This window comes from Rosa chinensis, chromosome 6, assembly GCF_002994745.2.
Source record: "Rosa chinensis cultivar Old Blush chromosome 6, RchiOBHm-V2, whole genome shotgun sequence".
NCBI lineage: Eukaryota > Viridiplantae > Streptophyta > Magnoliopsida > Rosales > Rosaceae > Rosa > Rosa chinensis.
Genome location: NC_037093.1, coordinates 54,625,488 through 54,694,314, shown reverse-complemented (window position 1 = coordinate 54,694,314; position 68,827 = coordinate 54,625,488). Strand labels below are relative to the sequence as shown.

Here is a 68,827-nt window from a genome sequence, read left to right as displayed (position 1 = left end):
AAAGAAAACGGAGTGTCAAACATCCGTTTTGTGCTTTTCATAAGATTCGAGCTATTTGATCAATTGGTTTCTCTTCAGATGAAGCAATTCTGTTCTTGAATATGAGATTGTTGTCTGACTTCCATTCTGACATTCTGCTTTCAGTTTTATTAAATGTAACATACAGCAATAAGTCCAATAGTCGTATGATTACATCTATCTGCTTCTAAATAAAGCGCCTGTTGTTCTTGTATCATTATGCCTACTATTTGTTTATCTTTTAGCCTTTGAAGAGACACCTTGTGATGCAATGCATATATATCTGTGTAAAAAGCAATGGACGGAAAGCACTGTATGTTTAGCAAATTTTTTTTTGGAGACATTTGATTAGGTTAATTAGTACTTATCTACATAGAGATCAATCTACCACTTCCTGTATAGGCTTTTCATTTGGTCATTTGTTCTGACTACTTAAGTCATTGGTTTTCTTCCCCACTTATAAAATCAACTAAATTTTCTCCACTAGTTTGTCCAACTTTTATAGTACGTTGGTGGTGCATTTCCAAGACCTTTACTTTCATGGCTTCTTTATCAAAGTTCATGCTAGTCTACTTTAACGACTGTACTTTTATACCTGCCTTGAGATTTTATTTCCCATCCTATATGGTTATGGGTTTTCATTTTTCTTTACTCATTTTGGAACCTATGTAATGTCACTATTAGGAAAATTGCAGATAAAGTTGCTAGCACTGCTGGATTCCATGTTGTGGTTCCAGACTTCTTTTATGGAGAGCCATACAATCCTAACAACACTCAGAGGAATATGACAGTCTGGCTAAAGGACCATGGAACAGTTTGTTTCTGAATCTTTTTTCTTTTATGAAAAAAAGAAGAAGAGTTAATGTGTTATATATTCATATTTTCCAGTCATATACTAATTAAGAATGTTGCTTCTGTCATCCCCACCCCATTCTCTTTTTAAGGACAAAGGTTTTGAAGATGCTAAACGTTTAATTGCTGCTCTAAAGAACAAAGGGGTATCCAAGATAGGAGCTGCAGGGTTCTGTTGGGGCGGTAAAAAATCTAACTCCCCCTTTTACGTTTAGAATCGTAGAAATAAGAAAGTCCATTTCTTGGTTTGATTAATTGTGCCATGATTAATCAGCTCTTGGTTACTATTCTAACTTCTGAAACTCTTCAGGCAAAGTAGTTGCGGAGCTATCAAAGGGTTATTACACTAAGGCTGCAGTTTTGCTACACCCTTCCCGTGTCACTCTTGATGATATTAAAGGTACGGAATCCCTTGCACAATTCACAGCTGAAAAACCACTACTTTCAAAAATATTGATATCCTGAGAGTGTCTTGCAACAGGCAATCTGATCTCAGACAAAAAAACTTAGTGAACTATCATTGGCTTCTTTAAGTTACTGATCCAGTGATTTCGTTTTCTTTGTTCATCTATGTCAGCGGTTAAGACTCCAATAGCCATATTGGTTGCTCAATTTGACAACGGCACTCCACCTGAACTCATGAAACAGTTTAAGGAGGCTTTATCTACTAATAAGGTAAGCATCTCCCAACTTCGAATGGTCAAATGTGTACTCTCTCGCACGAAATTCCTAAGAAATGTAAAAGCAATGGGTGAGAGTCTGCATGTGACAAAATCACATGAAGTTACCGGAATTAATTGATGCTTTCTTTCTACAGATTGACAACGTTGTGAAAATATTTCCTGGTGTTTCGCATGGATGGACTGTAAGGTATCAAGATAACAATGTGACCGCTGTCAAAAGTGCTAATGAAGCTCATCAAGATATGTTAGACTGGTTTACCAAGGATGTTCAAAAAAGATAATTCTGTGGATTATGAAATGTCCGCAATCATTTACACTTACAAAGTATTGTTTCAGCGTACCGTAGAATCAGTTCTCAATAAAGAATGGTGAGCAGGAAAAGTAAGAGAAATGTATGCAAGTTTAAGAACTCGCTTCCTTTGGGATTTCCAAAGCAGTTACTTAGGAACACTATTTGGCATTTCTAAAGTACCATGTCAGGACGTATGATATGAAATGGTAATGTCATTTGCACAAGAATTGCACTATTCTAGTGTCGCCAATGGCAGCAGACATAACCTTGCAATGCACCAAAGGAAGCATCCATGAGCACCATTTTGATGCAAGGTGACCAATTATTGAAAACGTTAAGAGACCCTTTGAAGCAGCGAGCTTCCATATAACTTTTAGAGACTTTCACCTCCACGGTGAGGTATGTCTACAATCATGTTCCAATAACCCATAACGTTAAGTGGCGGACAAACACATTCACCAGATCCCCATTTTCTGTCCTAAATAGATAAGTTGATACCTTATCCGTTTCTTCAGTACCAGTGGGAAACTTCTGCTCCATTGGTTCTGTAGAAACTCCTTATGTAGCTTGCACTCTGGAGAGACAACCCCGCGGCAAACTTTGTGAGAAACTCTGCACAAATCCTCCAAAAACTAGCTTTCTCTCTGCGTCCAATTTTACCAAACCGAGCGTAGTTTTGTCTCTGTCTCTATAATGAGTACTAGTGGCTGTCAGCTTAGACGATTCAGTGGTTCCACAGGCCCAACAACAAGCCTGTAGTGTCATTGACAGCGGTAGCATTGCCATCTACAGTCACAACACTGGACAATCCCAAACAGATATTGCAACCAAGAAGATCTCCCTAATTAATCAATGTGAACGCGTGTTCTGTTCCAATGAAACATACCAATTTTCAATAACTGTTCATGAATTCCACAAATCAACCTAATATTAGATCGTAGCAGATCAATATCTCTAAGTATCATTAAGTTGAATCTAATAATGATAAAGGAGCAGGACCAAATTCCCAAATCACTGGCATTGTTTAAAGAAATCCTGATTTTCATGCTGTAACATACAATTGCAATGATAACATTATGAAAATAAACCTATCCAGTCACCAAAGAACCCCAAAGCTGTCAAAGTGGTCAGGCACTGTGCTGCAATGCACAGTTAGAGCATTTCATATGCGCCGAATGGGTTTACTTGGGCCTATGAAGTCTTTGGGTTCCTCTTGACAAAGTCCAAAAAAAAAAAAAAAGATTGAAACACAAGAAATGTGAGAGGTATCAAATTTTCATTAAAAGTCGATTGATTTGGTTCCTTGTGAAGTGGGTTTCCTTATATAGCAAATTTTGTTTGCATAAATTTGGAAAGAAATCAGACAGTGTAATTAAATTTAACGCCTCAAATTGGTTGACGTCACAGCGCCGCGAATCTTACGAAGCTTAAGTATTGGTTTGCATAAATTTGGAAAGAAATCAGACAGTGTAATTAAATGTAACGCCCCAAATTGGTTGACGTCATAGCGCCGCGAATCTTATGAAGCTTAAGTATTGACAGAGTAATACTCAAACTTCTTAAGATGCGCAAGGCTAAAGATAACGAAACTAAGTTTTTGGGCGGCTGCAAACTTGATATTCGGAATCAACGTGTCTCAACCTTTGGTGATGAAAAAAAAGAAACTACATAAACTCAAGTGAAGTCAAACTAAATGGACTTCAAAGAGGTTTGAAATCAGAGGCTTCACACTATAATTTGTGGAAAAATTTCAACCAATGACAACAGCAAATAGGATTTATCCAACTGAAGTAACAAGCTTAGCAAGAGTAGTTAGAAACGTAAAAATAGGAGATAGAAGGGTGCAAATCCGGTTCGCATATTAGAGCTAAGAAACATGGCCTTTAATATATACATGGCTCAAAACAGATCACTAAGAGTGATTCAATAGATGACTAGCCTAGACATTTACACAAGGCAAAAGTGAGCCTTTCAACAAATTTACAACAAGTTGAGTTCAACTTTCCACAACAATAGTTCCAGCAAAATAAAGGCTCAATACACCAAAGAACATCAGGATTTCAAAATAGGATAAAAACCTCAAAAGGCAGGAGTTGTCAAGCAGCAAAATGCCAAAAGCCACCACTTCAGTTTTGCTCCCTTTCAACTTCGTGCACAGTACCTGAAATGAGTAGGGGTGATCATCACTTACGTTCATATGCTCAGTAGGAGGTAACGCTAGCCAGGTTTGAAAACTAATTGAAAGTTGGTACCAATAAACTCTAAACAACAGTGGCAGAAAACTAAAGTTTTGTATGAGAGTTTCCAGTGAAAAGTATGCATGAAGGGGTACCCATTTTTCTACAAACCGATGATCGGTCTTAATGCCAACTACTTACTTGCTAAAGTAAATGCACAAACAACCAGCAAAAAGTAGCGAGAGTGGTCGTTTACGCCATACCACCTAGGAGTGACGCCACACCTCAAAGGATGTTAGACGTCTTCTAGTCCGTATAGCCCCTCCGAAGGTTTAGGGGATCGAAACCTAAGGTAGTCGCTTTGCTCCCTTCACTCTCAGGTCACCACTTAAAAACAATGCAATTTGTATGCACAAAAACATAGAAATCTTTTCAAGAAAAGCTCTAACTAGTGAAGACCCCCTACTTGGAATCCTTGATGTGTAACTCCTAGCAAGTACCACATAACCACTCTTCAATTCACTTGAGTCCTTGATCCTATTATGAATATGTAAACCACCATCAGTCCTAATAACATTTCTCCCTTAGACTAAATCACTCAATTAGAGACTGAGCAATAGCTAGAGCTTCACCATGTGTGGGCTTATTCTGAAAAGAAAACATTGACCAGAATGTTCTGATCAGAATGCATAGAAAACACTGGTTTGTAGTTACTTTCGAACAAAGACAACCTTTTCTAAGCCTTTCGAACTGAAGTTAAGTTTCAAGGCATGCTTTGCATGTCTAATCTAACTTACTAAAGATCAAGGACAGAAAAATAAGTGTAAAGGTTCTCAAACCAATTGTTTGCAACAATAAGCTGCAAGTTTGAGAAAATTTCAGAAAACTGGTAACAAGTAAGAAAATTTCACGAACAGTTCATCTTTCAGTGATTTCAAGCACAACTTTCCAGATTTGAAGTAGACATGCAAAGCTACTATTTTGCAATGTTTTCATGCTAATCAAAGTTCAAATGAAGGGTCAAACAAGAATCTGAAGTTACGAAAACAGTGCAGTAACTTCAAAATAGCACAAGTATCTCATTTTAACTCCGTTTTTCACGAAACCAAGTTCAAAATGATCACTGAAGAGTCTATTTTAAGCTGTTAAAAACTAAGAGTAAAACAAGAATTATAGGCTTTTAAAAAATCATAGAATAGCCCACTGGTTCTGCTTAGGTGTTGTCTTTGAGCCATAACATCAAACACTTGGAGTGCAGTAATTGAACTTTGGTGTTTTCCAGTCCTATTCATCCTAATGGGGTCACCACCAAAGCTAGGTAATTTTCAAAAGTGCATTCCATAAGAACCTTGAATAGATTTAAGAACAGAAATTTAACAGAAAGTAGAAGTTCTTACCAAAAGAAAGTAGATTTCTGGTATTGAAGCAAAAATATAGAGAAGCTCAATGGTTTGAAATCTCAAAGTCCTCCATTTGTTCTGTCATAGCAATGAAATACGTGAATTAGAGGAGGTATACATGACATGCAAAGCAAAAGAAGGCCTGGAGCTGATACCTCCTAACATGATATGATGAGAAGCAAGACTTGGAGATAAAGTAGCTACTAATTTTCGACCTTAGATGAAAGTGAAGTAAGCAGTTTCAAGTGTTTCTGAGCTTAAGAGAGGAGTGGCAGCGGAATGGAAAAAGAACAGAAGTAGCTTTGTTTTTTCTTAACTGAGTGTTTGGCTATAAAAGAGCCTAAGCACTGAATATAAAGGTGACATTTTAAATAAACTAAATAAACATAGGCTAATTAAAAGACTTTTGTTAATGAAATATGCTTAAAAGAAAAGGTAAGAAATAAATTAAAAGCGGGAATTATTTGATTTCTAGTTGAAGGAAAAGAAATATGATGAAATGGGAGAACATGACTATGACTCATTTATAAATCGGGATAGGTATTTACCAAAGTTGAGGAATGTTCACTTTTGACCTAAGAGGTAACTCCCTAAGCTAGTTCCTAGAATTTAAGGCTCTCACATTAAATGAGTTAAATAACCTAAAATCCTCCATTATTCTCAAACTGTTGAAGAATGTTGAATTCTGGTGTGTCTCATCAAACTAGGGTTTAGTTCTAGAGTTGTAATAGGAAAAAGTTTTAGATTTTTTAGTGGATTAATTTCAGTTTAGTACCCTGTGGTTTGGGGGTAACATCATGTCAGTCCCTGCTCTTTCAATTTGATCAACAACACCCCTGTGCTTTCAATTTCAATCAGCCGTGGCCAAATTTTACTGTTCCGTCCAAATTTTACTTTGTCAATCCAGTCAAAGTTAACGTTCAAATTGGGCGGAACAGTAAAATTTGGGCACGGCTGATTGAAATTGAAAGCACAGGGGTGTTGCTGATCAAATTGAAAGAGCAGGGATTGACATGATGTTACCCCCAAACCACAGGGTACTAAACTGAAATTTATCCTTTTTTAGTTATATTCAGAATCTATTACCTTGTTTGTACTATGTAAATCCCTATAAAAAGGGTTCTTATTATCCATAATAGAACACACAATTTCTCTCATCATTCTCTCGAATCATATTTTCCTACAACACTTTATCAGCACGAGTCCTAACCCTAGCCCTAAAAACCAAAACCCCTACAACACTTTATCAGCACGAGCCCTAACCCTAGCCCTAAAAACCAAAACCCTAAAACAAAAAACCCAAAAACTCTTCTCACCAAATCTGCCGCAAGCCCTAACCCGAGCTAGCCACATCGCCTGCTACCCCCGCAGTTCCTGCGCACCCGTGTGCCTGCTGCCCCGCAGTTCCTGCGCACCCGTGTGCCTGCTGCCCCTGCAGTTCCTGCACACCCCCGTGCTCGCTGCCCCTGCAGTCCTGCGCACCACCAACTAGCCCATGCCAGCGTCTACTCCCCTGCAGACTGCTGCCTGCCCCGCATCTGCTGCCTGCCCCGCATCTGCTGCCTCGCTCCTACCTCGTTGCATCAACACCGCATGTCCTCAAGCCACAAATCATCAAGTAAGTTTTTACGATTAAATTTCCTGCTTTCTTGTCTTTTAAATTTCTTTATTTTCTTCGGGGATTTGAAACCTTCTCTTCTCCTTTATCCCACATTTCTATAACGTGGGTTCGATTATTTAATAAGCAGAATTGTTGGGATTCACGCTATCTACGAACTAAGAGCGTTCATGATCGTAGGACTAAGAGCGTCCTCAAGCATCGATGTTTGACAATATTAAACATCATTGTTTCGGTCTAATCCAAATAAACTTAGAAATTGATTTCTTGGTAGCATAGCTCAGAAATCTTATTATTAGTGATCGTGGAAGTTTTTACTCGGATACTAATCTATTTCTTCTTCTTATTTTCAGGATGTCGAAAGAACCAAGACTCGACTTTCCCATGTTTGACTCAACGGATTCGGAATACCATAGCTGGGTAACCGACGATGAGAACCACCTCACTTCTTTGGGAATATTACCCATAATCCGGCCACCAAACCCGGATCTTGTTTTTGAGCCTACAGTTACAAAGCATGCTCGAGCAATCATCCTGATGCGACGACACATGGATAAATCACTTCGTTTGGAGTACATGTCGATCAGAGATGCACGAGAATTATGGGTAGCGCTAGAAGAGTGTTTTGGCAATGTCCAAGATTCACTCCTCCCTGATTTGAAGGTCTAATGGAGCAATATGCGTGTTGCGGACTTTAAAACTGTTGCTTAATATAATTCAGAAGCTTTTTACCTCAAATCCATGTTGATCAGGTTTTGTGGATAGCCTGTCACAGAGCAAGAGCTAATTGAGAAAACTCTCTCCACCTGCCCCGTCTCAATAATCTTGGTGTCAAAGCAATATCGAAACAAATGCAATGCTGGACGAATCACGAGGTTTAATCAGCTTATCAATGTTATGTCTGTAGTTGAGAAACATGATAACATACTCGTGAAAAATTATAATTCAAGGCCCATTAGAACTAAGAGCGTTCATGAGGCGAATTATAACGCACCCAAAGGAGGGTGCAAGGAGCGGAATCCCAAGAATAAGGGACATGATGGACGTGTGGGTCTATATAACCGCCCTAACAAGGAAGGTAACTGCCAAACTGGAGCGGGTACACGTGGTGACAACGCCACAAGTGGAAGGGGTGGCCGTGGTGGTGGCGCCAACCCTCCTAGGGAACGTCCACAACATGCATAACGTGCACCTCAATTAAAGGGAGGTAACCACAATGACGTGTGTCATCGATGTGGATCAAGTGAGTATTGGTTCAAGCAATGCAAAGCAAGTGAGTAACTGGCTGCAAGATACAAGGCATACAGGGACCTGAGAGAGCAAGAAGTCTACCTTGCTAAAGAAGAAGATGGTGAATGTTTGGAAATTCGGGTCACCTTTCGAATTCCCTAGCCCAAGACCGAAACCGAATGAAGACAGTAATCACAAACTATGCAAACAAACACAAGATGGTTGAAGAGGTTCGGTCAAACAGTTGACCTACGTCCCTGGGTGATGATGATGGTGGATCCACTAAACGAGAAGAAGATTACAAACTTTTGAAGAACGTTTTGGTTCTTCCACTCAAATAACCTCTCTCCTCACAATCCAAATTCTTAATAGAGAATTATCAAATACACCCAATCTCTCAAAGCTTGCAACTCTCTAAAATCTCTGAAATTATCAGAACTCTCAATTGATCCACACACGGATCTCTCCAAACGATGCCTCAATGGAACCCTCCAGAATAAGTCTCTTTCAACCCACAATATGAGAATCTCCAAACCCTCACATCTTCTCTAAATGGTGTCTTCCAATCTCCGAAAGCACACACCAAACCAATAACCCTGAATGACTATTTATAGGCTCACGATTAGTCTGACTCCCAATAGGATCTTCAATCCTAAACCTTTACTTCTAAGGAAAAACTTCATAAATCCTAGATACATTAGAATTGCTTACCCAAAGCCTTTAGAAGTAAAGAATCCAAAACATACAAGGAATTAGATATTGAGCTGCAATCCTAAAAGTGAAGACGTCAATCTCACCATAAAGGACTTTAAAGCTGGAGATGAAGTGCACAAGGATGCCGCAGACTTTGATAGATTAGTCCTTTTTATTTTCCAAGTATTATGTAATGGCGATTATGCCTTAGTCATTAAATGACATTTTGTATTAACTCTTTCTCACTAGGCTCACCCAATTAATTGTGATGTCTAGGAAATGTTTGAACTGAGAGAACGGTTTTAAAAGAGAGTTTTGCTCCACCAAAATCTTGCCTTACCTTACCTGGTCACAACTAAATTGGAGTTACCAAACAAATTGAGTGACCACAATTTGTCTAAGTTTGATTTTATTTTTGGATTAGACTTTGGTTAAGAAACATTGATGTAATCATTGGCTATTTTTATTAATAAAGTATCATTTTATTATTTAATATCTTGGACATATTTTAATTCCGAACTTTATTATTTTCAGTATGTTTCCGAAGAGCTAGAATGCCTCATGGATAGTGCAACCACACATACTATTCTTTGAAATAATCAACTTTTTCTACGGATGACGCCTACTCGATCTTCTGTGACTATAATGGCAGGATCATCTAAATTGATTCATGGTAGAGGACCAGCCCAATTTATGTTGCCAAATGGCACAAATATTAATGTCACAGAAGCTCTATATGCTTTTAGGGCCGGAAGGACCCTATTGAGTTTTAAAGATATTAGAGTCAATGGTTTTCATGTGGAAACACATTGTGAGAATGGACAAGAGTTCCTTTGCATCACCTCTAATGACTACGGACATAAACGAGTATTAGAGAAACTTATGTGTCGCTCTAGTGGGTTGTATGTAACCACTATCCGAATCATTGAATCCAACCATGTCATGAGAGATGACTTATGGGATTCTGACACATATATCATGACTGTTTGGGACACCCAGGTCGTGATATGATAATTCGTATACTAAAGACTTCACACGGACATCCATTTTTCAAAATGAAAAGAAGTCAAAACCGAAATTCAGTCCAAGGAAGGGCATTGGCACCATGGCGCCATTCCTATACAAAACCGGTCGTCATTGGCCGGAGTCGCCTACCCCCTACGGCCCAAAGTTGGCTTTGATGCCAACACTACCTCCTTGACAATTTTCTGCTTCTAAAGCTTATTTTTCGTTTTGCAAAGCCTGCTCTTTAGCAAAGTTAGGATCGAAACCATTCTATGAAAAGTACACTAAAGAAAATATCTCATTCTTACTAAGAATCCAAGGTGATATTTGTAGACCTATTCAACCATTGTGCGGACCATTTAGATATTTTATGGTGTTGGTTGATGCATCAACACGCTGGTCACATGTCATGCTCTTGTCCACAAGAAATGCTACATTTGCTAAACTCCTAGCACAAATCATTAAATTACGGGCTCACCACCTTGATCATCCTATTAAGTCAATACGTCTTGACAATGCGGGGGAGTTTACATAAAAAACTTTTGATAATTATTGCACGTCCATCGGGATTGAGGTTGAACATCATGTTCCTCATGTTCACATCCAAAATGGCCTCGCATAAGCCGCCGTTAAAAGACTTCAAATGGTTTCTAGAGCATTGGTTATGCACACCAATCTCCTTGTTTCTGCTTGGGGTTATGCAATATTGCATGCAACCGTGCTTATTCGTCTGAGGCCTACTACCACTCAACCTTTTTCTGCGTCCCAGCTGGTTACTGGATATGAGTCTGATGTCTCACACTTACGCATTTTTGGGTGTGTAGTTTATGTGCCAATAGCACCGCCACATCGCACCAAAATCGGACTGGAATGACGATTAGGCATTTATGTTGGATATGACTCTCCAACGATCATCCGCTATTTTGAACCCCTGACAGACGATCTCTTTACCGCTAGATTTGCGGATTGTCACTGTGATGAGACAATCTTCCCGTCGTTAGGGGGAGATAAGAACACTAATATTCAAAAGGAATGACAAGAATTATCGTGGTCTGTCCCCACTTTGTCTCATCTTGATCCCTGAACCGCAAAATTCAAAATTGAAGTGCAGAGAATACTCAATCTTCATAACGTAACAAATTTGATGCCTGATGCGTTTTCTAATATCACTAAAGTGACGATATTACACATACCTACTGCAAACGTGACTGCAAGGATTGATATCCCCAAAAGTGGAGGATATGACGCCATACCTAGGGGAGATAGGCATGGCGCCACCGTCCCTAGTGGAGATGGCACTGTGGCTAAGGCCAGCCTCCCTGTAAGAAAACGAGGGAGGCCCAAAGGTTCGATGGATTCTCGCCCAAGAAAGAAAGCGAGTTTGGCACAAAAAGATCCATTAATCATCATTATAAATAATCCGTCTCATAAAAATATTCCGGATTATGGTTATGTCCAAGAGACATCATTGGGGGACGCTCCGATGACAGAACCAATTTCAGAGAATAGAGAGATATCCATGAATTACACTAGTGTACATGAGACGTTGAAGAGAAACTCTATTATCCTTGATGATGCGTTTGCATATTCTATTGCTCAAGGAATCATAGAACATGATGATATCGAACCTCGCTTTGTTGAAGAATGTCAAAGAATAATGGATTGGCCTAAATGGAAAGATGTGATCCAAGCTGAATTGGATTCACTAACAAAGAGACAGATATTTGGGCCTATAACGCTGACACCCCCAAGTATAAAGCATGTTGCCCATAAATGGGCCTTTGTTAAAAAGCAAAATGAGAAAAATGAGGTTGTTAGATACAAAGCCTGCCTTGTGGCGCAAGGTTTCTCACAACGCCCTGGAATTGATTACGAGGAGACATATTATCCCGTAATGGACGTTATAACGTTCCGCTACCTTGTCAGTTTGGTAGTTTCCAAAAAATTTGACATGCAACTTATGGATGTGGTTACAGCATATCTCTATGGGGATCTAGATTAAAAGATATGTATGAAGGTTCTAGATGGACTTCAATTACCCAAATCAAGTGGCTCTAAACCACGGAGCGCGTTTTCTATAAGATTGAAACGCTCACTATATGGATCGAAACAATCCGGACGGATGTAGTATAACCGTCTAAGTTATTACTTGATTGGGAAGGGATATGTAAATAATGAAATATGCTCATGCGTGTTTATTAAAATGACAAGTTCTGGATTTGCAATTGTAGCAGTTTATGTCGATAACATGAACCTAATTGGAACTCTAGAGGAGTTAAGGGAAACTGTTAAGTACTTGAAATCCGAATTTGAGATGAAAGATCTTGGGAAGGCACCGTTTGTCTCAGATTAGAAATCGAGCACCTTAATGATGGGATTATGATCCATCAGTCAGTGTACACTCAGAAATTACTAAGGCGCTTTAATGAAGACAAAGCAAAGCCTGTGAGTACTCCCATGATTGGCTGAAGTCTTGAGCCTGGAAAAGATCCGTTTCTTCCAAAGGATGAGGACGAAGAGTTGTTAGAAGCAGAAGTGCCCTACCTAAGTGCAATAGGCGCATTATTGTACTTAGCTCAATGCACAAGACCAGACATCTCATTCACAGTGAACTTGTTAGCTTGACATAGTTTCGCGCCAACACGCCGCCATTGGATTGGTGTAAAGACAATCTTTCAATACTTAAAAGGTATAATTGATATAGGCCTATTTTATCCCTACATAGAGAAAAGAAATGACGGAAGTTTGGGATCGGACCCCATAAGGCAAAACTCCAATTTCCGTAATGTAGCCGCCAGCGCCACTACCCATAATGGCAGGCTTCCTACTCCTCCTCCCCTCCATCAACATGACAACAATGTCTTGATGGGTTTTGCTGATGTAGGGTATCTCTCTAACCCTCACAAAGTTCGCTCCCAAACGGGTTATGTCTTTACCATGGGAAGCACTACGATATCTTGGAGGTCTACAAAACAGACCCTTGTTGCTACTTCCTCAAACCATGTGGAGATTATTGCTCTACATGAAGCCGTGCGTGAATGCATATGGCTAAGGTCTGTAATTAGACACATTCGAGGAACTTGTGGTTTGAAGTCTACCATAGATAAACCTACATGCACTATGAAGATAATGCAGCTTGTATTGAGCAAATGAAATTAGGTTTCATCAAGGGCGACAACACCAAACATATATCGCCTAAGTTCTTTAACAATCAGCGACAACAATCACTTCTAAAGATTTAAGTAAATAAAATCCGATCGGAGGATAATGTAGCGGACTTATTTACTAAGTCGTTACCTAAATCCACCATCGTGAAACATGTAAAGAGTATCGGATTAAGAAAGTTATCTGAACTCTCATGATTGTAGCAATCAGGGGGAGATGTCGACATCAGGGGGAGGATGATGTCTACATGTTCGATTTTGAAAAGTGAATGACGTGTTGTGCTCTTTTTGTCCTTCGACCAGGGTTATTTTTGTCTCACTGGGTTTTTCTTACATGACAAGGTTTTTAGTGAGGCAACGATAAAAGCGTCATCACTAAGTTTGAGCGGCACAAAGGGGAGTGTTGAAGGATGTTGAATTCTGGCGTGCCTCATCAAACTATGGTTTAGTTCTAGAGTTGTACTAGGAGAAGGTTCTAGATTTCCTAATTATATTTAGATTCTATTACCTTGTATGTACTCTGTAAATCCCTATATAAAGGGCTCCTATTATCAATTTCTCTCATCATTCTCTCGAATCATATTTTCCTACAACACAAACTACCATGCTAATCTATAATTATTTCTCTCTTGATTTTGGAAGGTTGAAAAATGAACACCATATGATTTCAAATTTTAGTGCTTCCACAAATGCTGATTTGTTACCATACCATTGCTCTAACAGAATAAACGGTAAGTTTTTCAGGACCAATCACACTCATACGAATTAACTATGGAAGTTTGTCACAATGGCAGAATCGGGTTGTAGTATCTAATTTTGAATTTTCTTTATTCGACGTTGACCCCTCTTTCGGTTATAAACGCACGCTCTTGCCGTCTTGCTCTAACTCTATAAATCCCAGCATCTCTCTCTCTCTGTGGCTCTGACTTGGTGTCAGCAAGATTCATACCCAGTGGATTATCACAAGCTTGAACGCTCAGAATGTTCACCATCGTATTACATGTACTCTTTGTGACTTTGTGTCTGCAACTGCAACAAGGTGTGTCTGGTCCTCAATGCTTGGAGCACCCACCGAACCTTAACGGAACCTCAGGAGCTGGATCAGTCATTAAAGTTGGAGGCTTGAAGGCCTATGTTACTGGCCCTTCTCATTCCAAGCTTGCCATAATCCTCGCTTCTGACATCTACGGTAATTCCCCACATTTGAACTTTTCTTCTATCTGGGGGCTTGTTAAATTATGAAGGATTAATTAAGTGCTTGGTTGTTACAAGTTCTAACAGTTGATTTATCGGTTTATTTTGAAGGATTTGAAGCACCAAACTTAAGGTATGAGTATGACCACTTTCTCAACTAGGCTGCTCTGCATCCACAGTAGCTTTCTAGTTTCTACAGGTTATATATGTTTGTTCTATTTGGGTTCATATTAAGAGCCAAAGGGTGTGTGGAAAGAAAACGAAGTGTCAAACATCCGTTTTGTGCTTTTCATAAGATTCGAGCTATTTGATCAATTGGTTTCTCTTCAGATGAAGCAATTCTGTTCTTGAATATGAGATTGTTGTCTGACTTCCATTCTGACATTCTGCTTTCAGTTTTATTAAATGTAACAGGCGGTAATAAGTCCAATAGTCGTATGATTACATCTATCTGCTTCTAAATAAAACGCCTGTTGTTCTTGTATCATTATGCCTACTATTTGTTTATCTTTGAGCCTTTGAAGAGACCTTGTGATGCAATGCATATATATAACTGTGTAAAAAGCTATGGACGGAAAGCACTGTATGTTCAGCAAATTTTTTTTTGGAGACATTTGATTTGGTCAATTAGCGCTTATCTACATTGAGATCAATCTACCACTTCCTGTATAGGCTTTTCATTTGGTCATTTGTTCTGACTACTTTGGTCATTTGGTTTCTTCCCCACTTATAAAATCAACTAAATTTTCTCCACTAGTTTGTACAACTTTTATAGTTGGTGGTGCATTTCCAAGACCTTTACTTTCATGGCTCCTTTATCATAGTTCATAATAGTCTGCTTTAACGATTGTACTTTTATACCTGCCTTGAGATTTTATTTCCCATCCTATATGGTTGTGGGTTTTCATTTTTCTTTACTCATTTTGGAACCTATGTACTGTCACTATAAGGAAAATTGCAGATAAAGTTGCTAGCACTGCTGGATTCCATGTTGTGGTTCCAGACTTCTTTTATGGAGAGCCATACAATCCTAACAACACCCAGAGGAATTTCACAGGCTGGCTGAAGGACCATGGAACAGTTTGTTTCTGAATCTTTTTTCTTTTATGAAAAAAAAGAAGAGTAAATGTGTTATATATACATATTTTCCAGTCATATCCTAATTAAGAATGTTGCTTCTGTCATCCCCACCCCATTCTCTTTTTAAGGACAAAGGTTTTGAAGATACTAAACGTTTAATTGCTGCTCTAAAGAACAAAGGGGTATCCAAGATAGGAGCTGCAGGGTTCTGTTGGGGCGGTAAAAAATCTAACCCCCCTCCCTTTTACGTTTAGAATCGTAGAAATGAGAAAGTCCATTTCTTGGTTTGATTAATTGTGCCATGATTAACCAGCTCTTGGTTACTATTCTAACTTCTGAAACTCTTCAGGCAAAGTAGTTGCGGAGCTATCAAAGGGGTATTACACTAAGGCTGCAGTTTTGTTACACCCTTACAATGTCACTCTTGATGATATTAAAGGTACGGAATCCCTTGCACAATTCACAGCTGAAAAACCACTACTTTCAAAAATATTGATATCCTGAGAGTGTCTTGCAACAGGCAATCTGATCTCAGACAAAAAAACTTAGTGAACTATCATTGGCTTCTTTAAGTTACTGATCCAGTGATTTCGTTTTCTTTGTTCATCTATGTCAGCGGTTAAGACTCCAATAGCCATATTGGTTGCTCAATTTGACAACCTCACTCCACCCGAACTCACGAAACAGTTTAAGGAAGCTTTATCCACTAATAAGGTAAGCATCTCCCAACTTCGAATGGTCAAATGTTCACTCTCTGCATGAAATTCCTAAGAAATGTAAAAGCAATGGGAGATAATCTGCATGTGACAAAATCACATGAAGTTAACGGAATTAATTGATGCTTTCTTTCTAAACAAAATATTTCCTGGTGTTTCGCATGGATGGACTGTTAGGTATCAAGATAACAATGTGACTGCTGTCAAAAGTGCTAACGAAGCTCATCAAGATATGTTGGACTGGTTTACCAAGTATGTTCAAAAAAGATAATTCTGTGGATTATGAAATGTCCGCAATCATTTACACTTACAAAGTATTGTTGCAGCGTACCGTAGAATCAGTTCGCAATAAAGAATGGTGATCAGGAAAAGTAAGAGAAATGTATGCAAGTTTTAAGCTGTTCTAAACTCGCTTCCTTTGGGATTTCCAAAGTAGTTACTAAGGAACACTATTTGGCATGTACATACATGTGCATTTGCAAGCATAATTAGCTATAATGAGCCACGCTCATTGTACCGCCAGGGGTACCAACGCCCACCATATAAGTGACTGGCGTAAAGACAGCTAGCCAGGGTACCGCCTGAGCCCCGGAGCAACCCCAAAGCACCGCGGACGCGCCTCCACGCGCCGTGTCAAGTTAGCATCAGAAGCTACTGAAACTGGGAACTGAAGCACATCAGTCCTACATCGAAAACAAGGAGAAGATCATCCTCTTCCTCACCTATAAAAGGTCCTCTCCTCTCTCCTCATTTATTACGCATTCAATACTTGCTTACTGTTACTTTGTCAACATAAATACATCGACTAACTTAGGCATCGAAGAGCTGAAGACCGCCCAGCGCGGTCTCCCTCTGACGCCCCTTTGTATTTCACTTGACAGGTAACGGGAACTACAACAACACAAGTATCGATCCGCCCATCGGATCAGCGTTAGTTAAAGTCCTGCTACCGCTAGACTTTTAGACATTAACATTGGCGCCGTCTGTGGGAATCCTTGAACAGAAGGTCATCCCATCACAATTACCATGACTAACGGTAGCGGGGGAAATGTCGAAGAGCAGGCAGACCAGTCCGCCGTTCCCCAACCCGCCCACCCAGCGGTAAACATCAACCGCGCACTATTCAACACCCCGGTCAACCCAGGCGGTGAAACAAATCCAAGCAGCAGCCGTCCCCCAGGTCAGGACCTCACCGCCTTGTATGAGCTGGCGCTCGCGGACCTCCACAAAGCAAACAGGGAACGCGAGCAGGAACGCAAGGAGAAGGCGGAAGCCCAACACCAGGTGGCCACACTGATGACACGTTTCGACGAGCTAAGGCGGACGCTGGACGCAAACGCCAACCCCGCACGAAGTGAGCATTCACACAGCACCAGACACAGCCGGCCTACCGCTGGTATAGGACCCATCGTGCAAATGCAGGTACCGCCAAACCCACCTGAGCTGGAGGGAATGGGACCACCCCCTGTCCCACAACTGTTGGAGCAGGAGGCGGAGTCATCGCTGCGCACCCACCGCTCGAGGACTAGAGCAAGGACTGAGGGCAATCTACCCATTCCCGGGCGGGGGTTAGTTCCGCGGAGCGCCCGAGCGGGCCCCGCCGGCGACGCAACCACCCAAATTTTGGAGAGGATGCAGCAATTAGAACGGAGACTAATCCTGGCAGAGGCAGGCACCCCGGCGCCAGCCCCAAACCCACTCTTCGCGTCCAGGCCAGGCCCATTCACCGCTACAATTTTGCAAGCCGTCAGACCAGCGTTTGCAAAGACCCCAAAAATGTCACATTATAGCGGTAAGACCGATCCCTTCGTCCACATGGACACGTTCAAGAAGGTCACCAACAACAAGGGGTTCGATGACGCCACCCTGTGCCACTTGTTCAGCGAAACGCTGGATAGTGAGGCAATGAGTTGGTTTTTTGAGTGTCCGCCAGGGTCCATCGACTCATTCCACGCATTATCTCATGCTTTCCTCTCTCGATTCATCTTATTGTCCGCCGGTCATCACAACACGAGCCAGTTGTTTGGCGTCAGGCAGGGAGGGGACGAATCGTTGAAGGCATTCGTCACAAGATGGCGAGCGGCAGCATCTCAGTGCCGCGATCTCGACAAAACGATGGCTTCGGCGGCTTTCAGGCAGGGACTCCTCAAGGGACCATTCCTCTATCACCTCAACTACAATCATCCCAATGCGGCGTATGATCACCTTATGAGTGAGGCGGTCATTCATGCCCAGGCGGAATTTATCACATATGGAGAAACCCCACCGCCACCAGCAACACCAACAAAGTCATCTCAACCCTCCTCCAGCCATCAGGAGACCGCCAGCAAAGCCCCCACTGCACCGCCAGCTGACAAGAAGAGGGAATGGCAGCAGGGCAGTTATCAAAGCAAGAGGCAGAAAGACAACCACTACAAGGGCAACCGCCCATCCCATGGGGACAATCGCAACAAGCAGACGGAATCCTCTCAGCGGTATGCAGTATTCACCGTCCTCACAGCCTCGTACGAGGAAATTTACAATCAATGTAAGGATCAGATACCACCGCCACCCTCACCGAAATTCCCCAAAAAGGGTAAGCCAAAAAACACCGGCATGTGGTGCAAATACCACGAGGACAGCGGTCACAATACCAACAGTTGCAACGCTCTGTACGAGGAGAAATACCGCGCCATAGGAGAAGAGGTCGCCAAACTCCAGGGCATTGGATTCATCCGCCAGGTAGTCTATCCCCAGTGGATCTCCAACCTGGTCATGGTCAAGAAGCCTAGCGGCAAGTGGCGGATGTGTGTCGACTTCAAAAATCTCAACAAGGCATGTCCAAAGGACAGTTTCCCTCTGCCACGCATTGACCAGCTGGTCGACGCGACCGCCGGGCATGAACTCCTCAGCATGATGGACGCCTTCTCCGGCTACAATCAGATCAAGATGCATCCCAGCGATCAGGAGTGTACCACCTTCACCACCGACAAAGGGCTGTACTGCTACAATGTCATGCCTTTCGGTCTGAAGAACGCCGGTGCAACTTATCAGCGGCTGATGAATGCTATGTTCGCTGAACATTTGGGCAAGATAATCGAGGTCTACGTGGACGACATGTTAGTCAAAAGTATAAAGGCCAGCGGACATGTGGCAAATCTCAAGATCATAGTTACCATCCTCCTGGCCTATGGCATGCGCCTCAACCCAGAAAAATGCTTCTTTGGCGTCACCGCCAGCAAATTTCTGGGTTATATTGTCAGTGAACGAGGAATCGAGGCTAACCCGGACAAGGTACAGGCCATACTCGACCTGGCGGACCCTGAGTATAAGATACACGTCCAGTGCCTCCAGGGCAAGTTAACCGCCCTTTCTCGATTCATCTCCAGGCTCTCTGACAGGTGTGCCCCATTTTTCAAGCTCCTCAAAACGACTCACAAGAAAGTCATCAACTGGAACCCAGAGTGTCAGACGGCGTTTCAGGGCTTGAAGGATTACCTAGCGGCAGTCCCACTACTCTCTATCCCAGTGCAAGGAGAGACACTGTTCATATACCTAGCGGTATCGGTATCAGCGGTGAGTTGCGCCATTGTCCGGCGGGAGGGACAGGACGAGCTCCCAGTTTTCTAGGCCGGCAGAGGCATGAACGGGGCAGAAACAAGGTATCCACCCTTAGAACAGCTAGCTCTTGCACTCATCGTTGCCGCCAGACGCCTCCGCCAGTATTTTCAAGCGCACACAATCCACGTGCTGACCAATCAACCACTAAGACAGGTGATGCAGAACCCTGAACATTCAGGGCGCCTCAGCAAGTGGGCCATCGAGCTCAGTGAATTTGACATAGATTACAAGCCAAGAACCGCCATGAAGGGCCAGGCGGTAGCGGACTTCTTCGCCGAGCTCACTGAGCGTCAGCCCAATCCCAGCACGGAGAATGAGCCCGAGACGGAAATGGTCACCGCTAAGGAGCCAGCTCCCCTACAATCAGATTGGAACCTGCATGTGGACGGCTCCGCCAGCGCCAAGGCCAGCGGCGCCGGAGTCATCCTCACAGGACCTGGGGGGCTGAATGTGGAATACGCGCTAAAATTCAACTTCAAAGCCTCCAACAATATGGCGGAGTACGAAGCACTCATTGCCGGCTTACTCCTCGCCATCGATTCAGGGGCTGACAGTGTCAACATCTTCAGTGATTCCCAGTTGGTCGTTAACCAGGTCAATGACAGCTTCCAGGCCAAGGACTAACAGTTAGCGGCATACTTGGGGTACGTTAAGACACTCCTCAAGAAATTCAAATTTCATAACATCACACAAATCCCCAGGGAAAAGAACACCAAGGCTGATTCACTGGCAAGACTGGCAACCGCCCAGCCACATCAGAGTCCAGCGGACACAAGAGTGGAGTGTCTTGACAAGCCAAGTATCACAAAAACCCTGGCGGAGATCTTCAACATTGAGGTCAATACCAGCTGGATGGACGAAGTCATTGAGTACAAGCGCAACGGCACATTGCCGGAAGACAAAGTTAAGGCGCGACAACTCCAGCGGAGGGCAACCCGCTACAACATCCAGAACGGCAAGCTGTACCGCCAGGGATTCACCCATCCCAACCTCCGCTGCCTAACCCCAGAGGAGGGAAAGGTCGTTCTGGCAGCAATTCATAGCGGAGAATGCGGAAACCACTCAAGCGCCAGATCCTTAGCCAATCGCACAATGCGACAAGGCTATTTTTGGCCTACTCTCGGCGACGATGCCCGCCAGGTATCAAGATCATGCCACAAGTGCCAACAATTTGCTGACATCCCGCATGCACCGGCGGAGCCACTATCAGTCATCGTCGCTCCATGGATCCACTCAACTTGGGGCCTGGATCTGATGGGAAAATTTCAAACCGCCAAGGGCCAGTTCAAGTACATCATAGTGGCTATCGACTACGACAGCAAGTGGATAGAGGCGGAACCACTAACAGCAATAACTACCGCCAAGGTAATTCACTTCCTCTGGAAGAACATCTACTGCCGTTACGGTGTCCCACACACGATAATCACCGACAATGGCACACAATTCAACAACAAGGAGCTCATCTCTTTCACCGCCAACTTGGGTACTAAGATGAGTTTTGCATCTGTCGCCCACCCCCAGACCAACGGTCAGGTCGAAGCAGCAAACAAGATAATCAAAAAGCTGCTGAAGAAAAAACTCGACAAAGCAAAGGGTCTATGGGCGGAGAAACTCCCGGAAGTTCTATGGGCCATCAGAACAACCCCAACTTCCGCAACTGGTGAAACTCCTTTTTGCATGATGTTCGGAACGGAGGCTGTCCTGCCTATTGAGGTCTCTCAACCTACCGCCAGAGTCGAGGGCTACCGCCCAGAGACCAACACTGACGGCATCAACCTGGACAAGGACCTCCTGGAGGAAAAGCGACACAAGGCCCACCTATGCAACCTGCAAAACAAGCAGCGGGTATCGCGTTTCTACAACGCCAGAGTCAAGGCCCGGAACCTCCAACTGGGGGACTGGGTAATGAAGGAAGTCATTCCACCGCCAACAAAGCTTCGCCCAACTTGGGAAGGTCCATACAAAATTGTGGAAGTCGTTAGCCCAGGCACCTTCTACTTAATGGACAAGGATGGCGTCACAACGACCCACCCTTGGAATACCGAACACCTTCGGTATTATTACAAATAGTCATGCCGCTACCCAAGAGCATCTTGACTTAGCTAAATTTTTGTTCAATATTTAGCTAAGGGAAGCTACCCAACGGGTACTACCCCTCTTTTGTAAACGCTGATCAGTCAGCTATCAATGAAACGAGGAATTATTCAAACCATTGTTACCAAGTCTAGCACTGAGGGCAACTGGCAACGCCAGGAATCGTCAGCGGACCACGTCCGCTACGTGGTGCACTTGGACCAATTTTAATTCCTTTAATGTTTCATTGCTTGGCAAAAGAAAAATCTCTACGTCAAAACTCTAGCGGTACAAGCACATCATGACAAACGTTAAACTCTGAAATTTCATTTCAGGGCTGGGACTCCCCACCCAAAGTAGTTCATTATTACAAAGTGTCAAAAAAAAAAAAAAAAAAAAAAAAACTATGGAAGTCTCAGCTAGCTTCAGCGGTTGTCTTCAGCTTCTACGGCTTCAACAGGCGGCGGCACGACCGATCGGCTCGCCTGATCGGACCCTCGAGCTGTCGGACTGGGAGTCTCTATAGTACCATCCGCCCGGGTGTGTGCCTCCAGAAATCCGGCACGTGACACCTCCGACGGGGTCTGCTGGGGAGTCTGCCGGGACCTTTCCGGCGGATGGGAGCCACTTTCCCCGCTGCCCGAATGAGTACCCGCCGCAGGGTCAGGCACGACTTCTGTCTCCGGCGGGACACTCTCGACCACAGGCACGTCGGGCTGTGACGCCTTTGCAAAGTCAATGGCGCCCTTCCGCGTCAACATGTCTATATTGGCCCGGGCCCCAGACTTCGCCGCTTCGGTCAATGTCTTTTTATACTCCGCCGACAGCTTGAACGCTTCAACGGCGGCGGCCGCAGAGGAACTCTGTTCATTTTTCAAGCGGTTAACCTCCCCGTCCAGCCGCTGCACCTCATCCAGTCTGGCGGCAGACTCCCGCTGCACAATAATGAGCTTCTTATCTTTAGCGGCTATCCGCTCCTGCAGCAGCGCGATCTCCTGCTTCAACTTGGAGACGCGCTCCTTCCTCTCCAGATCCCGCCGGATGGCCGCATTAAGCTTGCCACGAGCGTCCGCATAATCACACTCCGCCTTGACCAGTCCCCGCTCGACCTCCGCCAGTCTCTCCTTGGCCTCCGCCAACTCCCTCTGGAGACCTCCGATTTCTCCCCTGAGCTCTTCCTCAATCCGGGGCTGCTTAGACGCCGCCTCGAACATACCATGTAATCCCGCAGATATTTGACCAAACGCCGAGCTGAAGGGCGATTGGTCAATTGCCGTCGGGCGCGATAGGCCCGCCAGACCCCCGAACCCCAGCCGCTCGCACAAATGGAAAAGGAACGCCCGCTCCCCTTCTGTCATGAATGGCGCATACTCGGCGAAGGAGTCCAGATCACTGGCGGCTACCGCCTCTCCCTCCGCCACTGCAACCTTCGACGCAGCTTGCCGGGCCTTCTTTTGTTGGCGGACTCCGATCACCACCCCTTCTTCCTCTTCCTCGACGGGGGAGTCAGGCTGCCGGCGTTTTTTCTCCAGCGCCCTTTGTGTCCCAGCAGCGGTCCTCGTCACCCGCACCGGCGGCTCACCCCTGGACTCGGTGGCAGTCTCCGTCGGCTGCACCGTCTTCTTTTGAGGACCGCACCGGGTGGTAGGCATCCGCTCCCGCGGCCCGGTAGCAACAATCCCCCTATCCCCGCCGCCCGCTTGAGTATCCGCCTGTACTACCGGCAGACCATCCTCACCCAGATGGGAGTGGTGCGGCATCGGCAGCTCCACCGCAACCTCGGACTGGCTCAGCACCAGCGTCTCCGGGTTCACCACCGTCTGCTGGGCCGCCAGCCCCTCGGCATACATAGCCTCCAGAAAATTTTCTATCTCGGCACGATCCATTGCTTTTTCGAAAGCGTCGCGACTAGATTTGTTACCGGGCGGGGTTTCTGCAAAGAAAAACACAAACGCCCGTCAGTCCGGATCACTTACAAAAAAAAGAGAGGTGTGGCGGAAATGTTCTCACCAATAGAACGAGTTAGCCGCAGGTCGACCAGCAATTCCCAACCGGTCAGAAGACGGAAGTCAAGCAAATTGCGGTTCCGCCAGCAGCCACGGATCCTCGCCACGCGACACTCCTCTTCGCGCGTCAAAATGTACCTCAGTCCCGCTGCACAAACACAATAGTCATTAACAAAAAGCGCAGGTTTGCAAAAGTTTGAACCCGCCAGTTATTTTTAGCGGAAACCAGTTGCCAACCTCGGATGGGCTGGAATTCCGACTTAGTCTTAAACGTCGGCCCCTCCACATTCGACCTGGTGTGGTATTCCCAGCCATCTGTGGCGACGCAGAAGGTCCCCCGCCAGTAGGACATTGAGTCCCTTAGATTCTCAATCAACTTGGGCGCTCCCTGGCGGCGGCTCAGGTTCACACACCCTCTGCAACCTCGGCGCTTCACATACACTAGCTCGTAGAAATGAAGCACTTCCGCCACGGTAGGCCCCTCGCACCCCGACAAGCGCCACAAGGAGTTCATCGCCAACATCAACCGCCACATGTTGGGACAGATCTGACCAAAGGCAAGGCCAAACTCGCACACAAGAATTTGGAGATTGGGCACCAGCGGGAATGTCACTCCTTGGCGGAATATGGCCTCGTGCACGGCAGCACATCCCGCTGAGAGCATCGAGGCCTTCTCATCCGCTGTCGGCGGGCGCAGCTTCACCGAGCCCGGCAACCGGAACGTCCGCTTCATCCGGTTAACAGCGGCAGCATCCATCCGCCCACCTGCCTCGTCGACGGCGGTGCCGTCTGAGAGGTACCACGCCGACTCGACATTTTGGCCCGGCACTTCCCCTTCGCCAGCGGAGCCGCTAGCAGCACTATTGCTCGCCAAACGCTCGTCGCGCCCAGCAACCTCACCCGCCCTAGAGCTCTCTGGACGCGAACCACGATCCATAGCTACTTCCCAGGGGATAGTCTGAAGTGGCTCAACTTCAAGCGGTTCTGGCAGTGAGGTTCCTGCATGGGCAGACGGACGCAACGAGTCAATAAAAGTCATATCCGCCACGCTGAACGACACGTCAGACCCGGAATCCTCACTGCTCGAAATCTCTATGACGTTGGCCATCCCAAACCCTAAAACCCACATCAGTCAGCACAAATACAGATCTAACCTACTCTCACATCAGATATAGCCAAAGATGTCAAGAACAATTACCCACAAAAATACCAAAACAAAAACAACCACACACTCAACCCAGATTGGACCGTCTAGCAAAACCCAAAACCCCAACTTTCTGTCAAACACCGTAACCTCCCTCAAATCTCTCCCTACACCCTCCGAGAATAACACAGAAGCAATATCATACCATTAACAGAAATACCAAAACCCAGAAACCACCATTGCAGATTCAATGAAACAGGAAAAGGATCCGAAATACCAACCTCACGTCGAAGACTTTGGAGTGCAGCTCGTCTTCACTGACAGATTTCGTCCTCTCCAGTCCGACTACTCCACGCAAACCCTGGGATCTCCTTCGCAATTCGCAGACGAACAAGGCTCGAAGGAGGCAACTCAGATTTGAAGATTTTCCAGAAGTGTCGAAACTCGCTCAGTTCCCCCCTTTTTATGTCAACATCAAGTAATCCTGAGCCGTCCGCTACAAAACGACATCACGTAGCAACCGTACACGTGTCCCACGTCTTCACTAACTCCCTGGATTAGCCGAGGCGTCGCCTCGGTTACGAAATCCATCATTACTCACATTAATGACGAGAAGACGGCTAGGCTTAGCAGACAAACCTCCACACGCTAACCCTCTAGGAGTTGGCCACGTGTCAACCGTCGTCTTCTTCAGCTTCCAAGGGAAGTCACCACTTGAGAAGAAACCCCAAGTGACGGAGTCTCCGCTGAGCGGAACTCCGCCAGCGGACCTTCACTTGCCATTCTCCAAGTGACGGAGTCTCCGCTGAGCGGAACCCTGCCAGCGGACCTTCACTTGCCATTCTCCAAGTGACGGAGTCTCCGCCGAGCGAAACCCCGCCAGCGGACCTTCACTTGCCATTCTCCAAGTGACGGAGTCTCCGCCGAGCGAAACCCCGCCAGCGGACCTTCACTTGCCATTCTCCAAGTGACGGAGTCTCCGCCGAGCGAAACCCCGCCAGCGGACCTTCACTTGCCATTCTCCAAGTGACGGAGTCTCCGCTGAGCGAAACCCCGCCAGCGGACCTTCACTTGCCATTCTCCAAGTGACGGAGTCTCCGCTGAGCGAAACCCCGCCAGAGGATTTTCTCACTTGTCATCTCAGGTGACAGTCCACTGAGCGACACCCCGCCAGCGAAACTTTTCTTGTCACCATCGAAGTCTCCACCGGAACTTCCTTCGTCATTCGGTAAACGGGGCGTCCTCCGCTACACAGCACACCGCTAGCGGACCCCCTTTCTCATCTGACAAGCTGCGTACTTTATTCAGCGCAATACCGCTCAATAAAATACCACCAAGCACGTCTACTTGACGCTGCTTCCTGCTACATCTAGCAGGGGGACTTCCGCCAGCGGCGGATCCCGAGGCCACGCCTCTCTGACAACGCCGCCACGCGGAGTTACGGTCAGAATGTCCCTATGGGACACGGGGACTAGTCAACAGTCTACGACAGCCCTGATCAGGTACGTTGACCCCCGTCACTTGGGTGCTAAGATTGGGCTCGCAACCCAACACCCTCTGCTCCGTGCAGCGCTGCTCCATGCAGCTCCCCCTCAACAAACAATAATAACGACCATCCGGAGGTCCATCTTAGCCGGGGAGTGGGGGACTCCCTGGGGGCCTAGCAGGGGCCCACCCGAAAGGGCACAAAGCGTTTGCTCAGTAAATCCATGGTTGACGACGCACTGACGCTAATTATGCTTCTGCAAAGTCTAGCGGGAGAAACGATTCAAACCGCCGATCAACTCCCCAACCAAGATTGCCCTCCTTGACTGGGGATTTGGGGGACTTGTACATACATGTGCATTTGCAAGCATAATTAGCTATAATGAGCCACGCTCATTGTACCGCCAGGGGTACCAACGCCCACCATATAAGTGACTGGCGTAAAGACAGCTAGCCAGGGTACCGCCTGAGCCCCGGAGCAACCCCAAAGCACCGCGGACGCGCCGCCACGCGCCGTGTCAAGTTAGCATCAGAAGCTACTGAAACTGGGAACTGAAGCACATCAGTCCCACATCGAAAACAAGGAGAAGATCATCCTCTTCCTCACCTATAAAAGGTCCTCTCCTCTCTCCTCATTTATTACGCATTCAATACTTGCTTACTGTTACTTTGTCAACATAAATACATCGACTAACTTAGGCATCGGAGAGCTGAAGACCGCCCAGCGCGGTCTCCCTCTGACGCCCCTTTGTATTTCACTTGACAGGTAACGGGAACTACAACAACACAAGTATCGATCCGCCCATCGGATCAGCGTTAGTTAAAGTCCTGCTACCGCTAGACTTTTAGACATTAACATGGCATTTCTAAAGTACCATGTCAGGATGTATGATATGAAATGGTAATGTCATTTGCACAAGAATTGCACTATTCGAGTGTCGCCAATGGCAGCAGACATAACCTTGCAATGCACTAAAGGAAGCATCCATGAGCACCATTTTGATGCAAAGTGACCAATTATTGAAAACCTTAAGAGACCTTTTGAAGCAGCGAGCTTCCATGTAACTTTAAGAGACTTTGGCCTCCACTGTGAGGTATGTCTGCAATCATGTTCCAATGACCCATAACGTTAAGTGGTGGAGAAACCCTATCGAGATTCTGGAGCTTAAATTCTTTAACTTTGGCTTACCAAGAGGTCTCCCATGATTCATCAATAATAAACTTAAAATATAATCTCAAAAGACTAAATTGACATATGACATTTGCCGACGAACACTTCTTCAGAAAATGTGTTCTCATGGTTAAACCAAAAACAATATTTAGATACGACCTTTGCTAAAGAATCATCTATCAGAAAAGTTTTCCCACCATTAAAACCAAAACTAAAATTCACATTTGACTTTGACAACGAACTATTTGTGTGCGGAAGGTCAGAGAGAACCAAATCTGTTGTATTCAAGATCAACTAACACGGCCCCAATTAACTTCTTACCTCTAGAATAATCATTTCACTATGAATCATCTGATGTAACCAACGATGTAAAAGTGTATAGCTCATCTCAGATTATGAATACATGATGCATGATGACAACTATTTTATTGCTGTAATCAAAAGTTGCTAGCATTACAAGAAAAGATGATAATTTACAGGCGATTTACAGCAGTACCTATGTGCCACTCCGCTGCACTTCAATGCCTTATTATCGAATGCCCTATGAAACATTAAGGTGCCAGAAATAATAATTTACAAGGGAAAGAAAGTGGATAAGTAGTAAATTTACAAGGCGGTAGGAAAGGCAAGTAGAGGTCACTACAATCTTCTGGCTTCAAAAAGAGCACAACTGTGAGACTTCATGGCATAAGAAAATAAACCCTCCATTTGCTCAATGATAGGCTCACCATCAATTGAGAAAAATCCCGGAAATGGGAGAGCCGTGTCAACCAAACGTCTCCATGCCATACCTTCTGGGGGTGGAGGTAGAATAACAGTCTCCGACTGTTCAGCTGCACTGAAGGCTACAAACAAGTCACCCCTTAAATCAGCATATTCGTTGGTCAATTGGTTCTCCACTTCATCTTGGTCTGCCTTCAACCTCATGGCAAGGAATTTGCACAGAGGGTCTTCCCACCTCGGTAACGATTGGTCACTCCCATACCAGTCAATATTTTCTTCTTTGAAGTAGTGCTTCTTCTGAAGAAGATCACTCCGCCTCCTCCTGAATGAACTTAAATATGCAATAAATTGTCTGGTTTGAGTAGCAAAACCTGTTTCCATTGCATTCCAGTCGAAAGATTTTCTGTCACTGTATGCAGGGGAACCACCTGAAGATTGTCCACACTCGTCTCCCATGTTAAGAACAGGGACTCCCAATGAAAGATACAAGATAAACAGAAAATTACGGATTTGTTTAAGGCGTCTTTCTAGTACAGCAGTTTTACTTGTAGGCCCTTCTTCCCCACAATTCCAACTCAGTTCTGAAGCTAACTCACTGCCACTGAAACTAACAAGGTCCACAAGAGGAAGACCAGAATTTCTGGAAATAAAATTGAAAGAGAATGCTGGGCCTCGCCCATCTGAAAAGATGTCCCCGTTCCCACAAAGCCGTGTAGCAAGGTCACTAAGAAGACCCTCACCCCTCAAAAAGTTTCTTACATCATTGCAGAATCTTGCATTCACTTCTGCCCATCTCTTCCAATGAGGAAAACGAGTTTCCTTTGGTACCATTTCATGAGGGTCCCAGCAGTCTGCAATGAACTTGGTCTTTGTCAGTAGTGGATCAAAAGCAATTGCTTCAACCAAAGGTGGGCGAGATTGGTATTCACCGTTAACCCCACGTAACAGAGATGATGCATTTATGAAACAAAAACCATCGACGTGAAACTCAGTCACCCAGTATCGAAGACTATCTAATACCATTTGCTGCACAATGGGATGGTTACAATTCAAAGAATTTCTTGCTTCCAAATCCTTAGCTGTACTTGCATGATAATAAGATGAGGTGTCGATTCCTTGCAGCACTTCACCCGCAGCAGTATGGGTGAAAACAACTTCCAGTAGGACCTCTATTCCATTGGCATGAAACTCTTTCACCATCTCTTTCATCGAGTTGATAGTTGCTATAGGGCCCCCAGATGGTCCAAAACAATTCATTGGTGAAAAAAAATGGCAAGGGAAATATGGACCTTTTTCCTCATCAAATGGGAAAATTGGCTCTAACAAAATTGCATTCACACCCAAATCTTTAAATTGATCCAACTTTTCTGTCAAACCAGAAAACGTACCTGCTACATTAGTAGGTAGCTTACTAGACTTGTGCTCAGTAAAACGTGTCAGGTTCAACCGATAAACCATCAGTTTCTCTATTGGCAGGTGAGGTCGAACATCACCATCCCAGTCAAACACAGGTTCCTCACATAGTCTTCCAACTAACTTCGACCCTGTTCCTTTATTATTAGGGATAGATTCATCAATGACCTTAGCATATGGATCCAGAAGAATATCCCCTTCATCGAAGCTATTTGTGTTTCTCAGAAGGGTCCCCTTAAATCTGTAGCCATAGCTCACAAAAGTCCATGCACTTTCAAATGACACATGCCATATGTCACCTGATCGATTGACATATGGATCTAGATCAAGCTCCAGAGCAGGCTTCTGAGCAGTGGGGTCATCGTCCAAGCATAAAACCACACTTTCTGCATTTCTCGAAAAAATGGCAAAGTTTATGGAACCATCACTAGAAAAGGAAAGACCCAATGGAGTAGGATAACCTCGACCGAAACCAACTGGGACACAGAAATTTGTCTTCCTATGGCTTCTTATTTCCAAACCACTCAAATTTGCATCTGCCAGAGATTTCACAATAAATGAGAGATAGAAAGGGGTTTGTTTAGCCTCAAACTCCAATTCAAGAGTAAAACTGCCCGAAGAAGTCTCTATAAATGGGGTTTCGATAAAGTCTGAAGGCATGAGACTGGATGAATCAGCTCTATACATGCCCCAACTGAGGACTAGCCTGTCAGCACTGCTGGACAATTGTAATGATGAAACTTCAACATACACACTGTAGTTGACAGTATTATTTCTAACAAACACATTCACCAGATCCCCATTTTCTGTCCTAAATAGATAAGTTGATACCTTATCCGTTTCTTCAGTACCAGTGGTAAACTTCTGCTCCATTGGTTCAATAGAAACTCCTGATGTAGCTTGCACTCTGGAGTGACAACCCCGCGGCAAACTTTGTGTGAAACTCTGCACAAATCCTCCAAAAACTAGCTTTCTCTCCGCGTCCAATTTTACCAAACCGAGCGTAGTTTTGTTTCTGTCTCTATAATGAGTAGTGGCTGTCAGCTTAGACGATTCAGTGGTTCCACAGGCCCAACAACAGGCCTGTAGTGTGATTGACAGCGGTAGCATTGCCATCTACAGTCACAGCACTGGACAATCCCAAACAGATATTGCAACCAAGAAGATCTCCCTAATCAATGCGAACGTGTGTTCTGTTCCAATGAAACGTACCAATTTTCAATAACTGTTCATGAATTCCACAAATCAACCTAATATTAGATCCTAGCAGATCATTATCTCCAAGTATCATCAAGTTGAATCTAATAATGATAAATGAGCAGGACCAAATTCCCAAATCACTGGTATTGTTTAAAGAATCCTGATTTTCATGCTGTAACATACAATTGCAATGATAACATTATGAAAATAAACCTATCCGGTCACAAAAAGAATGGAATCCATAAGAGGGTCATAATAATCAACATCAATGTAAATCATGAAAATAAGTGAAACCCAATTCTCAATGATGGGTGTTCATCATTCACATATAAATTTACAAACTTTAACCGATACAAAGTTCATCAGCAGCAAAAATATAACACCCAGATCAAGAATGATTGAAACACAAGAAATGTGAGAGGTACTGAACTTACATCATTGGATTTGCTGAGTGAAAAATGAGACTGGAAATGATCAGAGAGAAACAGAGAGCGATGGCAGAGTACAGGAGGAGGAAGAAAACAAAAGGGTAGAGGTGGGAGATGTCGTCGTTTTACGTGAAGCTATAAGAGCCGCACAGCGCAGCAAAGCTAATCGAGTTTGAATTGATCGGTGAAGCAGTGAGCTATTAATAAAAGAAAGGATATTTTAAGAAAGCAAAAAATTTCAAAATATTTATTTATATTTGATTTAGTGACGTAAATCTCCATTTTTATCGGTAGAGATCTTGAGTTCAACAAAACAAATGAAAAGTATGCATGTGTGATTTTGGAGTTTTGACGGTGACTGTATGAAGAAGATTTTCAGTACAGTGTTAGTAGCTTTGATGACTGTTAAATCGTAACTCGCCATGTATGTAAATTGTTAAGTATTAAAGATAATTTTAGTACTACATGTGAGAGCGAAAGTATGGCAATATATGAGATTTTGGAATTAAGGATTTTGATTGAGTTCTTTGATTGTTTGAACTTTGAACCTACTACGTGACATGACCGCTTTATTCAAGATATTCTATTAATTATGATATTATATTTAATAAAGTAAAAACAAATATTGATCTTATTTTCTTCAGGACAAAATTTGGGTTAGGTAACTGGTGAGAATTACTGATCTCCACTGCTCTCTTAAGAAGTTAGTAAACATGTCAAATCACTCTCACTTGACAGTGTATATGATCAATGATTTTCGAGTACATTATATTTCCTATTATAGACTTGAGGAGGAATATGTCAATATGATATGATCCTGGTGCAACTACAAGAACATGTAGAAAACAGAACACTAGCATTTAAAGGTATAGAATAAAAGAAGGGGTTTCCTAAGATTTCAAAAAAGGTCCTTCAGAGCCTTCAGACTCGTGTTTACTACCAGTTTGAGATGCCATTTGAGATGTTCTCTTTGTAGGAACAAGAGGATTTCTCTCTTCTTCGTCAATGGCTTCGGGTTTGTACATCTCCCCTCCCTTGAAGTCAGGATGTACATAAGCATCCTTAAGATAGGCCAACAAATTCAAGGTTGGTTCAGTAGCTCGTTCAACTGTATCCTTTACCATTGCATCCTGCGCATTGAGAATACGATACAATAATCAACGCAAAGCAAAAAGGTCTTACAATTGTTGCTATTAGAAAGAAGCATGCATGCAGTAAACTTTATTAGTATGTGTACAGATTTGTTTAAGAACATAAGGAAAGATTTGAGTAACTTTATTAGCATTCCAGAAACCTCTGGAGAGGAATTGACTTTGCAAAGTTCTAGAGATGTCACCACACCGGAATGTGGAAAGCATGCAAAGATATATCACTCGCATCATAGCAGTTTACACAAAAGGTGTGTGCAATGACTAAACCGGAAGTAAATGTATAACCAAAGGAACTTTGTACTGGAAAATTCAATCTGACCTGTAAAGGAAATGTCACGAATGCTGGTTCGAAACGACCCTTGCAGACTCTATAGAACCAGAATGTCAAAATAGGTTGTGGAATGAGAATATATGTTGAATAGTGCACATCTAATGTGCTAAATAGTCCAATTACAAGGACTTGGGATACGATTAGGCCAATAATTACACGCATATGCACACGCGGCCAAAAGGCTGCACCACTCTCATATTTCTGATCATAGACATTAATAATCTGGCAAGAAGGGGACAAAAACGATTAGTAACATGTAAACAATGAGATAAGCAGAAGATGATAGACCAGAATTTTGAGCCTGACTGAGAAGTAGTATAACCCACCTGGTGACGGAAAACCACGTAGGCAAAAGCAAAGAAGATAAGAATAAATGGAAGAAGTAAAGGAGTGACAACAGAATATACAAGGCCCAGCAACATATAGAACTGTATTCTAGGTTCATTTGTAGCAAATGCCAAGGAACCAGGATTCATTGCTTCCTCCCTATCTTGTTCTGTCTTAACCAAAAATGTGTTTTTGAAGTGGTATAGAGCTAGCGGAACCAATCTGATGATTTCTGCAGCAATTCCACTCCAACCATCAACCATTATATAAGTGATGAAAAATGTGCCTTTCATTGGCATGGTCCTCCCAATAGTTTTTAAATATCTACAAAATCAGCAGTATGTTTCCTGTAAGATTATCTCTTCATGAAAAGATAAAGTGAGAATTCCAAGTCTACATTCAAAAAAAGCAACTGTGGCTGATGGCTTCAGAGATACTGATTTCTACTTGTTAAAAGAGGTGTTTGAGATCAACACAACAGAATATAACATACCATAAGAAAAAATTACTGTCGTTTGATAGACAAAGGGAAAAAGTAAAGTATATTAACACATATCAATAATTTATACATGCTAGATCATGCTTCATTAAGATCTCAACAAAGTTGAGTTCCACTGCACATAATTTGGGAGTTGTGAGATGTATATAGTTGCTTTTTTTTCCTAATATATATGTTTTCTTGAAAGATTGCAGATTATTACTCTGATGAGGCCTGGCTAGTAAATTCCTCAAGCTGCTCAAATGCTGTTCCTGCAACAATATTTCCCAGAAACATATTGATAAGTATGAATAAATAATACTTCGCAGCAGATCTCCTATCCAGAGATGAGAGTGATGTATAACCCTCTATCTTTGACATGAGCATTAGAATCATAGGAAGTATAGCAAGGAATATCTTCAATGCAATTCCTGGAAGAAATCCTTGGATGACAGACTTAACTTGCTTCCTGAAGGACAAGATTTGAAACACATTATTAGGCCGTAAAATTAGATAGCACTTCTACAAAAGAAAACAATCACTAAAAGCATGAAATAGGCACACACTTCTCTATTATTGGCTTCAAGAAAGGAAGGGCCTTCTTAAGATTGTCAATGTTGGCTAGAGTTTGGACGAATGCTATTGGAATCATAAAAAAGGAAATGAGAACAAAGAAAGCAACAGCCATGAGCAGTTTCCGCACATTGAGTTCAACGTATGGAATTGAAAGATTTCTCCAATAGATGTCACGTGGCTCAGGAGCCCACTCTGTCAACCAGATGGTAGCATTACTTGATTGCTGAGTTTGAGCACATACGGCTGCTCCCCATCGCGATTTGAATGAAACAAATGCTGCTGGCATTATGGCTTCAGGATCACTCGCAACTCTTTCTCTTTCTTTTTTCTCCTGCATGAAAGCTACATTATTATGCATCTAGAACAGGAAATCAAATACTCACTTCTCATTCATTTTAGGAAGAACAGTGAAAATTTATTGGCATTGATATATATTAGCTAGCTAGCACATGTAAAAAGCACAGGATTATTATAAACTAGTACAAAGGAATGGTACGACTAAGGAGGCATAACATTGTTTTCCCAAAAGTTTCATTTTGTCAATTTTGAACACCAGAACAAGACTGGGTGTCATAATGTAGCTGTTGAATTTCACTAACCGTAAGACTTGAGTTTTTTTCTTTTCTTTTGTTGCTCGTCACAAGTACTCTGTTTGACACCCACATTGAAACTTTCACAAACCTTCCACAAATTAATTCTATTGTACAATTTGTCACGCTGTTTTAAATTTCTGCCTCCTCTTCAACATGCTTAGAAATCCCACCCGTAACAACAAAAGCAGTAAAAGAGGTTCTATATGACATCATGACATGACAAATAGGAAAAAACTTTACAAGAAATGAACCCTTACAGTAATGTCTTTGGAAAGAAAATACACAAAGACAAAGTGATAACACTAAACATATCAGAAATACTACATTAATCAATACTCACTTCTTCGCTCAACTTTTCAATCTCAGTTGTGTAGTAATCAATTGCGTCCACTTTGTCTCCCAACAGGCCCAAGAAACCTGTCTAATGGGATATGAGATGATGAACTCAATAGAGATGATTCTATTATCAAAATGGCACTCTCAATGAAAAATTAAAGATATTTATAATTAAATTATTTTATCAAGTAAAGAAAGAAACCTTTGTAGTAGGCCTTGATTTCTCTGGATTTCTCTCATACTTATTTTGGTAGTACACAAACCTATTTTTCAAACTCTTCTTCTGTGCAACCAACTTTGCAAGTTTATTTGTATTATATACAACCTGAAAATAATTTTAAAAACAGAAACAGTATCAAAGTTGTAGTATCACTTAGAAATAACTGCAGATCTATAAAACATCCCATCTTTGCTTTCATAAGTGACTTCTGAATGGTCAATTTATGATGTGACCAATGCTGGTTCCTTCATCAGTCAAACTAATACAATCAAAACAAGTCAATAGATCGAGTTGCATACTTGATGTGTAAGATAGTCGTTGGGATGGTTTACGCAAAAGAAGTGTTCGATATGCTCACTGACTGATTCATCAGGATCTGGCGGTACATTCCTCACAAGAACCTGTTGGGGACACAGAATGAATAGGATAAGCAGCAAGCTATGAGACTATGAGGTAGATTGTAATAGGGGACTAACAAATGCTTATGCATTCATGAAACATATTGATCGATTTATACATTACTGGTTTCAGTGGCACATTAAAGAAACAAAATAGACCACTAAAGTAAATGCTCTCACCGAAAATTGATCTGGACGGCGTTTTTGAGATGCTAAAAATTGAAGCCTTTTAGTAGCCACTGTCTTGTACTCGTGGTATAAAACAAAGCACGTCCAAATTGAGAAGACATAAGACAATATGAGATGTCCAATGAACCTAGAAGATAAACAGAATTTCCATATTTGGAAAGTATGATCATCACATTTCCTCTTTGAACGTTGTACTAGTTAACCAAACAATTAAAAAAAAAAAACAAACAAACAAACTCACTTAAGAGATGCAGTAGGGACATTGGATATTGAGATTTTATCAATGTCGCTGTATTCTACTTCCTTGGATTTTTCCAGCGTGTCGTTCGTGTAATTGAGAGGAATCAAAACCGCAAGTGAAAGAACAGTAATGGGGAAGAATATCTTCAAGCTGCAAATAGTGTCATTAACTCAACAACAGTCATGTGACAATGATATTAGCTACTACACTTAACCATCATGCATTATGATTCATGAATTAATGAGATTACCCAAGTACATAAATCCGAATGTAAGCAGCAGAGTCTAGCCCGGCGTGATCAATGAGCTCAGGCTCCGGCATCCTCAGTGCTGCAGGCATCCAATTCAGAAACTTGATGTAGGTCATGGCATCCAAGTTGACAAACCTCTTGACAAAAGTCCCGGAGCTCGTCGGGCTCCCTCTGATCCCTTTTCGGTACCATTTCGGGAAGTAGACTCTGTCGTTGATGGGCTGAAGCCGCAGCAAAGCAAACGCCACAAGGAACCCCAATGCCGTCGCCAGGTTAATACCTGCTGACGTCAGGATTTCTAGAAGATCCGCCATTTCGGATACTCAATATATATAACTTCCTCCTCCCTCCTGCAATTTACAACAACCAAAATCCCAACTCTGATCACCGAGGACTTTTTCCACGAACATCAAATGCATCCGTGCATGCAGTCACATTGTTCTAAACGAAATGTATGTGATCAGAGGCAACACGAGTTTCATTTTCTGGCATATTTTTCGTACACAAAAGCGAATGCAGTAGAATTGCATGCATGATGAATTAGTTACCTGTATAATGTAGATAAGCGTCGGCCGGTGCGGCGGTTCGGGTTGAATGGGAATTGAAGATGAGGTTGATTGAAGGGAGAATCGAAAATTGCAGAGAGAATGGATCAGTTTGGGAAGGAAAGGAAGCAGAATGGAGAGAGCCGTTCGATGGCGGCAATAAGCTCGGAGGTGTGTTTGGCCTCGCTGCACTTACGCGTGTAACGTTAAGTATATCATACGTGGCATATTTGAATCTGTTATTTGACCACATTACCCCACAATTATTTTCTATCAAAATTATTTTTTGATATTGTTCTTATTGTTCTATTTTTTTAATCAAAACTGAAATGCGCTCAGATTAGATTAAAAAAAATTGTTCACTTACTCCACTAATAGTTTTTTAAACTCATTAACCCAATTCAGTATTAAATTTCAATTTTAACCTTCAATTAATTAAAAAATTACAGCTTCACTCTCTCTCCTCTATCTCTCTCTACAAACTGATCCCCCCTCCCCCTCTCTCTCTCTCTCTCTCTCTCTCTCTCTCTCTCTCTCTCTCTCTCTCTCTCTCTCTCTCTCTCTCTCTCTCTCTCTCTCTCTCTCTCTCTCTCCTGGCCAACTCGACTCAGCAACCACTGTCAGCTGCGAAGATGCCGAGTTCACCAACCACCATCGGCCTCGAAGATGCCGAGTTCACCACCATCTCCGCCGAACGAGGAATGGACGCTGATTGATGAGGCGGCCGGTTAGGGACGGAGATCTCCGTGATGCAGGAGATCGCTGCTCCCTTCTCCACCGTGTGGTCAGTCGGTCCGGTCCCATCAACCTTTATTTCGCCAACTCTTCCCATCTCGACGAAGACGACGACGATGATGAAGAAGAAGAGATGCGGCGACGAAAAGCTTCGGAGGTCTTATCGGTGCTATCTTGTCGGTGACGTCGTTCTTATCAGCTATTCCGGGTTTGAGTTCCGGTTTAGGTTCCGGTAGGAGAGTCATAGTGAAGGTTGACAGTTACCAATATATTGTTGGTCAGAATGTGGATTCTGGGTTTCAATTACAAGAAGGTATAGTGGTTATGCTGGAAACCATGGGAACGAATGGGTTGATGGGTCGGGAACTGCAGCACCAGTGAGTGTTGGGTGTTACTGGGGTTAGAGTGGGTGGGAAGAAGAGGAGGAATGATGACCACAACCTGTCTTTTTTTTTTTTTTTGGTCAAACCATAGGTCACAGTGCCATACTGCCATAGGCTATCGACAAAATATGCAGAAAATGATATCTTAATGCCAGTTATGTACTATAATAACATCTGCATGGTAGTTTTTGTGATTCGTGACTTAATGCACTGATTATTAACTGATATGATATGATTATGGAGGGTTAATAATATGATTATGGGGGGTAATAATATGTTTATTGGGGGCAATAATATGATTACTGGAGGGCAATAATATGATTATTGACGGATAATAATATGTTTATTGGGGAACAATAATATGATTATTGGGGGGCAATAATATGATTGCTGGGTATTATTATGGGACAATAAATTCAGACGCCGGAATCTGGTCACCAGTCCGGTAGCCGGATTAGGGATTCCGGTGACCCGTGACCGATCGCGGGAGTCCGGTGACTTCTCTCTCTAAGTGACAAAGAAGGAGAGGGCAAAAACGTCCCAAAAATAAATAAAAATGAATTAAAAATAATTAATTGGGTATTAAGGAAATGATCTCTTAGAGTGTTTGGGTAAATGAGCAATCTATTAGAATGTTTGTGTAAATGGGTAATTTTTATCCTAAAATTGTGTAAATAGTCATTATCCCTTTAAAAAAAAAAACACTCTAGATAGAGGATGACAACACTAACAAACTCTATTCGTCTCCAGCACCTTGAGACTACATTGGCATATTTCAAGTGTGAGTTCTGAACTAAGAACACACCCTCTTGATTTCAATCCCGATGACGTGTCTCTTACAACCATAGATTGCTTTTGATTCATATCTTAGAGACATTCACAGTCGTGTCTACTGGTTCTTTTGTTTTGTGGAGGATCTCAACGGGCTTATATAATTGCAACAAAATTCTTCACTCTCGTACTTGTGCCATGTGATATTTTCTTGAGGCTTGATGACAATAAATGAGGATCGATTAAAGTTAAAGCTGTGATGCCAAGATTTTTGGGTATATATGTTGAAGTTGTGATGCTGAGATTTTTGGGCTCAACTTTTCTAGCTTCTATATGGTCATTTAAGATGTCGGTGTGAGAAAATTCGAGTTGCAAATTTGGGTATGCAGCTTCGACCTACAAAGGTTGGTTACAAAACCAATATAGGAAAATCAGTTGCTTAGCTTTATTTATGATGCATTTGTTGGTTACGAAAATCATGAGCATTGATTGGACTCGTTGGAGTTGATTAGGGTTAGAGGTCCAAAGAATTTAAGAAAATGACTATTGCTTAATTTGAAATATATAAGATGTAAATTGATCTAATCCTTGCACATGCTGAGGAGTGTTTTGGGTATTCATTTTAATAAAATAAGATAATTTCAAAACACACTTAAATTTTTTTAAATTTTGATTGGTAACCCCATCTCCACGTAATACGTTTGCTTTATGTAAGAATTTCTTAAAATGAGACAACGTATTCATTAGACTTTAAAATCAGCTGAGGTAGGAGCTAGAAAGCAACACAAATCCTATTATTCATATATGGGTGGTTCTAGTTAGATTTCCAAATTTGCTATCTAGACCTCTATTAATTTTTGTAAAAATTATTTTCCCGTTTTACCCTCTATTAAGAAAAACAATTGAATATAACAGTTAGCAGAGACCTCCATTTCTGAACCTTTACTTTTGCTTCACCTACGCTGACGCTGATGCCTTCTTTGTCAGCCACAAGACTTGAAAGAACAATAAGAATCCACCTTTGGCAACGTATTGTCGGTATTGAAGTACCCAAACTTTATTTCAGCAGCAAAGCGACCAACAAAGACATCAAAGAATTCAAAACTATACGACCCAGTAGATACATAACTCTATAATTAAGGAACTACACCAAGACCCATTGGTGCCCAGAGCGCAAGACGTCAAAGAAAACTCATTTCAAGGCTAGGGAACTATGGTTGCAGAATTTTTAAAAAAAAATAAAATAATAAAATAAAATTTCAACTCTTCTTGTTTTGTTATTGGCTCTCATACTACTCTTGATGACAGAATCTTTCGCTCTTCGATTAAAGCATGAATTCTGGCCAATATTCAATCTTTACATACATCATGGGATTTGCAAATTTTAAGATGTAATGAGTTCATAATTACTTGATCAATTGAGTTTGCCCAGAGCATAATTACGTCAAAGAAAACTTCAACTCTTATTGTTTTTGTAATTATATTTTTGTATATAAAAGAAACAATCATCCCAACACGTTGATTTGCTCTAGAAGTTCAGATTTTTTATTTTTTCCTTTAATTTCGAGCTCAGCCCAACCATTTTTCATGTTTTTCTTCCATCTAAACATTAGCCCAGCCAAATTACTTGAGCTGCTGGGTCATAATTCAATCTTAGATTTGAGAACAAGTTTCAATGTATATGGAAGCTACGCATTTCCGGTTATGCAGGGCTTAGGTTGAACAAGAAAAAAGCTTGTTGATTAATCTCTTTGGCTTGTAGTTAAGTGGAAAGGGATTTACTGATGATGTCTGCAATTCGGTAAAATTGAGAGAGAAGATCTCCTTAGATAACTCAACATAGTTTTCCAAAAGAGTAAAATAGGAAATAAAATTTTACAAAAATTAGGAGAGATTTAGATAGCAAATTAAGAGATTTAAATAGAACCCCCTATTATATCTCGCACTCTCTACCAAAAAATTGAGCCAGGAAACAAACATACATAAGGTAAAACAAGTCCAGCAAAAGGACTGACTTGACTTGCATTATGCATTTATAAATCCCACAAAAATAAAAATCAAACAGTTTACACGTCTGCCTAAGTTATGCTAATCTATTTCCACGTCATCAACGACGTGGATCATAAAAATAAAAATAAACGACGGCTAACTATTCATCTCCACAAGTGCAAACAAAGCAATCACACATCCACTAGTCCTCCACAACCTCCTCTCCCATCGATCCAAGGCTTCCATTCGTCGCCGTACGGTCGTCGTAGGTAATTCTACGACGCCCGTCCGAATAATATTCCACCTCATCCTCATCCTCATCCTCATCCGACGACAACGGCACCAGCCAGCAACTGCCGTACAAGTGCCCGTTCACGCACACGAAATACTCCAACGCCCCGTCGTGCGAGCCGAGCCGCCGCGCCGCGCTCTTGGGGACGAGCCGAGCCGCGGTCATGCTCCACACGCGGGCCCCACAGTAAGGGCATATGACGCTCTCCTCCAGCTTCACCCGCCGCTCGATCAAGCAGGCCATCGTCCTCGACCTGTGAAATCCCCGAAACACCCCTCGGTAGATCCCCAGGTGATCCTCCTCCTTATCCCCGGTCTGGTGCTCGCACATGTCGCTGACGTAGAGCAGGTCCCCCCGGCAGTTCTTCGACAGGAAGCTCTGGCCGGAGGTCTTCGAGAACCGCGACGCCTTGACCCGGTGACCCGGGGTGGGTTGACTCAGCTTGAAATGCCGAGTCGGCTTGCAGCCGCAGCAGAAGAACATGAGCTTGGCGAGCGTGTGCCACCCGCCGCCGATCCGCCCGTTGAGGACGCCGTTCGTCAAGGTTGCTGTCATCCGCGGCGCGCGGTAGAGGCAGACCTCCCGCCAGAGCAGGCGGTTGACGACGGCGCGCAGCTTCCGGTTGACGGAGGCGGTGGAGCAGAGCGCGTGGATGTCCCATTTCATGGACTCGAAGACGAGATAAAGCACGCGCTCGTTGTGAATCCCCAACTCGCCCGAGTCGGAGCCCTGACTCGCCCTCACTCGCTGCCTCGCACTCATTTTTCTGGAAATCGAACCCCTCCGCTTTTGCGTCGTGCTATTTCCTCGATTATATATAGCAAAACCCGAGAGCACAGTACATGGCCACGTGTCCCTATTGGAGTGGGTAATTCGCTACCTTATTTCCCGCGAGCGCAGAGTAACGTGTCATGTGACCATTCGCGGTGGAGACGCGTGTTGGTTTGTTATTGCTGAGATGGTGGGATATCGAATCGAGGCATTACATAAGAAGCGCCACGTGTCGAGTTGCCTGGAAATATCTCTTCCCCCGGCGGCCCCCCGGAACAAAAATATCTGATCCGGATGAGCGAGGGAGAAGTCGGAGAACAAGAATCCCAGGTGGGGATATGCTTTCGATGACACGTGTTGTCGGGAAAGGGAACCACGTGTAATTCAAATAAATTTTGGGTGAGCTATTTGTGGTCACGTTTATGGACCAAAATGGAATTGAGGAAAGGAGGTGGTTGGTCCCTCCCCGCCAAAATTTTAACGTTTTCTTCGTCAGTGCGGACTGACATGCTTTGGTCTAAAGGCTCATGATCAGTTTGGCTTTTTCTGGTTTTTAAATTTTTTTTTTCCTTTAATAGCCGCGTTCACACCCGCTCTCACTTTCTGCTGTTCCATTTTTAGGTAGAGAAGAGAAAGGTACAGTTTGAGAATTGAGATCTGGCATTCTGGAACAAGCTAGATAGGCCATTCTTATGATGTCGTCTCTGATATATTTCACAGAAAACAACGTGTTTCTCTAAGATGTCGGTAAAGAAGAGCATGGATGATTAGGATTAGGATTAGGATTAAAATTAAAATTAGGGCCGTACATGCTTGATAGAACAAGACCAGAAAAAGTCAAGATCAATAGTTTTTCTACGTAACCAGGAAAAAAGAAGAATCATTGCACACCGATTTGGAAGCTAAAGTGCGAATAATGTATTGTAATCACCTGAATTAATAGTGTAAAATTTATGCCTCAACCATTGAATCCACAAAGCAGTCTATCCATATTAATGTCATATTGTCAAACATTCATGATAATTCATGAGTTTACCTATATACAGTACTTGTTAGTGTTAAGTTTCTTCACTACAATGTATTTTCACTATACAGAATAGGAATGCTAATTACAATGTACTTTCACTGTTCTACAAAGCTAAAGCATCACTATAGCAAGAACGCGCTCATGGAATTTGCAAAGAGATGCCTACGGAAAACCACCTTTGATTGGGTGAGGCTGCTTCCAAACAGGTTCCCTAGAAATGCTGGGGGGGCATTCAATGTGGCTTGGCGCATTGTCCTGACATGAAGATGTTTTGCTTCAATCATCTCCACCAACAATTTTCTACAACTCTGCGGATTCAGTACATCCATCTTACGGATAATTTCACCCTCTAATATCCCGGGGTTTTGCATCACAATCCCAAAAACACGTTGCATGAACCCCTTGTAGATAGTCTTGTTGATGGTCTCGTCCCCATTTATCCAAGGATGAAGTGGTACGCATAATTCATCAGAAGAGAGTTTAGAACATTCATCAAAATCTCCTCTAGGTGAGATAACTTTACCTTCCACACCGCTAGTTAGTTTTTCAGACAGACGCTCATCAACCTCTTTAGGAGAATTAAGAATAGTCACATTATGGGCATCATTAACATTCATATTTGTTTTCCCTATCAAAAGAGTTCCAATAATATCACAATTTCCAGGATGGAGGATACCTCCGCCAGGTGACTCACTACAAGTCTCTGCCACAGGGATAACAATGCCTGAATTGAGGTTTTCTCTCATCTGATTCACACCTGAAGTACTGTCTTGCTGATAATTTTCACCAAAATGTTTGTCACCACCTAGAGTATCATCATCTTTGAACAAATTTTCACAATAGGCTTTAGAAGATGCTGTACGACATATAGATACCATGAGACCCGGGAAACCTTTTTCTCGACGGGAAATAATCTCACTTTCTGCAACCAAGGATTTTAGTCTTTTAGCATCCGAATGTTTATTCCTACCAATTTTATGTTTTGAGCTTCTCAAATCTTCTGCTTCTCCCACTCCATCTGGCAAGCATGGGGAGATTGACAATTCACCTGAAAAAACTAGAGCAAACATATGAAAAAATTCACCACACTGTATATCTGTAGGAAGATCAAGCCCCCTTCCCATAAGATCTCTATCTCTTTTGTGGAGCCAATGAGCAAATTTGGCAGCTCTCTTGCCAGAATCAGTTGGAAATGGTGACTTGCAAATATTGGGGAAGACCTGAGGTGAGAGAGACAAAGGTTCACAATCACTGCCTCCAACCTGGGAAAATGAACGTCCACCAGAAGAAAAATATATTAATTAAGTGCATAGCAATAGATGAGGAACATGGACACAATTGGATACAGAACATTAGAAATTTAAACTTTATAAAGAAAAAAAATGGAACACTTGTAGATCTGCGTGCTCATCACTCTAGCTACAAGACTAACATGATCTGCAGGTAGCTTGGGATTCAGTTCATTCAATGTCAATCATTTAATCCAAAAATCCACAAAACCTAAGATCTAGCACAGTTTTGTTATCTAAAGTCTAAAACAATCTGCCAAAACTAAAACTAGATGAATCACTAGAAAAGAGCGAAGCAAGAATTCAAACTCAATATAATCTAGACTGATGTAGAGACAGAGAAAGAGCCACATACATAGGTTATGAAGAATCATATAGCACACTGGCCAAGCCAACTAATGCTTCACTAAAATTTATTTCAGACATGACATTTTCAAAAGCAGAGTAATATGAAGTATAAGCAAAGGTGTAAGGAAAAGCATACTTACATCTTCAGCATTAGCATTGAGTTCTGAACCCTCCTCGCAGGAATCTCCACATCTTTTGGAGGCAACAGATTTAGTCAACCTCACATAGTGAAGTATCTGACCAAGCACTTCTTTAATATTTTTGTCATTAAAGTCATCCCATTGTTCTTCCTGAAGACCTGTCCCATGGTCACTGAGAGGATAATTCTGTTTACAACCCTCCTCTGTTGAACCTTGCAAAAGTGATCCACAATCATCTTGGTAAAATGGCCTGTTCTGGGTTTTCTGCAGGAGCTTTACATACCGTTTACTGAGCATGTTACACAGTGTCATTAAAGATTTTCTAAATTTTCCATTACTGAGCTTCAGATATGACATTCTTCTTTTGCAGGTACTTGGAGGCGCTGGAAGGTCAGAAAGTGAAGCCCAATTTATCTGGTGATGATATTTTGTCCCAAGAGTTGCACACTGTCTTACATATTGGATAACTAATTGCCTGAAGGTATAAAAATGAAAGATATAGGTAAAAATTAGGTTACATAAAACGAACAAAGATACCAGCAAATTCATAGAACAAACAGCATGCATGTCTTAAACCATGGAGACTCTTCATGCAGTATAAACCAGAAAGAAAAAAAAGAAAAAGAACTGAAAGAAAGAAGAAGAATGAATTACTATTGTATTTTCATATTTCATTCCAACTAATGAAATATTTCTATGTCCAGGCATCAGTCACTATCCTAAGCCAAAACGATGATGTGCATAAGTGCAAGATCCATGATTCCTTGACTAAAGCTTTGATGTAATATTGACTGTTGGCTTCTCATATCCAATAAACCCATGATTCTCCCATGCTTTTAATACATGAATGAATGCATTTCTAGCTTTGTTAGATTGCTCTTATGGTCAACATGACATTTTGTATAGTAGCTTCCTTATTGACTTTACAGCTAGCCTAAGATAATTAGTTTTTACAGCTATAATTATATTACACATCTTATTCCCTTACCTATCAGTCTCCTCTGTCCATAAAAACCTTCTTTGACATGTTGATTTTGACTTTGATAAAGCACACCTCGCCTCACCATCTTCATTTGGTCCAGGTTGGTGCTCAGTTACACCATCAACTTCTATAAACTTTACAGAAGCTGCTTCAGAAGATCTCTTTCTTTTCTGCAAAGGGCTTCTAATTCCCAGAGATTGACGTTCATCCCCTTTATCCTGAATCCATTAAGATGTTTTACGCACGTATCATAACACGCATCAAGCTACAGTAAGTAGCATTACAAGTTACAATGTACAGGAGAATACATGCATGAACCAGAAGTCTGTATATTTTGTGAATGACTACCTCTAATGAATGAAGTTAAAGTGTAATCCGACATATGCTGTCAAGACCAGTTATGCTCATCATACTCAATCAACACTGAGCAAGCCATGAAACATACATACAGAAACGAAGATAATAATAAGATGACCAGGAAAAGTTCTGAAAATAATGGATAAGAACAAGGACCTGTGATGGTTCAAGTACACTTTTTCCCCTTCTGGGCCTAGCACATTCCACAGCAGGTGGCATTCCTGATGAGACATCATTTATTGCTGTATCACCTTTCTGAACGGACCCACGAAGAACATCTTCATTAAATTTACTTTGAGTAACATTTTCAGACTCATTCAGAATTGCATTAGCTGATTCAGCATTACGTTTCCCAGGTGCCCAAACTCGATACACTTTGGTCTTTCCGCATTTCTCTTTATCCATTATCATCCCAAACTTGGAGCACAAACTTTCAATCCTCTTCCTATTCTCTTTCCTATCAATTCCCAGCCTCTCTGCAACCTTAAACACCATGACCCCCCTTGACCCCGCATCATTAACTAGCTCGTAAATTTGATGCTCAATCGGAAGTTCCGCTATCAAATTACCACTCTTCTTAGTCATATTCTCTTCCTCCTTAGATTTAGTGACCTCAGCTTTTTGTTCAGACCCTAGACCTAAATGCTTTGCATAACGATTTAAGTACACTACATTAGTACTCCCACTCACATTGGCATCATCATCATGATCATCATTCAATGGTTTCTTCACAATCAAGCCCTGACATTCGAGCCTCCTCAATTTGTAAAAGAAATTCTCACCTCTAATCCCAAGCTCCTTGGATAGTTGACTCTGCGTGATCCCCTATGACCCAGCCGCGGCCACGCGCTCTAGGGTTTTGCGTTGGTACTCGCACATGGTGTCGGATGCGGACTGGACGTCGTAGAGGCCGAGGAAGTTGTTGCGGAGAGGCTGGTCGGCGACGAGCTTCAGGTTGAGCTTCTCGGCGTCGCGGAACGACTGGATTGAAGGGTCTGTGGGGAGGTGCGAAACGGTGGCGTTTTGGGTTTGGGCGTGGAATTTGAGGGCGGGGACGGAGAGTAGCGCCGCCCATAGGGGTTGTTGGAGTGGCGGAGAGAGGTTGAGCCTGGAGGAGAGGGTTTGAAGAGGGAGACCGTTTGGACCTTCCGAGCAGATTTCTTGCAAGGATGAGTTTAAAATCGAGTCCATTAATATGAAGGTTGTAGCTGCAGTCAGGTCGCAAGTTCGATACTTGTTTGCCCCGATATGAGCTACGTTATTAACTTCTCTTCTTGTTGTGAATGTAAATGTCGAAATGTGAATCCGTGCCTTGTTACTTTTGTTTTTGAAAAGTAAATATTCATGGCAGCTGGTCAAAAAGAATAAAACGTTAATAAGCGAAATAGAGACAATTTCATGTCTCATGCTAAAAATGACGGTTCACCTGGAGGAAGGAATCGAGGAGGCAAGGGTCCAAGGAAAGAGTCGGGGCGGCCAGAGCCTGAGAAAATAAAGAGTCGGGGCAAGATTCGACGCAGCAAGGGATTTGGAAATTTCTTCTTAGGACGAGTGTCCAAAGAGAAAATTTGGAGGCATTGTTGGGGGTGGTCAATTTCTAGACCCATAATTAGGACAATTAACTCGATCATTGATACGGCGGTAAATGTCGGTTATGAAAGCAACTTTGATTACGGTCATAAGTACGGTAATAACTGTGTGTAATGATTACAATTATAAGTGCGTAATTATTAACTGTCATTAGTGCGCGATGATTAACCGTCCTTACGTGCAGCAATGATGGCGATCATAAGTGCATGAGTTATTTAAAACAGTGGGTACAGTGACTTGTCGCCCAAGTATATTATCGCTTATATAAAGCAGGCTCGACATCCAGGTAATGAATCTCATTTCGATTCTTTCTACTACACTTAACTAAGAAATATACTGACTTAGGCATCAGAGGGCTTTTTGCAGGTACCCCCTCCTCTTCTAGCTGAAGATCCAATTTCGAAGTCAACGCTCAAGTCCGCATTCATTAGTGAATCAAAATTCTCTTCAGAATTTTTCATCATCAACAAGTAGCACCGTCTATGGGAACCACTTTTCCCTAAAAAATGATGGCGGCAGCTGCACCTCAGGGAATCTCATTTCTATCACTAAGGATTGTGAGTGACGGAATACAAGCCCCAAAGAGACAAGAGTCCGGGTAACGTAGACTAGGGTTATTTCCTTTAGTAATCATTTTTTTTTTTTTCGCTTTCTTTTGTATTCGAAATATATATTTGGCTAGTGTTGCTGAAATGTATAAGTAAGGCTGGTGGCCAAAGTAAATATCCAAGGCCGGTAGCTAAAAAGAATAAAACGTTGTTTATCATATTCAAAAGGAAATAGGGGCAATTCCATGTCTCATCATGTTGAAAATGACTTTTCACCTCGACGAAAGAATCAAGGAGGCCATGGCCTAAGGAAAGATTCGAGGAGGCCAGGGCTCGAGAAATGAGTCAGGGCGGTTAGGGCTTGAGGAAATATTCAAGGCAAGATTTGACGCAGCCAGGGATCTGGAGCTCTTAAAACAAGTGTTTAAAGAGAAATTTTAGGGCATTGTGGGGGTGGTCAATTATTATAGACCCATAATTATGATAATCAACTCGATCATTAATATGACGGTAAATGTTGGCCATAAAAGCTACAATGATTACGGTCACAAGTTCGATAATAATTGTGCGCAATGATTTTAATTATAAGTGCACAGTGATTATCCGTCATAAGTGCGAGGTGATTAACCGTCATAAGTGCAACAATGATTGTCATCATAAGTGCATGAGTAAATACAACCGTAAAAGTATGGTAATAACTATTTGTCACCCAAGTACGTTATCGCCTATATAAAGGAGGCTCAACATTCAAGTATTGCATCTCCTTATGATTCTTTAATCTACACTCAACTAAAAAATATACTGACTTAGGCATCCGAAGACTTTTTGCATGTACCCCTCTTGTCTTTGAGTTGACTGTCCAATTCTAAAGTTAACGCTCAAAGAAAGCTTCTCGATCATTTCTGATCAGCTCCCGCTCCAGTCCGCATTCATTGGTAAGTCGAAATCCTCTTCATAATTTTTCATCACAAACAAGGTATAGCTTCACCTATGCTCTCTCTCAACCCTAGCCTCTGCCTGCAAAGATCAGCAATCCTTATCATCAATCACAACTTCAATCAGTGCCGATTTTTTGCCCGTCAAGGAAAAGAATGTTCGCCACCCAGATGACGTCGACTGCTAGCCTTATGGGGCCAGACTTGTGTGCCGCTCTCCAACTTGCTTATAGGAGCAAGGGATGTGCGCTGTAACTGGATGTGGAGAGCAGTAGAAGCCAGCATCTCTCATTGATCGAGGCTTTGATCTAATATAGGCTTTGTTGTTAGTAAGGAGGGTGGACACTGGGTCTATACTCCAATTTGGGAGAGATGGATTATCGGGCTAGAGTCGACCCCTTGGGATGGGAGTGTTAGTAGGGGATAGTTAGTTTTAGTTTGTAATGTGTTGGTGCAGTTGTAAGCCCAGGTGCTGTGATTGCGGTCAGTTTGTAATTGCATTTTATTGAAATTAAGTTTATTTTTATATAAAAAAATTATTTAAAAAAACACACAAATAAAGTAATTTATTCTTAACAAACATAAAATATTTATTGAGGTGGTGACAATACTACTACCTTCGATCTTTCATCCTCAAATTCAGATGCTGCGACGTTTAGTTCATATAATTAGCTTATTGAAGGTTGAGCTTGCTCATCATTCTCAATGGCTTCTCCAGGTATATGTTCATATCTTTGATCATATATCTAAGTTTTGATTATAAAGCAAGTGTTTTTATGAATGTGTGTGTACAAATTTCATGTAATTTGCTTACCATACCACTTTTAATCAGCAACCGCCCACAACTATTTGGTCCAATGATATAAATCTCCTAATCGTGCACATAAAGTAAAAAGAATATCTCAGATAGTCAGTCTATTTGATGATCAGCCACTGGGATCAAGAAGTTTGAGATATGTTTGGCATGTAAATGAGAAGTTATAAGTTCAACTCTCTTTATTGTTAACTAATTGGTTATATGATAAAAAAGAAAATTGACAATTAAATTTGAACCGTTAACTTTATTATTTTAAAGAAGGAAAATGATTCACCAAAAAATAAGGTGAAATCATCAAATTTTCTAAAGTCTTTCTTACAATCTTTCATTTAACTCGCGAACCAGCAACGCCCTCCTCCTTTGCCTTCACTCTTTCCCCAAACCCACTAGGGAAAGATAAGGGTAAGATGCAATTGGAGGCAGTATTACATAAATTGAAAATAACTATATTTTATGGCAATTCTGTTGGAAACCCTAGTAACATCTCATACTACAATTGTGTGTCTTAGTGAGTGTTTTTATTTATTTATTTATCTATTTTCTATTAGTCGCTTTGAATAACTATGAAATCAAGTATGTAATTGATCTTCTTTGCTAGAGATCTTTCTAGCCGCAACTCAGTGGAGTAGACAAATATGGGAATATTCATTTCATCTCACTCTCAATTGGAAAAGAAAACTAAAATAATGGCATAGTCGCTTCGAAAGATTGTGTCGATGACCTTGTTGTCAATGTCAGTGACCAGATTCCTATTTATCCTTCATTATATGTCGAGCTCATTGATCTGTACAGATCGACACAATTGCTAAATTTTACTTGAGTTCGAATACAAAAAATAGATAAGAAAAAGGGTTAAATACTGCTTACTCCCTATACTTATAGGGTTTCATCGTTTCAGTCCCTAACCTTCGAATTTCACCTAAAAAATCTCTGAACTCCTAATTTCCTCCCAATTAGTCATTGCCGTCAAGCATCCGTCAAAAACTCCGTTATCTTCCACTAAAAAGTCTATTGTACGCTTAATTACTTTAAAAAATATATATATTTCTCTTCCTCTTTTTTTTTTAATTATTTTTTTCTTTTTTTCTTTTTACCTCTTCTTTTTTATTTTTTATAAGAGGATCAAAGGATTTCACTCATATCCCCATGATGACTTGAACCCATAACTTCGTCATTAGGTAGTGGGTGCTCTAACCATTGAGCTAACACCAATTCGTCACCTCTTCTTCTTCCGGCTCTCTCACCTACTTCTTTTCATCTCCTCATCAAGATGGTTCCAATCCACAGACCTTCAAGAGGTGAAATGAAAAAAAGAAATAAAAGAGAGAGTAAAAATAAATTAAAAAAAAAAAGTAAGTGAGGGCATAATAGACATTTTCAGCAACTTTAACATAAAATTTTGACGGCAGGGACCACTTGGGAGAAAATTGAGAGTTCAGAGATTTTTTCGGTGAAATTCGAAGGTCAGAGATTGAAACGATGAAACCTTATAAGTATATGAAGTAAACAATATTTAATCCTAAGAAAAATGACAAGAGTATAGCCAAAAAAAAAAATGAAAAGAGAGAGAGAAAAACAACTGAAGTCACTGACATTCAAAGCGGTGGGGCTCGACATATAGTGCTGTTGTTGATGATGTTTTTATTTTTTATAATTATTCTCGACCTTTTCTCTATCAAATTTGCCTCATGAGCCTGGTGTTGTTTTCTTTGATCATCTTCCTTTCTAAGCCCGTCGTATTTCGATTCTCTCTCTCTCTCGGACATTACTTGACCTAGACACTCTAGTTAGTTCTTGAATCTACGCCTTTTTTTTTTTTTTGGAAAAGGAATCTATGATTTTTTACCAAAAAAAGAAAAAGATTTTGTGAAAAACAATAAAGGATGACAGATCCAACCCTAGTCAATGTCCCTGAGCTCTCGAGTCCCACAGTGAAGTGATGAAGCATGGCCTTCAGCCTCTAGATATGAATCACATCACTTGGGGTGGGTCACGTGTTGTTCGCACAGCACTGCACTTGGCTACTCCTCGCCGCACGTACCCCGCGCACCTAGGCGCACTATTCCTTTACGCCCAAAGGCCGAAAAGGAAAGGAAAAAAAAAACAATACAAAAAGAAAAGAGAAAAAAAAAGAAAATCACCACCCCAGGCGCACATTAGTCCCCCCTCACCTAACCAAACTCTCATATCTCTCTGTTTGTGCTTCTTCCACATAAACCCAAAAAAAAAAAAAAAAAAAAAAAAAAACCACTTCTCTATCAGAGTTCCCAACTCTCTCTCTCTCTCGCTTTTCTCTCTCTCACTCTCTGAAATTAGGGTTTCGCAGCTTCGCACAGTGCCGGCGGTCCTTCGCTTCTTAAGCGATCCTCTTTTTTCAATGCCGGCGAATCCCTCCCGGAGATTTTCCACAATTGTTCAATTCCTTGGGCGATTGCGGCACATAGCTCAGTTCCGGTATTCGTTTCAGTTCAAATAGCGGTTCCTCATTGAATTGGAGCTTCTTCCGGGGTTTCTGCGATGGCGCCTAGCAGGAGGAAAGGAGCTAGCAAAGCCGCTCAGGCCGCCGCGGCTCGCCGCCAGTGGAAGGTCGGCGATCTTGTGCTTGCTAAAGTCAAAGGGTTCCCTGCTTGGCCTGCTACGGTAAGTCTTCTGTGCTGAGAATCTCTTTCTTATACTTTTGCTTATGCTGTGCGGCTGTGCCGCCGAGTCGAGAGGATTAAGGAGTTGAGGATATGGTTTAGTTAGGGTTTGGGTGCTTTTTGTGGATACTTGGTTAGGTTTGATAGATTGCCGGCTAGTGCTTGGAAGGGTGGTTTTTCTGGATCTGAGTTTGGATTTGTTACTTTTAAGTTTTAGTTTTAAGTGCTAGATAGAAGAGGAGATTTGTGTTGTTTCAGTTCGTTTAATCTAATTTCGATGCATTTGAAGTGCTAGATAGGAGAGGAGATTTATGCTGTTTCAGTTTGTTTAATCTAATTTCGATGCATGTGAAATGAGGACTTGATGATTGGCGGCGATGCTCTGTAGTTAAAGTGGGGAAATGTTATATTAGCACTGTCAAATTTAGTATATCGGTGATTCTCTTGGGTAGTTTCTTTGAAACTGCAGTAACTACAGTCGTTTTGGTTCGTTAACATGCTTTTAGTAGTAGACTTATTTTCAATGATTTCCCATTGTAGAATCCCATAGAGACCGATTAATTGGGCTTATCAACTTGGTTTATGATTGCAGGTAAGTGAGCCGGAGAAGTGGGGTTACTCTGCTGATTGGAAGAAAGTACTCGTTTTCTTCTTTGGAACACAACAGATGTAAGTCCTTAATGCACTCTTGATTAACTCCTACTAACTTCAATGGTTGGACTCTCGATTGTTCCTTAAGTTAAAAATTGATTAGCTACGAACTTTCCTTTCCGATCAGACTTATTGATGGAAGTTAACTTTCTACTTTATAAAATATGGTGTCTGTTGTTTGAGTAAGGTATGAGGATTATGTTATCACAGTGTATTGAAAAAGTGAAGCTTGTTATGTTATTGTCCGTAAACATATGGTCAAATGATACTTAGTTCATTACTCTGCCACTGGATCCGTCCTTCATTTCGATCACCGCTTTCTTTTATTTATTTATCTGTACTAGAAGTTGGTACTTCGCCTTTTAGATATTTTCTTATTGTGATCTGCCCCAGGAAAGAGATTGCACTACTAAGGTCAACTGTCAACTAGACTGTAAAGCCCATTTTATATGTTACTTTGATGATTTATTGCCGTTAGTTATTATGGCCTTTATTCTTTTTCCTTATGGATAAAGCAATGGTATCTGGATAAGAACATTATATACTCTTACAATGTCAGTAAGTGAATTGCAATGATGATTTGTTAACAATCCAGTGGAAAAAAGAGAGGAGACAATCTTGATTTAGATGGAACTGTAAACCCTATAGGGACAGTGTTTTATTGATCCATTATGCTTAACTTTGGACATAAATCCTAAATTATGATCTGTTAATAAATAACAGGAGAATGGAGATGAACATGACAATTTCTTTTGTTAGTAATTCTATTAGGTTTTGTTGTCATCTATAATCCAAACTGAGGACGAAGATTTTAAATTGTCACTTCACAAATAAGATGGCAAGTGCTTTTCATTGAATTATATACCTGTCTCTTGCTTTATTGATCCATTATGCTTAATGGTAGGATTAAATAAACTACCAAGGATTTAATAGGTATCAGTATAATGGAGATGAACATGACAATTTCTTTTATTAGTGTTTTCATTAGCTTTTATTTCCATCCCAGAACCAGACTCAGGAGGAAGAGTTTAAATTTGTTTTTCACAAATAAGTTGAAGATTGCTTGTTTCATTGTATTTTATACCAGGATTTCCTTTGAAGCAAATAATTGATTGAACTTGGTACACTTTTGAGTTAAACCTTACCCTCTAAGCATGGCAAACCTTGCTCAGTATTTCGTTACCAGTGATACAAAGCTTTGGGAGGAGGGTTTTGTTAATAGTTGGTCACTCTATTTTATACCATGATGTCTTATGAAGTGACTAATTGATTGAAGTTAGTACGCTTTGAGTTAAACCTTACCATCCAAGGGTGGTAAACCGTGCTCAGTATCTCCTAACAAGTGAGAACAAAGCTTTTGGAGGAGGGCTTTGTCAATAATCAGTCACTGATTTAGAAATCTATGTAGGTTCTTTCAGTATAGACAAAATTTTTGTCCTTGATATTGCCAGGTAATGATAGATATCTGCAATATATCCTTTTTTTTTTTTTTTTTGCTTTTGGGGATAGATATATCTTCTATCCGCAATATCTTCATCACCAATATGTATAATATCTATCCCCAATATCTTCATCTCTTAATATATCTCCTATATATGGATCTGTTGATATATCCTTAAATTTAAGTGCAAGATGTGTGTCATGGTGTATATTTAAAATGTCGGGTATTATCCATTGTTTTTCTTTAGGGTAGAATAAAGCCGTTAGACAGAGATTTGATTATTGATGCATTTTAGAACTGAATGGAACCATGTAACCAACTTTAGAAGTTTGGGTTTATATTGGTTGGATTCCAATAAAGCTGGAAGACATGTTGTTTTAGTTTTATATGATATAAAGAAAAATACAGGAGACTGCTTGCTTGCTAGATATTTAATTTTCTAGACTAGTTATATGCATTCAATCAAGAATGCAGGCACATCTATGTTTCAGATTGACTTATGATATAATATGCTAGACTGTCAGGGAAGAGAACATGTTCCAATATATACATGTCTCGGGTGGGCGGACCTATGCTAGACCTTAAGTATGAATTTTGCCTCTCTCTTTTGGGTATAAAGACCCTCTGTGAGTGATGTTTCAAATTCAGGGTTCATTGTTGGACTTCTGGTAATGAAATGCAAGATCATGCTTGAAAACTGGTCTATTTTCTCGTATGTTAACCATGGTTTCATGGGTAACTCTCGTGTTATTATATTTCAATGAGAGTTAGTTGATAAAAAATGAGTTTATTTCTGTTATCTGCTTGTTTATAAAAGCATATGATACACTAGGATATTAATGCTGAGCCTAGCATGTGTATATATTTGATATGTCTTTCTATACAGTACCTTTCCTTATTTGCTCATGTCAATGGGGGAACAAATATCTATCATTGCATGTGCACGACTCTTTGTGCTTTTTTATAGCTTAAGAGGGCTTTGTGATTTGTGGGAGAAGGGTTGTAGAGGCGCAATTTCTTCCTTTAAGCATTAAGGGTTGAAGTGTGGATCACAAGCACTCCCATATGGAGTAGCTATATACAACAAAAGAATGCTGTAAATGTTGGTAGTATCAAATTCTGTGGGAAGAAAAGATTATGGCCAAGTTTAGAATTCTCACATTTACTTGGACATTATCTTTAGCAACTATGGCCAAGTCTAGAAGTTGCCTATCCTTGACAACAACAGGAAATTACAATCCCTCAATCTCATTGGAACTTTCTCCTTAACACTACAAATATTTCTTCATATTACTGTGTACAATAGATATTTTGCAAATATTATCAGATCATTTTTAGCGGAAATTCATTGATTAAACTGATTAAACCAAGTTTCCAGTTTTCTTTCCTCTCGGAGAACTGAAGGGAGCTTCTGTGTGGTTTGTATTTTGCTACACGTTCTGGGAAGAAGAAAACCTTTGAGATACTTATAGTTCTTTCTATATGTCTTGCAGATGTACATGTCCTTCTTATTAAATTATTTTATATGCATGTACTGTTACGATGCCACACTGATTATCATGTTCGCCATTCAGCTCTCTTATTTCTATCTTAATTGGAGATTAGAATTTAAACCTTTGCATTTTTTTTTTTTGAATTTAGACCTTTGCGTTGTTTTGACTACTTTTCTCATGCTTTATCCATTGCAGACATGTGGATCCCCCCCTTTTTTTTTTCATTTGCATCGCATATTCATTTTACTTTTGCTGGATACGACCTGAGTGACCTAAGTGATTCTTTCTCATTAAGTGCATTGGAGTCTGATATGATTTTACTTGGCAAGATTGCCTATTTACTGAGAATTTTGGTTATGCAGTGCTTTCTGCAACCCTGCTGATGTTGAGGCATTTACAGAGGAGAAGAAACAGTCTCTTCTCGGAAAGCGTCATGGGAAGGGTGCTGATTTTGTTCGTGCAGTCCAGGAGATTATTGATAGTTTTGAGAAGTTGAAGAAAGAGGACCAGGTTGATGAGTTAAACTCTAGTGCAAATGGTGGGAACTCAGTCGATTCTTCATGCAATTTTGGTTCAAAGGATCAGAAAGAAGCTCCTGAAGCAATTCTTGATTTATGTCCAAAATCTTCGTCTTCTACCATTGATAAAAATGAGCCAAGTAATTCTATTGAGGATGCTTCGGCTACTGCACTAGTAGATGCCACCCTTAATAAGGAGGACTTAATTGAGGAACCTGCTGCTACCACAATGGTTTCTGAAACACCTGTGCCGATAACCTGCTCTTCAAGAAAAAGATCTGGTGACTTGCGATTACAGAGCTGTGTCTCAAAGAGAGAGGAAGCACCAGCTCGTAGGTCAAGAAGCTCATCCAGGACGGAATCACGTAAATTACGGAACTTCATAATGCCACATGATGATGATGCCAAGAATGCTGTAGATATATCTGGTAATGCAGTTCAGGACAGAAGTTTAAGAAGGAATAAACGAACACGGAAATCACCTGATGCCTCCATATGTGATGATGTTAAATTGGCTGCTTGTGTTTCAAATGGTTGTGCTGAAGATGATGGTTCTGAAGTTGTTCCAGTTGATTCTAGCACATTTAGTTTGAACGACGGCAGTGTTACTGATTCTGGTTGTAAAGGAGAGCACTCAGAGACTGTTGTTGAATGCTTGGAAGGAGATGCTGAGTTGATCAAAGGACTTGATCTCCAAATAAAGGCTTTTAGTAAGAAGAAAAGGAAACCAAACAGAAAGCGAGTTACTAATGATGCAGCTGAGCCTATTGCTATATTGGACAAGGAGACGGTTCAAGATGTTGGTTTGCAGAGCAGTAGTCAAAGTATGCAGACTGATGGTGGAAATATGAATGGAAATTTATCCAAGGAAGATGGAGATGAACATCTGCCATTGGTGAAACGAGCCAGGGTTCGAATGAATAAACCATCTTCTGTTGAGGAAGTTGATAGCTCTTCGCACATTCAAGAAAGTCTGAAGGAAGTCATGCTCAATCCATCAGGGCTGATCAATACATCTCCAGTATGTGATGACAATTGCCCTGGTGGTCGGGACTCATTTGTGGTAAATGGAGCTCTAAGTAATATTACACCTTCAAGAGTTTGCACTCAAAGTTTGGAGAATAGGCCTCAGCTTTGGAACTCGAAGAAAGACCAGTCTTTTGGTTGTTCGGCTGATGGTGAAGCTGTTTTACCTCCATCTAAGCGTCTTCATCGTGCTCTAGAAGCCATGTCAGCTAATGCAGCTGAAGATGATGAAAGATGTAACTATGATTCATCAGCCATGAGGACATCTGCTATTGATTGTCATAATTCTTGCATGAACACATGCGTTACTATAACTGTGGAAAGTAATTCAGGGAATGGTCTGGGTCTGCATAGTGATGACTCTTTTGGCAATAATGCTTCAGGGTTCTCTACCAGTCCAAACCGTGTAATCTTGGAGCAAAATACTAAATCAGCAATGGAAGTGGATGTATGTGATCAAAGAAGGAATAGTCCTGATAATCAGAATAATCAGTGTTCCGTTAATGGTTTCATAGATTCTGGGCACCATGTTGGTGGTAAAATTCTTTGTGCTGGTTCTGCTGGCTGTTGCACTATTGGAACTGCAGTTCAGACTGAAAGTCCAGGGAATTTATCACATAGTATGGAGAGAAGAGATGCTGTTACTGGATTTAATCAAGGTTCAATAGATGCGTTTCCTCGGAAAGATGAAGGTCATGCAATAATTGAATCAAGCAATAAAGATGCAGAAAATCCTGATACTGATTGTGATACTTTAGAGCATACTCTGAAGAGCTTAGATCCTGTACCAGGCACCGGCCATGGATTTGTTGAAGTTCCACGTCAAATTAATGCTAGTCCACCTCACTGTGGTGCAAAGGGCCCTAGGGAGGACATCAATTCTCTGGAGCCTGAGCTGCAAGAGAACAGAGATGTAAAAGACGTGTAAGTTTCTATAAGTAGTCTAGTTCTATGGTTGAATTTGATACTGTTGTTTTCTTGTTCATAATTCACAAGGATTGTCTTCTCTGACTTTCCAAGAAAGTTATGTATTCCTAGAAAGTACTGAAACCTGTTTTGCATTGCGTTCTTCTGATTCTCTGTTGCTTGTATTTCTGTCTTAGAATGGATGCTGTAAAAGAGGTCAAGCATAAACAAATAGAGAAGGGTCCTAGTTCAGTTTCCGATCCAACTGAGTACTTGACTGAAAAACATGTTGCTGGTGTGCGGTCAAGTCCGTCCCTAACAGATGGTGGAGATTCTCTTGCACAAGCATCACCTCCTAATACTTCAGGCTGTCGTATTTCTACTTCTGATAGTAGTAATATTCTTCAGAACAATGGCAGTTGTAGTCCTGATGTTGATATGCACAAGAGAACATCTACTCCAGTTGATGAGGATGAAAACTCAGAAGCAGTGGTTTGTCAAAGACCAAAATCTGTGAGCAGGTATGCAGAAGCACTTGCTGCTCTGTCATCCTTTGAGACAATGCTAGGAACCTTGACAAGGACCAAGGACAGCATTGGTCGAGCAACTCGTGTAGCTATCGACTGTGGAAAGATTGGTGTAGCTTCTAAGGTAGGGAAAATTGAATAAGTTTTTTGGTCAGATGAGATATGGTTCATACCTGTATCTCCCTCCAGGATTTTTATTCTTAATTCTATCTCAGTATATGACAAGCTTAAGATGCATGAATTAGTTCTTGAGCACTAGATGGAGTCGGGGGGAAAATATGTCTCTATTGTAGTAGTAGATGATACTGCAACTTTCTTTTCTGTTTTATTTTGAGGTTAAAATAATGTTCAAATTCTGATGGAGAACGAACACACTCATTGATCACTTTTCCTTCTATAACTTATTTCTTGTTTTACAACTCAGGCGTTGGAAATTCTGGCACGTCATTTGGAAAATGAGTCGAGCTTACACCGGAGAATCGATTTATTTTTCCTGGTCGATTCAATTGCTCAGCATTCTCGAGGTTTGAAAGGTAATGTGTCTCTGTGCATCAGAATCAAAGTTATTGAATGAGTGAAGTATGAACCCTTTACATATCTAGTAATGTTGGAATTGATTTTGAATAATAGGTGATACTGGTGGTATGTACACTTCTGCAATCCAAGCAGTACTACCACGGTTATTGTCCGCTGCTGCTCCTCCTGGAAGTTCAGCGAATGAGAATCGTAGGCAATGTCTAAAGGCAAGCACAATTTTTATTTATTATTATTATTATTATTTTTTAAAGGGGGAGGAGGGGGTGTTTTAGTTGTATATGGGGCAGTATTATCCTCTTACGCACCACTGTTGCTTCTTATCGGGTGAAGTGGTCTGGCGTCTGGCTCATGCATGCCTTACCTGTTCCTTCTCTTTTATACAGGTTTTGAAACTTTGGTTGGAGAGAAGGATTGTTCCTGAGTCCATAATTCGTCGCCATATGCGAGAACTTGATTCTCTGGGTGGGTCTTCTGCTGGTGCTTATTGTCGGCGCTCCTCGAGAACAGAAAGGTCTTTGGATGATCCTCTTAGAGAGATGGAGGGTATGCTTGTCGATGAATACGGAAGGTTTGAATTGTTTCAATCTTAATGCTAGGTTGTCTCGTATGCTCTGTTATTATATTATTTATTGAGTACTTCCTGTACTGCTGCAGTAATTCAAGTTTTCAACTTCCGGGATTTTGTATGCCCCGCATGCTCAAGGATGAAGACGGTGGAAGTGATTCTGATGGGGAGAGTTTTGAGGCTGTCACCCCTGAACATAATCCTCAGACTAATGAAGAACATGAAGCCACTCCCGCAACTGAAAGGCATAGGCATATCTTGGAAGATGTTGATGGAGAACTTGAAATGGAGGATGTGGCTCCGTCGTGTGATGTTGACATGAGTTCATCTTGCAGTGTTGCTGGAGTCAATGTCGTGCAGGCTTCACATAATCAGTTTGAACAACATTTTCCACATCCCTTCGCCCCTCCGCTACCTCAAGATGTGCCACCGTCATCTCCTCCTCTACCATCGTCTCCTCCGCCCCCACCACCACCAGCACCTCTACCCCCTCCTCATGTCATTCACCCTCCATGTGCTACTTCTGATTTAAATCCATACACTGATTCACATGTGCGTTTTTGTTTTCTATATTGAGGTTTCAGTATTATGATGGAAATTGAATTTGTCATTAAATCAGTCTTCTAACTTGGACTGCATTTGCAGAATGTGCATGACAGCAGAGTTCCACCTCCGCCTCAGCAGTTGAATGGACCAAGAATTAACCAAGCAATTCCTGATGCAGTGCACTATCATGCCCCCGAGTCTAGAGATCTTCACAGGCAGATGCCTGATTCTACTTCCTGCTCTTATAGTAGTTTCCCTTCCAATTCAGGGAGAAATATTCCACAAACTGATGGGGCTGCCTTCCATAACAAAGGTTACCCTTTACGGCCACCTCATGCTCCACCGTCGAATCAGTTTTCTTATGTTAAAGGAGACCATCATGTAAAGCCACGGCGTGAAGTTCCGCCTCCTTATCACAACAGGTTTGACTTCATGCAGCATGGGGACCGAGAACACTACTACAATAATCATGAAAGAATGAAACCAGCTCCTTATGATCCCCGTGACAGCTGGAGGTTTCCCTCACATTCTTATTCTGGTAACTCTCCCAACTGTAACAGAGGACAGTCTAGCTGTTTGGTTTTTTTTTTTTTTTTTCCTGGTGAAATGTTGATCATAAAATTATTTTCTTTACTTTCTGCTGCAGGTCCTCGCTATCCTGAAAAAGGCAAGGCGTCTTATGGGAATGCTCCATTTGCTGGCCCCCCTCGTGAACCAACAAGATTACCTGGCCAAGGGTGGAGATTTCCTCCACGGTCAGCAAGCCACAGACACTCTTATATACCGCCTTATGATGGTTCAATACCCGTCACCAGCAGAGGTGCGTGAGTTTCTTTTCATAGGAGAAAAAAGTAAAATGGTTTTGTACTTTTCTTCCTCCATCTCCTCGGCTTTTTTTTTTTTTTTTTTTTTCCTCTTTTTAGATTTGGGTTTTATGCTGGTGGCTTCCAGCGGATTATTGGAAAGTTCATTTATTTAAGCTCATTGAGGGTTTGATTGTGTGCTTCAGGTCCAGGATTTTGGCGGCCTAGATGAGTGAATGTAGCAAATTGTCAGGACTGGTGTCTTTACGGCGGGACAATTTCTATTGATCAACAGTTTTTATAAGTCTTACTTTTGCTAATACTACAAGGTCCAAAATTCTTAGGTATGAGCATAATCCATTTTTGATCTTGCTTGTGCTGCCTTTCAAGTCATTTTGCCTTCGCCATTGTTCATCATGCTGTGAGGTTTAGACCTCTAGAAGAGGGCCGAGGAATAGAGATAGACTAGCGCAATAATGCCTTCGGATTGTACATATGTATTTTACCCTTCCTCCTGCAAAAGGCAGACAGGGAGACGTCATTGTAGAGATGATTGAGAGCCGTGACTAATCCTAGGTTGGCATTGTATCATTATTTTTACTTTGCCAAATCTTGTAATTTAGTTCATCTCTTTGAAGCCCTTCAGTGAAATTTTAATGACTTATGCATGGGTCATTTGTTAGAAAATGTATTCTTCTGTTGGCTTATATGTGCATATCTTTTCTCCTCGATGATTCCTACAAATTCGGATGGTGCCAAACCATCAATTGAATTGATGTTTTAATGCTACTGTATGGGGGGAGCCAAGTCGGTGTAGCCTAGGATTAGTTTTTAGGGTGAAATAGGTCCTGCAATTGTGTTTTGTTTTTTATTGTTTTGAGTAGAAACAATAACTTCATTGAATAATGCGGTAGTTTTACTCCTGAAAAATCTCCACGCATGTCACTAAACCAATGCAATGAAGCGTCAGAAAGAATAGAGGAGTACATAGAAAAATGGAGTACAGAGTAAGAGAGAGAACATTAGTTCACATGCATATTCAATTTAACCGTGATTACATAAAAGATAACCTCGGGATAATTTTCTCTCTGATAGGGATCGATTTCTTCTTTGCAGAAAAAGACGACATTTAACCTCTTCTTCCGAGCAGAAGACTCAACTGAGTCGTATTTTGCAGTGTGAATCACATCCCATTATACTTTCTGCAAAAATTGACATATAGAACATGCTTTTTTGCCAACACGGCTGAGGTAGTTGACAAATTCAAATAATCATGTGGCATCATCAATTGATTCTCAATCACCAACTACTTCGTTACCAGCTTCCCCAAATTGTGACAATATCCTTGATTTCTCGTCATCTTTCATGAGCCGTTGTTTCTTGTGTAACTAGGATTCTCAATCACCTTTTAAAAATCTTTTTTTTTTTTTTATAAAAAAAACATACTTTATTCTGAGACACTTTGAAACAATGTGTAAGTATACTCTCTATTGAAACAATTTGTAAATATACCGTCTACATTTTTCAGAGCTAATCATAATCGTATTGTTTTCTTAATTATTTTCTAAATCTCATTTAAGAGGTCAGGAGTTTGAGCCCCATCAAGGGTGGGAATGGGGTGGGGTTTTTTTTTAAAAAAAAAAAAAAAAAAAATTCTAAATCTCATTTATGTGTTCAAATTAGAAATTGTATATTTATTTAACTAATGACGGTTCTCCTAAAAATACACTAATTACAAATATCATAACCGGAAACATTTCCTAAATAGGTTTTTTTTTTTTTTTGGGTAAAAAGCAATCCTTCTTCAGAGGTAACTTTCTTTTTTGGTCTATTCCTTTTCTTCAAAGGTAACTAGATAAATGAAAACGTTTACTAAAATAAAAAGTGCATGTATTTTTTTTTGACAGGGAGGAAAGTGCATGTATTGTATATGAGAGATTGAGAGAGAGAGAGAGAGAATTTTGCAGGTGAAACGTATCGTCTTCCCCAAATCGGGGTCCCACCCGACGCCAGGTCCCCGGCGCATTCAAGTCTGCAGGAAACATGTGATGCATCACCCAAAACCCGACGCCAGCTCTCTCTCTCTCTCTCACACACTTGACACTCCAACTATCATATAGAAAGATGGGTGCTACACACTCGTCGTGCCTCTCCGAAAAATCCATCCACGAATTCACAGTCAAGGTAATCCATCCAATTCTAAATGCCTCGATCCTCTTTCTCTTTGTAATTTGATTCGAAAGGAAATGGTGTGAAACGCTGCGTTTTGGTGGTGGCAGGATAGCAAAGGCAAGGACGTCGACCTCAGCGTTTACAAAGGGAAGGTCCTCCTCGTGGTTAACGTCGCTTCCAAATGGTTAGTTTGCTTCCTTCTTCCTAGCTCTCTCGATTTTTGATGGATTGGATTACTGATGATTGTCTTCTTGTTTCTGGATATGCAAACAGTGGCTTTACCGATACCAATTACACACAGTTGACTGAGCTTTACAGCAAATACAAGGACAAAGGTTTCCTTCTTTTCCCCTTCGAAACATTTTTCTTTTTCAGTGGTGTTTTTATAGGTATGAGAACTATTATCTGTTCAGAATTGTGTTTCCTGAGCTGATTACTAGTAATTAAGCACTTAAGACTATTAATTGAACCATTGGGAGGGTGGTTTGAAGGTTCGGCAGTAGAAATAGAATTAGCAGACAACACCAGTTGTTGAATGCTAGGTAGATTGTATCCAGAACCCCGAAGACAGCTTTACCGTGCGATTTCCATATTAACCACAGACTAACAGTGAAATTAAAAAAACCAAGGAGTAGAAGTTTGGTGATTGGATTTAAGTTTGAGGTTTTTCTAGAGCCAATCTTCAAAATCAAGTCTAATTGAAGTCATGTCCTAGATTAGCCCGAATCTTCCGCGAAAGTCTCCCATCTCCTAAATGGATGGTCCAGTTTAGGTGCAGTGTTATACCTAGGATGTAGAGGATGAATTGGCAATTTTCTTCTACATCTGTTGACACAGGTAAGAACTTTTCCCATGTCAAACAGCGCAAGAAAAGGTTTGAATTTGGAGGCAGGTGAACGGTGAACCTTCCAAATGAACCCCCCACTTCCAAGTGTCATGCTTCTGAAAGAAAAGAGACAAGTAAACAAGACAGAAAACTTTCCATTATAACTCAAATTCCAGATCCACGTGCCAGCGCCACTATTAGGAAAACCAACATCTGTGAAAGTTTTTTTTTTTTGAAATCTCAGCAGAAAAAAGAGTATACATAATCTGTCAAAGTCCAAACCATAATCAATAAAAGCAATGGTGCTGTTGGTCCTAGTCTTGGTTAGGTTCTATCTCCCAACTAGATATCCAGCCAAAACTGAAAAGAATCATCTGCTCCCACTCTCCATTTAAGTACCATTTGGCAAAAGATAAGCTCCATATGATATCCTTTTCTGAGTAGAAAGGCAACAGTTGTTAGGATAGTCTTTCACTTGCAGAAAATTCTTCCCTTTCAGGTATTTTGCAGAAATAACATTAGTCTTCAACCCTCCCTCTTTTCTAAACCTTCCTCCAACCAGTTTTTTCTATTAAAGTTCTGTTAATAGTAGAAGCCTACCGAATTATTTAGGCTAACAAACGTTTCCAAACTGACAAGACGACATTTAGCCTTCTCAGTACTGGTCCCCTTCAGAGAAGTATTGTAGATCTTATCCATAGAGTTATAGGAGGTTCAATAGTCTGTATTGTGTAGAATGTAGATAGTAATAGGTTTGAAACACCTTCAATGAGAGCAGCCCTACCAGCCTTTGAGAGGTTATGGCTTTTCCATAAAGCCAGCCTCTTATGAACTTTTTCAACCAAGTTGTAGTGGTTGTATTTGGTCGCTCTAGAATGTACCAGAGTGATTTCCCCATAGTATTTTGTTATAGGAGAATAACAGATATCAGCAAGGTTGGTAGCACTATATTATGCTGATTAAAAGAGCAATAAACTCTAATATTCTCAAGGCTGAGTTGCTGCCAAGATACGTTACAGTCAAATATATATCTTGCCTTGTGGTAATGGCCTGTTTCTTGGTAGGTTCACTAAACAGTATTAAATTATCATTGAAGAAGAGATGTGAGACTGCAGGGCCATTCTTATAGACAAGAAGAGCTTTCCACAACTTAGAAATTATTGGATTTAAATATGATGTGGGACCAGAACTCCATACCACTTATCTGACAAACTTCATTGCAATATATCATAAGCCTCAGCGTGGTATATTTTCCAAGCAATGAAACCATTTTTCACCAAACATAGCTGTTGTGCAGTAACAACATTATGAGTAATTGTACACCTTTCTTTAATCTATGATACTAAAGGGCGAAGTAGCTCGACTTGAAGAAAGAGACTATAAAAGGGGACCTACCAGAAAGAAAGCTGATCGACTAGAGCTTACAAGCTGTGGCATAATGCCTCTAAATCTCCAGAAAAGAAACTTAGATATGGACTGTTTCAAAGATAAATATGTCTTAATTGAGAAATTGCTATAGGATCTCAACTGTAATCAAAGTGTCATTTGATCCTTTAGGCAAACAAGCAGTGAGAAAGCAGTCATTAACTATTGCACAGTTACCATCTTCACTATTTTCCAACTGCTGCTGGTAGAGTCTACATACCATCCAAGTGCACTTGGAAAGTAGTTGCCAAGTTGATTACCTGAACTATTCTAGGGACGGCAGAGAACAACTCTCTATCATAATAAGTAACACATCCATCACAGAATCTCTGTCCAATATTAGTTTTTTTTTTTTGTTTTTTGTTTTTTTAACAAAAACTTCTTTTATATTATATTAACTACTTGTTATAATTTGCTCGCATTGCTATTTGCCAAGGTCGTAATACTGTTGGCATTCCCTCACCATAGTGTCTTGTACTATGACTTAGGTGATGTAATCTGCTCATTAACTGCAATTAAATGTTTCCCTTGTTTCCTCTTTGATTTGGCTTCAATGATTGTCTTCAGGTTTTGAGATCTTGGCATTTCCATGCAACCAGTTTCTGAAGCAGGAGCCTGGAACAAGCCTGGATGCGATTGAATTTGCATGTACAAGGTACAAGGCTGAATATCCAATCTTCAAGAAGGTAGTTGAATATCTTTTACCATATTATATTGATCAGCTAGTCAATGAGATTATTCTATTTCAATCTGGTGCTTCATGCTTGTGATGCCATTTGCTTTTAAGAAATTAAGTATTCATGTAATATCACTTTTGGTTTATGCATTCTGAAAATAGTTTTCTTTGAACCTCAAAAATTGCTTCTTGGAATTAGATAAGATAGAGTGAAGAGCTTACTACTTTCCTCACTTGCTCAGCTCTATCTATTGCTTACTACCAGTTGGAATGCAGAGACTAGGTCTGTTAGTTACAGTATTTGAATACTATATAGGCTAGATATCCTCCCAGTGAGTTGGTTTCCTGGCACTTACCATTTCAAAAGAGGCATATGTTCTCACAGAGCTTTCTGGATAAGGCATTTAGTAATTTGAAATAGATGTAATATGCTTTGAATTCTCTTGCTCATGTCGGATGCCATTCCTTTTTTTCGTTTCCGCTTGAGAGAAGAAATTCTGTTGTAGCTTTGGCATTTTGGCATAAGTAATGGCCCGGGTTTCACGTGAGCTAGCTTAATTCCCTCAGTAAAATGTAGTATACATGCTATGCTAATGAGAACATGGATTGCTTATCCACTTGAACATAATACCAATGTATTTCAGATTCTGGCACAATTCGTTTTCTTTATTATTTCTGTAGACCTTGGAAACTTTTCCTGTATGTGCTTGAAGTGGAGTGCTATTGGGGATGTTCAGTTGTAATGAACTAGAATAGGGGAAGAATATTAGATTATTACTGTATTCTTACCAGCTATAACATTTTCATTGCTTCAGTGATTTCTTTATGGGAAATGGTTTACAAGGTTTCAAAATCCTTATGGTCACCAAATATATTTCTGTGAGGTAGATAGATGAAAGTTTATATTATTAGAACACCCAGGATACAAAACCAATGTTAAACAAAGCAAGTAAAAGAAACTGCAGCAGGGTGAAGTCTGTTTCCTTAATTCCTGTAGAAAGTAGTGTGAGTTGACTGTTGATTGGTATTTTTACCTTTCAAGAGTGCGCTTTGCTTTAGACTGTATATGTATGACTGTTAATCCTGTTGATTGCATTCCCAGTGTTCCCATTGAAGCATTTAGATTAAGATTTTTGCAATCTGCAGTTGTATTTTCACTAGTTAACATGCAGTTTATATAATTTTTGTATCTAGATACGTGTGAATGGGCCAAACGCAGAACCTGTCTTTAAATTCCTCAAAGCAAGTAAACCTGGATTTATGGGGAGTAGGATAAAGTGGAACTTCACTAAGTTCTTAGTTAACAAGGATGGCAATGTCATCGGACGTTACAGCCCAACAACCTCTCCCTTAAACATTGAGGTGGGTCTCTCTCTCTCTCTCTCTCTCTCTCTCTCACACACACACACACACACACACACACCCACACCCACACCCACACACCCACACACACACACACACACACACAAAGGTTTCTTCTCTCTCACGCACGCACAGATATAAAGATTGCTCTTGTTGTCACTAAAAGTAGTCATTGGTTCCCCTTCACACAGGCTGACATCAAAAAAGCACTAGGAGAAGTATAAGAACAAAGCAGTTTAGATGAGTTATCTGTTTCTCTGTTCATCATCTTTCTCCCATGCCTGTGTTTTTCTCCCTCTTCTCCTGTCCATATAACTTTGGTGTGCTATTACATCTTATTTATTATTTGTTTGTGCTTTGTCTTCCCTGTAATTGACATTCATGTAACAAATGAAATTACTACTTTGCAAATGAAATGTAAGTTGTTTGGTTGTCATGGCTGGTAATGAAGCGGCCAGTTTGTCGGTTACGCTAGTACAATTCCGAGTTATATGTTAGAGGTTTCTTTAAGTATCAATGTATGAGTGAGGTGAATTTCCTTGTTAGGCATCAATTACCAGATTTATTTAGTTTGTTAATAATTACCAGATTTATTTAGTTTGCTAATAATGCTTAGTTAAAATTCTCGAAAATATTATCTTCCCAATCAAATATACTAGAAACTCTTTTAGGTTGAATTATTTATCCTTCATCTGGAGATTGAAACTTATTCCATCAGTTTCAATGGCATGCATTACTTT

General features: G+C 41.3%; 9 protein-coding genes across 13 annotated transcripts in view; 4 read left to right on the top strand and 5 right to left on the bottom strand.

Moving 5' to 3' along the window:
- The window catches only part of LOC112174518 (endo-1,3;1,4-beta-D-glucanase), a 2,649-nt gene extending 569 nt beyond the window's left edge, over positions 1–2,080 (top strand). The window contains exons 3-7 of the mRNA XM_024312300.2: positions 703–832; positions 963–1,053; positions 1,181–1,270; positions 1,448–1,545; positions 1,688–2,080. Coding sequence (XP_024168068.1) covers positions 703–832; positions 963–1,053; positions 1,181–1,270; positions 1,448–1,545; positions 1,688–1,834 — 556 coding nt within the window. The 3' untranslated portion in view covers positions 1,835–2,080. The remainder of the gene's footprint in view (positions 1–702; positions 833–962; positions 1,054–1,180; positions 1,271–1,447; positions 1,546–1,687) is intronic.
- An 11,907-nt stretch (positions 2,081–13,987) lies between these two features.
- Positions 13,988–16,681, top strand: LOC112174519 (endo-1,3;1,4-beta-D-glucanase). 3 transcript variants are annotated; one of them, XM_040508293.1, is made up of 7 exons: positions 13,988–14,321; positions 14,438–14,459; positions 15,277–15,406; positions 15,535–15,625; positions 15,756–15,845; positions 16,023–16,120; positions 16,229–16,680. In XM_040508293.1, the coding sequence occupies exons 1-7, from the start codon at positions 14,114–14,116 to the stop codon at positions 16,391–16,393; spliced, it is 804 nt and encodes a 267-aa protein (XP_040364227.1). In that variant the 5' UTR covers positions 13,988–14,113; the 3' UTR covers positions 16,394–16,680. The 3 variants fall into 3 exon arrangements, with proteins under 3 accessions (XP_040364227.1, XP_040364225.1, XP_040364226.1); XM_040508291.1 differs by having other exon boundaries at positions 16,449–16,499; XM_040508292.1 differs by having other exon boundaries at positions 13,989–14,321; positions 16,300–16,681.
- Positions 16,682–28,005: 11,324 nt separating this feature from the next.
- On the bottom strand, positions 28,006–31,550 carry LOC112174517 (isoamylase 2, chloroplastic). 2 transcript variants are annotated; one of them, XM_024312298.2, is made up of 2 exons: positions 31,372–31,550; positions 28,006–30,962 (listed from the first exon to the last, which is right to left on the bottom strand). In XM_024312298.2, exon 2 carries the CDS (start codon positions 30,851–30,853, stop codon positions 28,241–28,243), a length of 2,613 nt encoding a protein of 870 aa, XP_024168066.1. In that variant the 5' UTR covers positions 30,854–30,962; positions 31,372–31,550; the 3' UTR covers positions 28,006–28,240. The 2 variants fall into 2 exon arrangements, with proteins under 2 accessions (XP_024168066.1, XP_024168065.1); XM_024312297.2 differs by having other exon boundaries at positions 28,006–30,930.
- A 499-nt stretch (positions 31,551–32,049) lies between these two features.
- On the bottom strand, positions 32,050–37,168 carry LOC112168755 (CSC1-like protein At4g02900). Of its 2 annotated transcripts, none has more exons than XM_040509507.1 (12): positions 37,004–37,168; positions 36,456–36,896; positions 36,206–36,355; positions 35,956–36,091; positions 35,677–35,778; positions 35,360–35,482; positions 35,162–35,242; positions 34,219–34,559; positions 33,876–34,121; positions 33,174–33,498; positions 32,836–33,069; positions 32,050–32,495 (listed from the first exon to the last, which is right to left on the bottom strand). In XM_040509507.1, exons 2-12 carry the CDS (start codon positions 36,767–36,769, stop codon positions 32,256–32,258), a joined length of 2,292 nt encoding a protein of 763 aa, XP_040365441.1. In that variant the 5' UTR covers positions 36,770–36,896; positions 37,004–37,168; the 3' UTR covers positions 32,050–32,255. The 2 variants fall into 2 exon arrangements, with proteins under 2 accessions (XP_040365441.1, XP_024161430.1); XM_024305662.2 differs by having other exon boundaries at positions 36,456–36,805; positions 37,004–37,167.
- Positions 37,169–40,870: 3,702 nt separating this feature from the next.
- On the bottom strand, positions 40,871–41,980 carry LOC112170241 (EID1-like F-box protein 3). The gene has a single exon (XM_024307451.2). It carries the CDS (start codon positions 41,930–41,932, stop codon positions 41,081–41,083), a length of 852 nt encoding a protein of 283 aa, XP_024163219.1. The 5' UTR covers positions 41,933–41,980; the 3' UTR covers positions 40,871–41,080.
- Positions 41,981–42,909: 929 nt separating this feature from the next.
- Positions 42,910–46,702, bottom strand: LOC112170239. Its single transcript, XM_024307448.2, has 4 exons — positions 46,241–46,702; positions 45,734–45,945; positions 44,746–45,220; positions 42,910–44,230 (listed from the first exon to the last, which is right to left on the bottom strand). Exons 1-4 carry the CDS (start codon positions 46,667–46,669, stop codon positions 43,091–43,093), a joined length of 2,256 nt encoding a protein of 751 aa, XP_024163216.1. The 5' UTR covers positions 46,670–46,702; the 3' UTR covers positions 42,910–43,090.
- A 180-nt stretch (positions 46,703–46,882) lies between these two features.
- On the bottom strand, positions 46,883–47,311 carry LOC112170240. The gene has a single exon (XM_024307449.2). It carries the CDS (start codon positions 47,273–47,275, stop codon positions 46,910–46,912), a length of 366 nt encoding a protein of 121 aa, XP_024163217.1. The 5' UTR covers positions 47,276–47,311; the 3' UTR covers positions 46,883–46,909.
- Positions 47,312–52,195: 4,884 nt separating this feature from the next.
- LOC112170261 (protein HUA2-LIKE 2) lies at positions 52,196–62,331 on the top strand. Its single transcript, XM_024307480.2, has 11 exons — positions 52,196–52,614; positions 53,206–53,282; positions 56,561–58,666; positions 58,846–59,299; positions 59,600–59,708; positions 59,806–59,918; positions 60,096–60,280; positions 60,367–60,829; positions 60,923–61,361; positions 61,470–61,643; positions 61,833–62,331. Exons 1-11 carry the CDS (start codon positions 52,492–52,494, stop codon positions 61,856–61,858), a joined length of 4,269 nt encoding a protein of 1,422 aa, XP_024163248.1. The 5' UTR covers positions 52,196–52,491; the 3' UTR covers positions 61,859–62,331.
- A 1,202-nt stretch (positions 62,332–63,533) lies between these two features.
- LOC121048756 (probable glutathione peroxidase 5) lies at positions 63,534–68,640 on the top strand. The gene is made up of 6 exons (XM_040508774.1): positions 63,534–63,810; positions 63,906–63,982; positions 64,072–64,133; positions 66,617–66,735; positions 67,920–68,087; positions 68,279–68,640. Exons 1-6 carry the CDS (start codon positions 63,751–63,753, stop codon positions 68,309–68,311), a joined length of 519 nt encoding a protein of 172 aa, XP_040364708.1. The 5' UTR covers positions 63,534–63,750; the 3' UTR covers positions 68,312–68,640.
- The last annotated feature ends 187 nt before the right edge of the window (positions 68,641–68,827 follow it).

Excerpts from the sequence above, each read along its gene's own strand:
- LOC112174519 (XM_040508293.1), top strand. The coding sequence starts at position 14,114 with ATGTTCACCATCGTATTACATGTACTCTTTGTGACTTTGTGTCTGCAA. Across the intron at positions 15,626-15,755 it reads TGCAGGGTTCTGTTGGGGCG|GCAAAGTAGTTGCGGAGCTA; the intron begins GTAAAAAATCTA and ends GAAACTCTTCAG. Across the intron at positions 16,121-16,228 it reads AAGCTTTATCCACTAATAAG|TTAACGGAATTAATTGATGC; the intron begins GTAAGCATCTCC and ends AATCACATGAAG.
- LOC112174517 (XM_024312298.2), bottom strand. The coding sequence starts at position 30,853 with ATGGCAATGCTACCGCTGTCAATCACACTACAGGCCTGTTGTTGGGCC.
- LOC112168755 (XM_040509507.1), bottom strand. The coding sequence starts at position 36,769 with ATGGCGGATCTTCTAGAAATCCTGACGTCAGCAGGTATTAACCTGGCG. Across the intron at positions 35,243-35,359 it reads AATCAAGGCCTACTACAAAG|ACAGGTTTCTTGGGCCTGTT; the intron begins GTTTCTTTCTTT and ends ATATCCCATTAG. Across the intron at positions 34,560-35,161 it reads TTGAAAAGTTGAGCGAAGAA|GAGAAAAAAGAAAGAGAAAG; the intron begins GTGAGTATTGAT and ends GCTTTCATGCAG.
- LOC112170241 (XM_024307451.2), bottom strand. The coding sequence starts at position 41,932 with ATGAGTGCGAGGCAGCGAGTGAGGGCGAGTCAGGGCTCCGACTCGGGC.
- LOC112170239 (XM_024307448.2), bottom strand. The coding sequence starts at position 46,669 with ATGACTAAGAAGAGTGGTAATTTGATAGCGGAACTTCCGATTGAGCAT. Across the intron at positions 45,946-46,240 it reads GTGTACTTGAACCATCACAG|GATAAAGGGGATGAACGTCA; the intron begins GTCCTTGTTCTT and ends TAATGGATTCAG. Across the intron at positions 45,221-45,733 it reads TGGACAGAGGAGACTGATAG|GCAATTAGTTATCCAATATG; the intron begins GTAAGGGAATAA and ends TTATACCTTCAG.
- LOC112170240 (XM_024307449.2), bottom strand. The coding sequence starts at position 47,275 with ATGGACTCGATTTTAAACTCATCCTTGCAAGAAATCTGCTCGGAAGGT.
- LOC112170261 (XM_024307480.2), top strand. The coding sequence starts at position 52,492 with ATGGCGCCTAGCAGGAGGAAAGGAGCTAGCAAAGCCGCTCAGGCCGCC. Across the intron at positions 59,709-59,805 it reads GCATTCTCGAGGTTTGAAAG|GTGATACTGGTGGTATGTAC; the intron begins GTAATGTGTCTC and ends TTTGAATAATAG. Across the intron at positions 60,830-60,922 it reads ATCCATACACTGATTCACAT|AATGTGCATGACAGCAGAGT; the intron begins GTGCGTTTTTGT and ends CTGCATTTGCAG.
- LOC121048756 (XM_040508774.1), top strand. The coding sequence starts at position 63,751 with ATGGGTGCTACACACTCGTCGTGCCTCTCCGAAAAATCCATCCACGAA. Across the intron at positions 63,811-63,905 it reads TCCACGAATTCACAGTCAAG|GATAGCAAAGGCAAGGACGT; the intron begins GTAATCCATCCA and ends TGGTGGTGGCAG. Across the intron at positions 66,736-67,919 it reads AATATCCAATCTTCAAGAAG|ATACGTGTGAATGGGCCAAA; the intron begins GTAGTTGAATAT and ends TTTTGTATCTAG.